The sequence below is a fragment of the Rhinoderma darwinii genome, chromosome 1 (genome assembly GCF_050947455.1).
Source record: "Rhinoderma darwinii isolate aRhiDar2 chromosome 1, aRhiDar2.hap1, whole genome shotgun sequence".
NCBI lineage: Eukaryota > Metazoa > Chordata > Amphibia > Anura > Rhinodermatidae > Rhinoderma > Rhinoderma darwinii.
Genome location: NC_134687.1, coordinates 655,991,294 through 656,063,382, shown reverse-complemented (window position 1 = coordinate 656,063,382; position 72,089 = coordinate 655,991,294). Strand labels below are relative to the sequence as shown.

The 72,089-nt window shown below is 41.4% G+C and overlaps 2 protein-coding genes across 4 annotated transcripts; one reads left to right on the top strand and one right to left on the bottom strand.

Annotated features, from left to right (window-relative positions):
• Nucleotides 1-28,685: 28,685 nt before the first annotated feature.
• On the bottom strand, nucleotides 28,686-61,403 carry LOC142664176 (gastrula zinc finger protein XlCGF66.1-like). 3 transcript variants are annotated; one of them, XM_075843204.1, is made up of 6 exons: nucleotides 60,914-61,398; nucleotides 52,568-52,648; nucleotides 52,262-52,425; nucleotides 51,607-51,780; nucleotides 51,399-51,522; nucleotides 28,686-29,820 (listed from the first exon to the last, which is right to left on the bottom strand). In XM_075843204.1, the coding sequence occupies exons 3-6, from the start codon at nucleotides 52,337-52,339 to the stop codon at nucleotides 29,714-29,716; spliced, it is 483 nt and encodes a 160-aa protein (XP_075699319.1). In that variant the 5' UTR covers nucleotides 52,340-52,425; nucleotides 52,568-52,648; nucleotides 60,914-61,398; the 3' UTR covers nucleotides 28,686-29,713. The 3 variants fall into 3 exon arrangements, with proteins under 3 accessions (XP_075699319.1, XP_075699328.1, XP_075699337.1); XM_075843222.1 differs by lacking the exon at nucleotides 28,686-29,820 and adding an exon at nucleotides 31,108-31,365 and having other exon boundaries at nucleotides 60,914-61,403; XM_075843213.1 differs by lacking the exon at nucleotides 52,568-52,648 and having other exon boundaries at nucleotides 60,914-61,397.
• On the top strand, nucleotides 61,208-64,267 carry LOC142703081 (gastrula zinc finger protein XlCGF66.1-like). The gene is made up of 5 exons (XM_075848203.1): nucleotides 61,208-61,618; nucleotides 62,823-62,986; nucleotides 63,478-63,645; nucleotides 63,730-63,939; nucleotides 64,247-64,267. The coding sequence occupies exons 2-5, from the start codon at nucleotides 62,909-62,911 to the stop codon at nucleotides 64,265-64,267; spliced, it is 477 nt and encodes a 158-aa protein (XP_075704318.1). The 5' UTR covers nucleotides 61,208-61,618; nucleotides 62,823-62,908.
• The last annotated feature ends 7,822 nt before the right edge of the window (nucleotides 64,268-72,089 follow it).

The following is a 72,089-nucleotide window of genomic DNA, read 5'->3' as shown; positions in this document are numbered from 1 at the left end:
TTACATGTGGAGTTACTGTAATATATGATGTATAGAATATAATATAATAGTTACAGGCGCAGTAGTCACATGATGGTGGTGGTGAGATGACGTGTTACATGTGGAGTTACTGTAATATATGATGTATAGAATATAATATAATAGTTACAGGTGCAGTAGTCACATGATGGCGGTGGTGAGATGACGTGTTACATGTGGAGTTACTGTAATATATGATGTATAGAATATAATATAATCGTTACAGGCGCAGTAGTCACATGATCGGGCTGGTGAGATGACGTGTTACATGTGGAGTTACTGTAATATATGATGTATAGAATATAATATAATAGTTACAGGCGCAGTAGTTACATGATGGTGGTGGTGAGATGACGTGTTACATGTGGAGTTACTGTAATATATGATGTATAGAATATAATATAATAGTTACAGGCGCAGTAGTCACATGATGGTGGTGGTGAGATGACGTGTTACATGTGGAGTTACTGTAATATATGATGTATAGAATATAATATAATAGTTACAGGCGCAGTAGTCACATGATGGTGGTGGTGAGATGACGTGTTACATGTGGAGTTACTGTAATATATGATGTATAGAATATAATATAATAGTTACAGGCGCAGTAGTCACATGATGGCGGTGGTGAGATGACGTGTTACATGTGGAGTTACTGTAATATATGATGTATAGAATATAATATAATAGTTACAGGCACAGTAGTCACATGATGGTGGTGGTGCGATGACATGTGACATGTGGAGTTACTGTAATATATGATGTATAGAATATAATATAATAGTTACAGGTGCAGTAGTCACATGATGGCGGTGGTGAGATGACGTGTTACATGTGGAGTTACTGTAATATATGATGTATAGAATATAATATAATAGTTACAGGTGCAGTAGTCACATGATGGTGGTGGTGAGATGACGTGTTACATGTGGAGTTACTGTAATATATGATGTATATAATATAATAGTTACAGGTGCAGTAGTCACATGATGGCGGTGGTGAGATGACGTGTTACATGTGGAGTTACTGTAATATATGATGTATAGAATATAATATAATAGTTACAGGTGCAGTAGTCACATGATGGTGGTGGTGAGATGACGTGTTACATGTGGAGTTACTGTAATATATGATGTATAGAATATAATATAATAGTTACAGGCGCAGTAGTCACATGATGGTGGTGGTGAGATGATGTTACATGTGGAGTTACTGTAATATATGATGTATAGAATATAATATAATAGTTACAGGCGCAGTAGTCACATGATGGCGGTGGTGAGATGACGTGTTACATGTGGAGTTACTGTAATATATGATGTATAGAATATAATATAATAGTTACAGGCGCAGTAGTCACATGATGGCGGTGGTGAGATGACATGTTACATGTGGAGTTACTGTAATATATGATGTATAGAATATAATATAATCGTTACAGGCGCAGTAGTCACATGATGGTGGTGGTGAGATGACGTGTTACATGTGGAGTTACTGTAATATATGATGTATAGAATATAATATAATAGTTACAGGCGCAGTAGTCACATGATGGAGGTGGTGAGATGACGTGTTACATGTGGAGTTACTGTAATATATGATGTATAGAATATAATATAATCGTTACAGGCACAGTAGTCACATGATCGGGCTGGTGAGATGACGTGTTACATGTGGAGTTACTGTAATATATGATGTATAGAATATAATATAATAGTTACAGGCGCAGTAGTCACGATGGCGGTGGTGAGATGACGTGTTACATGTGGAGTTACTGTAATATATGATGTATAGAATATAATAGTTACAGGCGCAGTAGTCACATGATGGTGGTGGTGAGATGACGTGTTACATGTGGAGTTACTGTAATATATGATGTATAGAATATAATATAATAGTTACAGGTGCAGTAGTCACATGATGGTGGTGGTGAGATGACGTGTTACATGTGGAGTTACTGTAATATATGATGTATAGAATATAATATAATAGTTACAGGTGCAGTAGTCACATGATGGCGGTGGTGAGATGACGTGTTACATGTGGAGTTACTGTAATATATGATGTATAGAATATAATATAATAGTTACAGGCGCAGTAGTCACATGATGGAGGTGGTGAGATGACGTGTTACATGTGGAGTTACTGTAATATATGATGTATAGAATATAATATAATAGTTACAGGTGCAGTAGTCACATGATGATGGGGGTGAGATGACGTGTTACATGTGGAGTTACTGTAATATATGATGTATAGAATATAATATAATAGTTACAGGTGCAGTAGTCACATGATGGTGGTGGTGAGATGACGTGTTACATGTGGAGTTACTGTAATATATGATGTATAGAATATAATATAATAGTTACAGGTGCAGTAGTCACATGATGGTGGTGGTGAGATGACGTTACATGTGGAGTTACTGTAATATATGATGTATAGAATATAATATAATAGTTACAGGTGCAGTAGTCACATGATGGCGGTGGTGAGATGACGTGTTACATGTAGAGTTACTGTAATATATGATGTATAGAATATAATATAATAGTTACAGGCGCAGTAGTCACATGATGGAGGTGGTGAGATGACGTGTTACATGTGGAGTTACTGTAATATATGATGTATAGAATATAATATAATCGTTACAGGCGCAGTAGTAACATGATGGCGGTGGTGAGATGACGTGTTACATGTGGAGTTACTGTAATATATGATGTATAGAATATAATATAATAGTTACAGGCGCAGTAGTCACATGATGGTGGTGGTGAGATGTCGTTACATGTGGAGTTACTGTAATATATGATGTATAGAATATAATATAATAGTTACAGGCGCAGTAGTCACATGATGGCGGTGGTGAGATGACGTTACATGTGGAGTTACTGTAATATATGATGTATAGAATATAATATAATAGTTACAGGCGCAGTAGTCACATGATGGTGGTGGTGAGATGACGTGTTACATGTGGAGTTACTGTAATATATGATGTATAGAATATAATATAATAGTTACAGGCGCAGTAGTCACATGATGGCGGTGGTGAGATGACGTTACATGTGGAGTTACTGTAATATATGATGTATAGAATATAATATAATAGTTACAGGTGCAGTAGTCACATGATGGCGGTGGTGAGATGACGTGTTACATGTGGAGTTACTGTAATATATGATGTATAGAATATAATATAATAGTTACAGGAGCAGTAGTCACATGATGGAGGTGGTGAGATGACGTGTTACATGTGGAGTTACTGTAATATATGATGTATATAATATAATAGTTACAGGCGCAGTAGTCACATGATGGTGGTGGTGAGATGATGTGTTACATGTGGAGTTACTGTAATATATGATGTATAGAATATAATATAATAGTTACAGGCGCAGTAGTCACATGATGGTGGTGGTGAGATGACGTGTTACATGTGGAGTTACTGTAATATATGATGTATAGAATATAATATAATAGTTACAGGCGCAGTAGTCACATGATGGTGGTGGTGAGATGACATGTTACATGTGGAGTTACTGTAATATATGATGTATAGAATATAATATAATAGTTACAGGCGCAGTAGTCACATGATGGTGGTGGTGAGATGACGTGTTACATGTGGAGTTACAGTAATATATGATGTATAGAATATAATATAATAGTTACAGGCGCAGTAGTCACATGATGGCGGTGGTGAGATGACGTGTTACATGTGGAGTTACTGTAATATATGATGTATAGAATATAATATAATAGTTACAGGCGCAGTAGTCACATGATGGCGGTGGTGAGATGACGTGTTACATGTGGAGTTACTGTAATATATGATGTATATAATATAATAGTTACAGGTGCAGTAGTCACATGATGGTGGTGGTGAGATGACGTGTTACATGTGGAGTTACTGTAATATATGATGTATAGAATATAATATAATAGTTACAGGTGCAGTAGTCACATGATGGTGGTGGTGAGATGACATGTTACATGTGGAGTTACTGTAATATATGATGTATAGAATATAATATAATAGTTACAGGCGCAGTAGTCACATGATGATGGTGGTGAGATGACGTGTTACATGTGGAGTTACTGTAATATATGATGTATAGAATATAATATAATAGTTACAGGTGCAGTAGTCACATGATGGTGGTGGTGAGATGTCGTTACATGTGGAGTTACTGTAATATATGATGTATAGAATATAATATAATAGTTACAGGCGCAGTAGTCACATGATGGTGGTGGTGAGATGACGTGTTACATGTGGAGTTACTGTAATATATGATGTATAGAATATAATATAATAGTTACAGGCGCAGTAGTCACATGATGGTGGTGGTGAGATGACGTGTTACATGTGGAGTTACTGTAATATATGATGTATAGAATATAATATAATAGTTACAGGTGCAGTAGTCACATGATGGTGGTGGTGAGATGTCGTTACATGTGGAGTTACTGTAATATATGAGGTATAGAATATAATATAATAGTTACAGGTGCAGTAGTCACATGATGGCGGTGGTGAGATGACGTGTTACATGTGGAGTTACTGTAATATATGATGTATAGAATATAATATAATAGTCACAGGCGCAGTAGTCACATGATGGCGGTGGTGAGATGACGTATTACATGTGGAGTTACTGTAATATATGGTGTATATAATATAATATAATAGTTACAGGCGCAGTAGTCACATGATGGTGGTGGTGAGATGACATGTTACATGTGGAGTTACTGTAATATATGATGTATATAATATAATATAATAGTTACAGGTGCAGTAGTCACATGATGATGGTGGTGAGATGATGTGTTACATGTGGAGTTACTGTAATATATGATGTATAGAATATAATATAATAGTTACAGGTGCAGTAGTCACATGATGGTGGTGGTGAGATGACGTGTTACATGTGGAGTTACTGTAATATATGATGTATAGAATATAATATAATAGTTACAGGCGCAGTAGTCACATGATGGTGGTGGTGTGATGACGTGTTACATGTGGAGTTACTGTAATATATGATGTATAGAATATAATATAATAGTTACAGGTGCAGTAGTCACATGATGGTGGTGGTGAGATGACGTGTTACATGTGGAGTTACTGTAATATATGATGTATAGAATATAATATAATAGTTACAGGCGCAGTAGTCACATGATGGTGGTGGTGAGATGACATGTTACATGTGGAGTTACTGTAATATATGATGTATAGAATATAATATAATAGTTACAGGCGCAGTAGTCACATGATGGTGGTGGTGAGATGACGTGTTACATGTGGAGTTACTGTAATATATGATGTATAGAATATAATATAATAGTTACAGGCGCAGTAGTCACATGATGGTGGTGGTGAGATGACGTGTTACATGTGGAGTTACTGTAATATATGATGTATAGAATATAATATAATAGTTACAGGCGCAGTAGTCACATGATGGTGGTGGTGAGATGACGTGTTACATGTGGAGTTACTGTAATATATGATGTATAGAATATAATAGAATAGTTACAGGAGCAGTAGTCACATGGTGGTGGTGGTGAGATGACGTGTTACATGTGGAGTTACTGTAATATATGATGTATAGAATATAATATAATAGTTACAGGCGCAGTAGTCACATGATGGTGGTGGTGAGATGATGTTACATGTGGAGTTACTGTAATATATGATATATAGAATATAATATAATAGTTACAGGTGCAGTAGTCACATGATGGCGGTGGTGAGATGACGTGTTACATGTGGAGTTACTGTAATATATGATGTATATAATATAATATAATAGTTACAGGTGCAGTAGTCACATGATGGTGGTGGTGAGATGACATGTTACATGTGGAGTTACTGTAATATATGGTGTATAGAATATAATATAATAGTTACAGGTGCAGTAGTCACATGATGGCGGTGGTGAGATGACGTGTTACATGTGGAGTTACTGTAATATATGATGTATAGCATATAATATAATAGTTACAGGCGCAGTAGTCACATGATGGCGGTGGTGAGATGACATGTTACATGTGGAGTTACTGTAATATATGATGTATAGAATATAATATAATAGTTACAGGTGCAGTAGTCACATGATGGCGGTGGTGAGATGACATGTTACATGTGGAGTTACTGTAATATATGATGTATAGAATATAATATAATAGTTACAGGTGCAGTAGTCACATGATGGTGGTGGTGAGATGACGTGTTACATGTGGAGTTACTGTAATATATGATGTATAGAATATAATATAATCGTTACAGGCGCAGTAGTCACATGATGGCGGTGGTGAGATGACGTGTTACATGTGGAGTTACTGTAATATATGATGTATAGAATATAATATAATAGTTACAGGCACAGTAGTCACATGATGGTGGTGGTGAGATGACGTGTTACATGTGGAGTTACTGTAATATATGATGTATAGAATATAATATAATAGTTACAGGTGCAGTAGTCACATGATGGTGGTGGTGAGATGACATGTTACATGTGGAGTTACTGTAATATATGATGTATAGAATATAATATAATAGTTACAGGCGCAGTAGTCACATGATGGCGGTGGTGAGATGACGTGTTACATGTGGAGTTACTGTAATATATGATGTATAGAATATAATATAATAGTTACAGGCGCAGTAGTCACATGATGGCGGTGGTGAGATGACGTGTTACATGTGGAGTTACTGTAATATATGATGTATAGAATATAATATAATAGTTACAGGCGCAGTAGTCACATGATGGCGGTGGTGAGATGACGTGTTACATGTGGAGTTACTGTAATATATGATGTATAGAATATAATATAATAGTTACAGGCGCAGTAGTCACATGATGGTGGTGGTGAGATGACATGTTACATGTGGAGTTACTGTAATATATGATGTATATAATATAATATAATAGTTACAGGCGCAGTAGTCACATGATGGCGGTGGTGAGATGACGTGTTACATGTGGAGTTACTGTAATATATGATGTATAGAATATAATATAATAGTTACAGGCGCAGTAGTCACATGATGGCGGTGGTGAGATGACGTGTTACATGTGGAGTTACTGTAATATATGATGTATAGAATATAATATAATAGTTACAGGCGCAGTAGTCACATGATGGCGGTGGTGAGATGATGTGTTACATGTGAAGTTACTGTAATATATGATGTATAGAATATAATATAATAGTTACAGGCGCAGTAGTCACATGATGGCGGTGGTGAGATGACGTGTTACATGTGGAGTTACTGTAATATATGATGTATAGAATATAATATAATAGTTACAGGCGCAGTAGTCACATGATGGTGGTGGTGAGATGACGTGTTACATGTGGAGTTACTGTAATATATGATGTATATAATATAATCGTTACAGGCGCAGTAGTCACATGATGGCGGTGGTGAGATGACGTGTTACATGTGGAGTTACTGTAATATATGATGTATAGAATATAATATAATCGTTACAGGTGCAGTAGTCACATGATGGCGGTGGTGAGATGACGTGTTACATGTGGAGTTACTGTAATATATGATGTATAGAATATAATATAATAGTTACAGGTGCAGTAGTCACATGATGGTGGTGGTGAGATGACGTGTTACATGTGGAGTTACTGTAATATATGATGTATAGAATATAATATAATAGTTACAGGCGCAGTAGTCACATGATGGCGGTGGTGAGATGACGTGTTATATGTGGAGTTACTGTAATATATGATGTATAGAATATAATATAATAGTTACAGGTGCAGTAGTCACATGATGGTGGTGGTGAGATGACGTGTTACATGTGGAGTTACTGTAATATATGATGTATAGAATATAATATAATAGTTACAGGAGCAGTAGTCACATGATGGTGGTGGTGAGATGACGTGTTACATGTGGAGTTACTGTAATATATGATGTATAGAATATAATATAATAGTTACAGGCACAGTAGTCACATGATGGTGGTGGTGAGATGACGTGTTACATGTGGAGTTACTGTAATATATGATGTATAGAATATAATATAATAGTTACAGGCGCAGTAGTCACATGATGGAGGTGGTGAGATGACATGTTACATGTGGAGTTACTGTAATATATGATGTATAGAATATAATATAATAGTTACAGGCGCAGTAGTCACATGATCGGGCTGGTGAGATGACATGTTACATGTGGAGTTACTGTAATATATGATGTATAGAATATAATATAATAGTTACAGGTGCAGTAGTCACATGATGGTGGCGGTGAGATGACGTGTTACATGTGGAGTTACTGTAATATATGATGTATAGAATATAATATAATAGTTACAGGCGCAGTAGTCACATGATGCCGGTGGTGAGATGACGTGTTACATGTGGAGTTACTGTAATATATGATGTATAGAATATAATATAATCGTTACAGGCACAGTAGTCACATGATCGGGCTGGTGAGATGACGTGTTACATGTGGAGTTACTGTAATATATGATGTATAGAATATAATATAATAGTTACAGGCGCAGTAGTCACGATGGTGGTGGTGAGATGACATGTTACATGTGGAGTTACTGTAATATATGATGTATAGAATATAATATAATCGTTACAGGCGCAGTAGTAACATGATGGCGGTGGTGAGATGACGTGTTACATGTGGAGTTACTGTAATATATGATGTATAGAATATAATATAATAGTTACAGGCGCAGTAGTCACATGATGGAGGTGGTGAGATGATGTTACATGTGGAGTTACTGTAATATATGATGTATAGAATATAATATAATAGTTACAGGCGCAGTAGTCACATGATGGCGGTGGTGAGATGACGTGTTACATGTGGAGTTACTGTAATATATGATGTATAGAATATAATAGTTACAGGTGCAGTAGTCACATGATGGCGGTGGTGAGATGACGTGTTACATGTGGAGTTACTGTAATATATGATGTATAGAATATAATATAATTGTTACAGGCGCAGTAGTCACATGATGGTGGTGGTGAGATGACGTGTTACATGTGGAGTTACTGTAATATATGATGTATAGAATATAATATAATAGTTACAGGCGCAGTAGTCACATGATGGTGGTGGTGAGATGACGTGTTACATGTGGAGTTACTGTAATATATGATGTATAGAATATAATATAATAGTTACAGGCGCAGTAGTCACATGATGGCGGTGGTGAGATGACGTGTTACATGTGGAGTTACTGTAATATATGATGTATAGAATATAATAGTTACAGGCGCAGTAGTCACATGATGGCGGTGGTGAGATGACGTGTTACATGTGGAGTTACTGTAATATATGATGTATATAATATAATATAATAGTTACAGGCGCAGTAGTCACATGATGGCGGTGGTGAGATGACGTGTTACATGTGGAGTTACTGTAATATATGATGTATAGAATATAATATAATAGTTACAGGCGCAGTAGTCACATGATGGTGGTGGTGAGATGACGTGTTACATGTGGAGTTACTGTAATATATGATGTATAGAATATAATATAATCGTTACAGACGCAGTAGTCACATGATGGTGGTGGTGAGATGACATGTTACATGTGGAGTTACTGTAATATATGATGTATAGTATATAATATAATAGTTACAGGCGCAGTAGTCACATGATGGTGGTGGTGAGATGACGTGCTACATGTGGAGTTACTGTAATATATGATGTATAGAATATAATAGTTACAGGCGCAGTAGTCACATGATGGCGGTGGTGAGATGACGTGTTACATGTGGAGTTACTGTAATATATGATGTATATAATATAATATAATAGTTACAGGCGCAGTAGTCACATGATGGCGGTGGTGAGATGACGTGTTACATGTGGAGTTACTGTAATATATGATGTATAGAATATAATATAATAGTTACAGGCGCAGTAGTCACATGATGGTGGTGGTGAGATGACGTGTTACATGTGGAGTTACTGTAATATATGATGTATAGAATATAATATAATCGTTACAGACGCAGTAGTCACATGATGGTGGTGGTGAGATGACATGTTACATGTGGAGTTACTGTAATATATGATGTATAGTATATAATATAATAGTTACAGGCGCAGTAGTCACATGATGGTGGTGGTGAGATGACGTGCTACATGTGGAGTTACTGTAATATATGATGTATAGAATATAATATAATAGTTACAGGCGCAGTAGTCACATGATCGGGCTGGTGAGATGACAGGTTACATGTGAAGTTACTGTAATACACTACCGTTCAAAAGTTTAGGGTAACTTAGAAATTTCCTTATTTTTGCAAGAAAAGCACAGTTTTTTTCAATGAAGATAACATTAAATTAATCAGAAATACACTCTATACATTGTTAATGTGCTAAATTAATATTCTAGCTGCAAACGTCTGGTTTTTAATGCAATATTTACATAGGTGTATAGAGGCCCATTTCCAGCAACCATCACTCCAGTGTTCTAATGGTACATTGTGTTTGCTAACTGTGTTAGAAGGCTAATGGATGATTAGAAAACACTTGAAAACCCTTGTGCAATTATGTTAGCACCGCTGTAAACAGTTTTGCTGTTTAGAGGAGCTATAAAACTGACCTTCCTTTGAGCTGGTTGAGAATCTGGAGCATTACATTTGTAGGTTCGATTAAACTCTTTCATGTGAAACTCGACAGTCTATTCTTGTTCTTCGAAATTAAGGCTATTCCTTGCGAGAAATTGCCAAGAAACTGAAGATTTCCTACAACGGTGTGTACTACTCCCTTCAGAGGACAGCACACACAGGCTCTAGCCAGAGTAGAAAGAGAAGTGGGAGGCCCCGCTGCACAACTGAGCAACAAGACAAGTACATTAGAGTCTCTAGTTTGAGAAATAGACCCTCACAGGTCCTCAACTGGCAGCTTCATTAAATAGTACCCGCAAAATGCCAGTGTCAACGTCTACAGTGAAGAGGCGACTCCGGGATGCTGGCCTTCAGGGCAGAGTGGCAAAGAAAAATCCATATCGGAGACTGGCTAATAAAAGGAAAAGATTAATATGGGCAAAAGCACACAGGCATTGGACAGAGGAAGATTGGAAAAAAAAGTGTTATGGACAGACGAATCGAAGTTTGAGGTGTTTGGATCACACAGAAGAACATTTGTGAGATGCAGAACAACTGAAAAGATGCTGGAAGAGTGCCTGTCGCCATCTGTCAAGCATGGTGGAGGTAATGTGATGGTCTGGGGTTGCTTTGGTGCTGGTGAAGTGGGAGATTTGTACAAGGTAAAAGGGATTTTGAATAAGGAAGGCTATCACTCCATTTTGCAACGCCATGCCATACCCTGTGGACAGCACTTGATTGGAGCCAATTTCATCCTACAACAGGACAATGACCCAAAGCACACCTCCAAATTATGCAAGAACTATTTAGGGAAGAAGCCGGCAGCTGGTATTCTATCTGTAATGGAGTGGCCAGCGCACTCACCAGATCTCAACCCCATAGAGCTGTTGTGGGAGCAGCTTGACCGTATGTTACGCAAGAAGTGCCCATCAAGCCAATCCAACTTGTGGGAGGGCCTTCTGGAAGCATGGGGTGAAATTTCTCCCGATTACCTCAGCAAATTAAAGGGAATGTGTTAGCAAAAAAAAAATTTTATTTTTTATTTAAACAATTCGTGTATAGGTGATTAAACATTGTTCACATTTTTTTAATTTTTTTTCACGAGTCAGGAAATATTCTAAATTGGATTCAATTGGATTCTAATTTATAATATTTACCATTTCTGGTCACTAGATGGAGCCATTTGCAAAATTGCAGCATTGCATGTGGTAAAGCAACCACATAGCTTTTATGCTGCAAATTTTGTGAAAAGTGACTCGCTCTAGTGAGCTCACAGAATCCCCCCTCCCTTATCCTGGCAAGTGCCAGGAGAGGGAGGGGTTTCAATGTCTTCAAACCTCCTTACACTGTGTGCCGCCATTTTCAAAGCGACTACACAGTGGAAGGAGGTTGTACTGTGAGCATACCTGCGAGGAGACGCTTTGAGGAGGACCAGCGAGGCGGACCAGGACCAGCGAGGAGACACTTCGAGGACGAGGAGGACCAGCGAGGCGGACAAGGAAGGACGAGGTGTACCAGTGAGTCGGACGTGGAAGGACGAGCGAGGCGACGGAGGAGGACCAGCGAGTCGGGCGAGGAGGACCAGCGAGGAGGAACCAGCGAGGAGGACCAGCGAGGAGGACGAGGAGGACCAGCGAGGAAGACCAGCGAGGCGGACGAGGAGGACCAGCGAGGCGGTAAGTAACGCTGACATAGGCATCATGTGTGGCATCATATACGGGAGGCCTGTGTCGGCATATACGGGAGGCCTGTGGCATCATATACGGGAGGCCTGTGGCATCATATCAGGGAGGCCTGTGGCATCATATCAGGGAGGCATATCAGGGAGGCCTGTGGCATCATATCAGGGAGGCCTGTGGCATCATATCAGGGAGGCCTGTGGCATCATATCAGGGAGGCCTGTGGCATCATATCAGGGAGGCCTGTGGCATCATATCAGGGAGGCCTGTGGCATCATATCAGGGAGGCCTGTGGCAGCATATCAGGGAGGCCTGTGGCAGCATATCAGGGAGGCCTGTGGCAGCAAATGCAGTGTGGCAGCATTTACGGTGTGGCAGCATTTACGGTGTGGCAGCATTTACGGTGTGGCAGCATTTACGGTGTGGCAGCATTTACGGTGTGGCAGCATTTACAGTGTGGCAGCATTTACAGTGTGGCAGCATTTACAGTGTGGCAGAATATACGGTGTGGCAGCATTTACAGTGTGGCAGCATATACGTTGTGGCAGCATATACGTTGTGGCAGCATATACGTTGTGGCAGCTTATACGTTGTGGCAGCATTTCTAGTGTGGCAGCATTTCTAGTGTGGCAGCATTTCTAGTGTGGCAGCATTTCTAGTGTGGCAGCATATACGTTGTGGCAGCATTTCTAGTGTGGCAGCATTTCTAGTGTGGCAGCATATACGTTGTGGCAGCATATACGTTGTGGCAGCATATACGTTGTGGCAGCATATACGTTGTGGCAGCATATACGTTGTGGCAGCATATACGTTGTGGCAGCATATACGTTGTGGCAGCATATACGTTGTGGCAGCATATACGTTGTGGCAGCATATACGTTGTGGCAGCATATACGTTGTGGCAGCTTATACGTTGTGGCAGCTTATACGTTGTAGCAGCATATACGTTGTGGCAGCATATACGTTGTGGCAGCATATACGTTGTGGCAGCATATACGTTGTAGCAGCATATACGTTGTGGCAGCATATACGTTGTGGCAGCATATACGTTGTGGCAGCATATCAGGGAGGCCTGTGGCATCATATCAGGGAGGCCTGTGGCATCATATCAGGGAGGCCTGTGGCATCATATCAGGGAGGCCTGTGGCATCATATCAGGGAGGCCTGTGGCATCATATCAGGGAGGCTTGTGGCATCATATCAGGGAGGCCTGTGGCATCATATCAGGGAGGCCTGTGGCATCATATCAGGGAGGCCTGTGGCAGCAAATGCAGTGTGGCAGCATTTACGGTGTGGCAGCATTTACGGTGTGGCAGCATTTACGGTGTGGCAGCATTTACGGTGTGGCAGCATTTACGGTGTGGCAGCATTTACGGTGTGGCAGCATTTACGGTGTGGCAGCATTTACAGTGTGGCAGCATTTACGTTGTGGCAGAATATACGGTGTGGCAGAATATACGGTGTGGCAGCATTTACAGTGTCCAATAAAAGGAAAAAAAAACGGGGAAATCCAAGGGCGCAGCCGTGTCCAGATAAAATTGTTTTTATTTGTACATATAACAACAACAAAAAAGATTGTGTTTCGAAGCCGTACCGGCCTCTTCGTCAGGTCAAAGTACAAGTGGTTATCCTACGAAAACACACAGTTTATATAATCCAGAGAACACAGATGACTACCGGGTTAAATGAGAGGTCAGATTAAAAGGCGGGTTCAAACAGATCGTTATAATCGGAATAAACCCATAAAAACTTGTACACATATATATATATATATATATACATTGATAATATATCCGCCAAGCTTACACAGAGTTCAAAAATAGTAAAAATATAATAAAAAATTACGTTAGAAAATATTAAAACAATTACATTCAAAAGGATATATCTAAAAGACATGAAGAATATATATACACACACACACCTATCTTGAAAACACGAGAAAAGACCATCCAAAAGGATGTAACTGCATATATGCGCTAATTGAAAATATATAAATAAATAAATGAATAAATAGATACCTGGACATAAAACAGATTAGTGCAGAAGATAAAAATGACATTAGAAATGATCACATCGTATATCTATATCCACTATATATGGATCCGACAAAACATATTATATAATGGTCTTGTAGAATTCATTCAGACCTGTCGGTTTTAGTATTTTTAGTTTGTAGATAAAAAATATATTACAATATATTACAACAATCTGAATGACTGACTAGAGTCTAATCAATTGGGATAATGGTTAAAAAAACTCTCTTGGAAACACGGGAAAAGACCATCCAAAAGGATGTGAATAAGATACTCCATATATACGCTAAATGAGAATATATAAGTACCTAAATAAATACATATTTTATTAGGCAGTCTTCTTGGGACAATGCAGAGGTTTTCTTATATGCATCAGTTAATAGTGTATCTGGATAACCTTTGTCTTTAAAACGTTTGTATAGTATTTTACTTTGTTTTTTAAAATCACACCTAAGGGTACAGTTTTTCCTAATTCTCTTATATTGGCTATATGGAATATTTTTAAGCCACTTAGAGTAGTGGCCACTGTTGAAATTTAAGTAACTATTAATGTCCACTTTCTTAAAAAAATTGCATTATTGAAATTTATAATGACATTTGGAATGATCACATCGCATGTCTACATACACTATATATGGATCCAAAAAACCGCATTAAATAATGGTCTGAGTTCATTCAGACCTGCCGGTTTCAGTGTTTTTAGTTTATAGATCCAAAATATTTCTTGTATTATGTAATTATGTATGTATTATGTATTTCTTATGTAATATGTGTGGAGTACATCAGGGTATATGTAATATGTGAGGAGTACATCAGGTTATATGTAATATGTGAGAAGTACATCAGGGTATATGTAATATGTGAGGAGTACATCAGGGTATGTGTAATATGTGAGGAGTACATCAGGGTATATGTAATATGTGAGAAGTACATCAGGGTATATGTAATATGTGAGGAGTACATCAGGGTATATGTAATATGTGAGGAGTACATCAGGATATATGTAATATGTGAGGAGTACATCAGGATATATGTAATATGTGAGGAGTACATCAGGATATATGTAAGCTGTGAGGAGTACATCAGGATATATGTAATCTGTGAGGAGTACATCAGGATATATGTAATATGTGAGGAGTACATCAGGGTATATGTAATATGTAATATGTGAGGAGTACATCAGGGTATATGTAATATGTGAGGAGTACATCAGGGTATATGTAATATGTGCGGAGTACATCAGGGTATATGTAATATGTGAGGAGTACATCAGGGTATATGTAATATGTGAGGAATACATCAGGATATATGTAATATGCGAGGAGTACATCAGAGTATATGTAATATGTGAGGAGTACATCAGGGTATATGTAATCTGTGAGGAGTACATCAGGGTATATGTAATATGTGAGGAGTACATCAGGGTATATGTAATCTGTGAGGAGTACATCAGGGTATATGTAATATGTGAGGAGTACATCAGGGTATATGTAATATGTGAGGAGTACATCAGGGTATATGTAATATGTGAGGAGTACATCAGGGTATATGTAATATGTGAGGAGTACATCAGGGTATATGTAATATGTGATGATAAAATCAGGATATATGTAATATGTGAGGAGTACATCAGGGTATATGTAATCTGTGAGGAGTACATCAGGGTATATGTAATATGTGAGGAGTACATCAGGGTATATGTAATCTGTGCGGAGTACATCAGGGTATATGTAATCTGTGAGGAGTACATCAGGGTATATGTAATATGTGAGGAGTACATCAGGGTATATGTAATATGTGAGGAGTACATCAGGGTATATGTAATATGTGAGGAGTACATCAGGGTATATGTAATATGTGAGGAGTACATCAGGGTATATGTAATATGTGAGGAGTACATCAGGGTATATGTAATCTGTGCGGAGTACATCAGGGTATATGTAATATGTGAGGAGTACATCAGGGTATATGTAATATGTGAGGAGTACATCAGGGTATATGTAATATGTGAGGAGTACATCAGGGTATATGTAATATGTGAGGAGTACATCAGGGTATATGTAATCTGTGAGGAGTACATCAGAGTATATGTAATATGTGAGGAGTACATCAGGTTATATGTAATATGTGAGGAGTACATCAGGGTATATGTAATATGTGAGGAGTACATCAGGGTATATGTAATGTGTGAGGAGTACATCAGGGTATATGTAATATGTGAGGAGTACATCAGGATATATGTAATATGTGAGGAGTACATCAGGGTATATGTAATATGTGAGGAGTACATCAGGGTATATGTAATATGTGAGGAGTACATCAGGGTATATGTAATCTGTGTGGAGTACATCAGGGTATATGTAATATGTGAGGAGTACATCAGGTTATATGTAATATGTGAGGAGTACATCAGGGTATATGTAATATGTGAGGAGTACATCAGGGTATATGTAATGTGTGAGGAGTACATCAGGATATATGTAATATGTGAGGAGTACATCAGGGTATATGTAATCTGTGCGGAGTACATCAGGGTATATGTAACATGTGAGGAGTACATCAGGGTATATCTAATATGCGAGGAGTACATCAGGGTATATGTAATATGTGAGGAGTACATCAGGGTATATGTAATGTGTGAGGAGTACATCAGGATATATGTAATATGTGAGGAGTACATCAGTGTATATGTAATCTGTGAGGAGTACATCAGGATATATGTAATATGTGAGGAGTACATCAGGGTATATGTAATATGTGAAGAGTACATCAGGGTATATATAATCTGTGTGGAGTACATCAGGGTATATGTAATATGTGAGGAGTACATCAGGATATATGTAATATGTGAGGAGTACATCAGGGTATATGTAATATGTGAGGAGTACATCAGGATATATGTAATATGTGAGGAGTACATCAGGGTATATGTAATCTGTGCGGAGTACATCAGGGTATATGTAATATGTGCGGAGTACATCAGGGTATATGTAATATGTGAGGAGTACATCAGGGTATATGTAATATGTGAGGAGTACATCAGGGTATATGTAATCTGTGAGGAGTACATCAGGGTATATGTAATATGTGAGGAGTACATCAGGGTATATGTAATATGTGAGGAGTACATCAGGGTATATGTAATATGTGAGGAGTACATCAGGGTATATGTAATATGTGAGGAGTACATCAGGGTATATGTAATATGTGAGGAGTACATCAGGATATATGTAATATGTGAGGAGTACATCAGGGTATATGTAATATGTGAGGAGTACATCAGGGTATATGTAATATGTGAGGAGTACATCAGGGTATATGTAATATGTGAGGAGTACATCAGGGTATATGTAATATGTGAGGAGTACATCAGGGTATATGTAATCTGTGAGGAGTACATCAGGATATATGTAATCTGTGAGGAGTACATCAGGGTATATGTAATATGTGAGGAGTACATCAGGGTATACGTAATATGTGAGGAGTACATCAGGGTATATATAATATGTGAGGAGTACATCAGGATATAGGTAATATGTGAGGAATACATCAGGGTATATGTAATCTGTGAGGAGTACATCAGGGTATATGTAATATGTGAGGAGTATATCAGGGTATATGTAATGTGTGAGGAATACATCAGGGTATATGTAATATGTGAGGAGTACATCAGGGTATATGTAATATGTGAGGAGTACATCAGGATATATGTAATATGTGAGGAGTACATCAGGGTATATGTAATATGTGAGGAGTACATCAGGGTATATGTAATATGTGAGGAGTACATCAGGGTATATGTAATATTTGAGGAGTACATCAGGGTATATGTAATCTGTGAGGAGTACATCAGGGTATATGTAATGTGTGAGGAATACATCAGGGTATATGTAATATATGAGGAGTACATCAGGGTATATGTAATATGTGAGGAGTACATCAGGATATATGTAATCTGTGAGGAGTACATCAGGGTATATGTAATATGTGAGGAGTACATCAGGGTATATGTAATATGTGAGGAGTACATCAGGGTATATGTAATCTGTGAGGAGTATATCAGGGTATATGTAATGTGTGAGGAATACATCAGGGTATATGTAATATATGAGGAGTACATCAGGGTATATGTAATATGTGAGGAGTACATCAGGGTATATGTAATATGTGAGGAGTACATCAGGGTATATGTAATCTGTGAGGAGTATATCAGGGTATATGTAATGTGTGAGGAATACATCAGGGTATATGTAATATATGAGGAGTACATCAGGGTATATGTAATATGTGAGGAGTACATCAGGATATATGTAATCTGTGAGGAGTACATCAGGGTATATGTAATATGTGAGGAGTACATCAGGGTATATGTAATATGTTAGGAGTACATCAGGGTATATGTAATGTGTGAGGAATACATCAGGGTATATGTAATATGTGAGGAGTACATCAGGGTATATGTAATATGTGAGGAGTACATCAGGGTATATGTAATCTGTGAGGAGTACATCAGGGTATATGTAATGTGTGAGGAATACATCAGGGTATATGTAATATATGAGGAGTACATCAGGGTATATGTAATATGTGAGGAGTACATCAGGATATATGTAATCTGTGAGGAGTACATCAGGGTATATGTAATATGTGAGGAGAACATCAGGGTATATGTAATATGTGAGGAGTACATCAGGGTATATGTAATATGTGAGGAGTACATCAGGATATATGTAATATGTGAGGAGTACATCAGGGTATATGTAATATGTGAGGAGTACATCAGGGTATATGTAATATGTGAGGAGTACATCAGGGTATATGTAATATGTGAGGAGTACATCAGGGTATATGTAATATGTGAGGAGTACATCAGGATATATGTAATCTGTGAGGAGTACATCAGGGTATATGTAATATGTGAGGAGTACATCAGGATATATGTAATATGTGAGGAGTACATCAGGGTATATGTAATATGTGAGGAGTACATCAGGGTATATGTAATATGTGAGGAGTACATCAGGGTATATGTAATATGTGAGGAGTACATCAGGATATATGTAATCTGTGAGGAGTACATCAGGGTATATGTAATCTGTGAGGAGTACATCAGGGTATATGTAATCTGTGAGGAGTACATCAGGGTATATGTAATATGTGAGGAGTACATCAGGGTATATGTAATATGTGAGGAGTACATCAGGGTATATGTAATATGTGAGGAGTAGATCAGGGTGTATGTAATATGTGAGGAGTAGATCAGGGTATATGTAATATGTGAGGAGTACATCAGGGTATATGTAATATGTGAGGAGTAGATCAGGATATATGTAATATGTGAGGAGTAGATCAGGGTATATATAATATGTGAGGAGTAGATCAGGGTATATGTAATATGTGAGGAGTACATCAGGGTATATGTAATATGTGAGGAGTACATCAGGATATATGTAATATGTGAGGAGTACATCAGGGTATATGTAATATGTGAGGAGTACATAAGGGTATATGTAATATGTGAGGAGTACATCAGGATATATGTAATATGTGAGGAGTACATCAGGATATATGTAATATGTGAGGAGTACATCAGGGTATATGTAATATGTGCAGAGTACATCAGGGTATATGTAATCTGTGAGGAGTACATCAGGGTATATGTAATCTGTGAGGAGTACATCAGGGTATAAGTAATCTGTGCGGAGTACATCAGGGTATATGTAATATGTGAGGAGTACATCAGGATATATGTAATATGTGAGAAGTACATCAGGGTATATGTAATCTGTGAGGAGTACATCAGGGTATATGTAATATGTGAGGAGTACATCAGGGTATATGTAATCTGTGAGGAGTACATCAGGGTATAAGTAATCTGTGCGGAGTACATCAGGGTATATGTAATATGTGAGGAGTACATCAGGATATATGTAATATGTGAGAAGTACATCAGGGTATATGTAATCTGTGCGGAGTACATCAGGGTATATGTAATCTGTGAGGAGTACATCAGGGTATATGTAATATGTGAGGAGTACATCAGGGTATATGTAATATGTGAGGAGTACATCAGGATATATGTAATATGTGAGGAGTACATCAGGGTATATGTAATATGTGAGGAGTACATCAGGATATATGTAATATGTGAGGAGTACATCAGGATATATGTAAGATCTGAGGAGTACATCAGGGTATATGTAATATGTGAGGAGTACATCAGGGTATATGTAATATGTGCGGGTACATCAGGGTATATGTAATATGTGAGGAGTACATCAGGGTATATGTAATATGTGAGGAGTACATCAGGATATATGTAATATGTGAGGAGTACATCAGGGTATATGTAATATGTGAGGAGTACATCAGGGTATATGTAATATGTGAGGAGTACATCAGGATATATGTAATATGTGAGGAATACATCAGGGTATATGTAATATGTGAGGAGTACATCAGGGTATATGTAATCTGTGAGGAGTACATCAGGGTATATGTAATATGTGAGGAGTACATCAGGGTATATATAAGCTGTGAGGAGTACATCAGGGTATATGTAATATGTGAGGAGTACATCAGGATATATGTAATATGTGAGGAGTACATCAGGGTATATGTAATCTGGGAGGAGTACATCAGGGCATATGTAATATGTGAGGAGTACATCAGGGTATATGTAATATGTGAGGAGAACATCAGGGTATATGTAATATGTGAGGAGAACATCAGGGTATATGTAATATGTGAGGAGTACATCAGGGTATATGTAATATGTGAGGAGTACATCAGGGTATATGTAATATGTGAGGAGTACATCAGGGTATATGTAATATGTGAGGAGTACATCAGGATATATGTAATATGTGAGGAGAACATCAGGGTATATATAATATGTGCAGAGTACATCAGGGTATATGAAATATGTGAGGAGTACATCAGGGTATATGTAATATGTGAGGAGTACATCAGGGTATATGTAATATGTGAGGAGAACATCAGGGTATATGTAATATGTGAGGAGAACATCAGGGTATATGTAATATATGAGGAGTACATCAGGGTATATGTAATATGTGAGGAGTACATCAGGGTATATGTAATATGTGCAGAGTACATCAGGGTATATGTAATATGTGAGGAGTACATCAGGGTATATGTAATCTGTGAGGAGTACATCAGGATATATGTAATATGTGCAGAGTACATCAGGGTATATGTAAGCAGTGAGGAGTACATCAGGGTATATGTAATATGTGAGGAGTACATCAGGGTATATGTAATATGTGAGGAGTACATCAGGGTATATGTAAGCAGTGAGGAGTACATCAGGGTATATGTAATATGTGAGGAGTACATCAGGGTATATGTAATATGTGAGGAGTACATCAGGAGATATGTAATATGTGAGGAGTACATCAGGGTATATGTAATATGTGAGGAGTACATCAGGGTATATGTAATCTGTGAGGAGTACATCAGGGTATATGTAATATGTGAGGAGTACATCAGGATATATGTAATCTGTGAGGAGTACATCAGTGTATATGTAATATGTGAGGAGTACATCAGGGTATATGTAATATGTGAGGAGTACATCAGGATATATGTAATATGTGAGGAGTACATCAGGGTATATGTAATATGTGAGGAGTACATCAGGGTATATGTAATATGTGAGGAGTACATCAGGGCATATGTAATATGTGCAGAGTACATCAGGGTATATGTAATATGTGAGGAGTACATCAGGGTATATGTAATATGTGAGGAGTACATCAGGGTATATGTAATCTGTGAGGAGTACATCAGGATATATGTAATATGTGCAGAGTACATCAGGGTATATGTAAGCAGTGAGGAGTACATCAGGGTATATGTAATATGTGAGGAGTACATCAGGGTATATGTAATATGTGAGGAGTACATCAGGGTATATGTAATATGTGAGGAGTACATCAGAGTATATGTAATATGTGAGGAGTACATCAGGGTATATGTAATCTGTGAGGAGTACATCAGGGTATATGTAAGATGTGAGGAGTACATCAGGGTATATGTAATCTGTGAGGAGTACATCAGGGTATATGTAATATGTGAGGAGTACATCAGGGTATATGTAATATGTGAGAAGTACATCAGGGTATATGTAAGCTGTGAGGAGTACATCAGGGTATATGTAATATGTGCGGAGTACATCAGGGTATATGTAATATGTGAGGAGTACATCAGGATATATGTAATATGTGAGGAGTACATCAGGGTATATGCAATATGTGAGGAGTACATAAGGGTATATGTAATATGTGAGGAGTACATCAGGATATATGTAATCTGTGAGGAGTACATCAGGGTATATGCAATATGCGAGGAGTACATCAGGGTATATGTAATATGTGAGGAGTACATCAGGATATATGTAATCTGTGAGGAGTACATCAGGGTATATGTAATATGCGAGGAGTACATCAGGGTATATGTAATATGCGAGGAGTACATCAGGGTATATGTAATATGCGAGGAGTACATCAGGGTATATGTAATATGCGAGGAGTACATCAGGGTATATGTAATATGCGAGGAGTACATCAGGATATATGTAATATGTGAGGAGTACATCAGGGTATATGTAATATGTGAGGAGTACATCAGGGTATATGTAATCTGTGAGGAGTAGATCAGGGTATATGTAATATGTGAGGAGTACATCAGGGTATATGTAATATGTGAGGAGTACATCAGGGTATATGTAATCTGTGAGGAGTACATCAGGGTATATGTAATCTGTGAGGAGTAGATCAGGGTATATGTAATCTGTGAGGAGTAGATCAGGGTATATGTAATATGTGAGGAGTACATCAGGGTATATGTAATATGTGAGGAGTACATCAGGGTATATGTAATATGTGAGGAGTACATCAGGGTATATGTAATCTGTGAGGAGTACATCAAGGTATATGTAATATGTGAGGAGTACATCAGGGTATATGTAATATGTGAGGAGTACATCAGGATATATGTAATATGTGAGGAGTACATCAGGATATATGTAATCTGTGAGGAGTACATCAGGGTATATGTAATATGTGAGGAGTACATCAGGGTATATGTAATATGTGAGGAGTACATCAGGGTATATGTAATCTGTGAGGAGTACATCAGGATATATGTAATATGTGAGGAGTACATCAGGGTATGTGTAATATGTGAGGAGTACATCAGGATATGTGTAATATGTGAGGAGAACATCAGGATATATGTAATATGTGAGGAGTACATCAGGGTATATGTAATATGTGAGGAGTACATCAGGATATATGTAATATGTGAGGAGTACATCAGGCTATATGTAATATGTGAGGAGAACATCAGGGTATATGTAATATGTGAGGAGTACATCAGGGTATATGTAATCTGTGCGGAGTACATCAGGGTATATGTAATATGTGAGGAGTACATCAGGGTATATGTAATATGTGAGGAGTACATCAGGGTATATGTAATATGTGAGGAGTACATCAGGGTATATGTAATATGTGAGGAGTACATCAGGATATATGTAATCTGTGAGGAGTACATCAGGGTATATGTAATATGTGAGGAGTACATCAGGGTATATGTAATGTGTGTGGAGTACATCAGGATATATGTAATATGTGAGGAGTACATCAGGGTATATGTAATATGTGAGGAGTACATCAGGGTATATGTAATATGTGAGGAGTACATCAGGATATATGTAATATGTGAGGAGTACATCAGGGTATATGTAATCTGTGAGGAGTACATCAGGGTATATGTAATATGTGAGGAGTACATCAGGGTATATGTAATATGTGAGGAGTACATCAGGATATATGTAATATGTGAGGAGTACATCAGGGTATATGTAATCTGTGAGGAGTACATCAGGATATATGTAATATGTGAGGAGTACATCAGGGTATATGTAATGTGTGAGGAGTACATCAGGATATATGTAATATGTGAGGAGTACATCAGGATATATGTAATATGTGAGGAGTACATCAGGGTATATGTAATATGTGAGGGGTACATCAGGGTATATGTAATCTGGGAGGAGTACATCAGGGTATATGTAATCTGTGAGGAGTACATCAGGATATATGTAATATGTGAGGAGTACATCAGGGTATATGTAATCTGTGAGGAGTACATCAGGGTATATGTAATATGTGAGGAGTACATCAGGGTATATGTAATATGTGAGGAGTACATCAGGATATATGTAATATGTGAGGAGTACATCAGGGTATATGTAATATGTGAGGGGTACATCAGGGTATATGTAATCTGGGAGGAGTACATCAGGATATATGTAATATGTGAGGAGTACATCAGGGTATATGTAATATGTGAGGAGTACATCAGGTTATATGTAATATGTGAGGAGTACATCAGGGTATATGTAATCTGTGAGGAGTACATCAGGTTATATGTAATATGTGAGGAGTACATCAGGGTATATGTAATATGTGAGGAGTACATCAGGTTATATGTAATATGTGAGGAGTACATCAGGGTATATGTAATCTGTGAGGAGTACATCAGGATATATGTAATATGTGAGGAGTACATCAGGGTATATGTAATATGTGAGGAGTACTTCAGGGTATATGTAATATGTGCGGAGTACATCAGGGTATATGTAATCTGTGAGGAGTACATCAGGGTATATGTAATATGTGAGGAGTACATCAGGGTATATGTAATATGTGAGGAGTACATCAGTGTATATGTAATATGTGAGGAGTACATCAGGGTATATGTAATCTGTGAGGAGTACTTCAGGGTATATGTAATATGTGCGGAGTACATCAGGGTATATGCAATATGTGAGGAGTACATCAGGGTATATGTAATATGTGAGGAGTACTTCAGGGTATATGTAATATGTGCGGAGTACATCAGGGTATATGTAATCTGTGAGGAGTACATCAGGGTATATGTAATATGTGAGGAGTACATCAGGGTATATGTAATATGTGAGGAGTACATCAGTGTATATGTAATATGTGAGGAGTACATCAGGGTATATGTAATCTGTGAGGAGTACATCAGGATATATGTAATATGTGAGGAGTACATCAGGGTATATGTAATATGTGAGGAGTACATCAGGGTATATGTAATATGTGAGGAGTACATCAGGGTATATGTAATCTGTGAGGAATACATCAGGGTATATGTAATATGTGAGGAGTACATCAGGGTATATGTAATATGTGAGGAGTACATCGGGGTATATATAAGGTGTGTGGAGTACATCAGGGTATATGTAAGCTGTGCGGAGTACATCGTGGCATGATAAGAGGGTATAATGGGGTAAATAATACAATGATCCATAGATGTGGGTTACGCTGTGATGCAATCCTTTATGCACAGGCCGGTGTCGCACTGATAAATGGTGTCCTTACTTATCCCCCTTTTGGTCCACACTCTGCACCTTTGTAGTTTGGGGAATTTTGCTGGGAAAGTGTTGTCCTGGTAGAATACGGGCGCCCTCGCTTCCAGCAGATATGTTTGGGCCCTTCTCTTTGTGGTTCCCAAATATTAGAGCCCTGATAATCACCTCCTGAAACAGAAGGAAAGTTCCCATCGGACCGGTTCATCTGCATATTTTTTCATCCTCTACTAATGGGAGCCATAACTTTTTTATTTTTTCATAGTTTCATAGACGTAGAGGTAGGAGAGATTTTTATTAATACCATTTTGGGGTACATGCAACTTTTTAAACACTTTTTTATTCCATTTGTTTTTACTGTTCTGTATAAATCACGTTACCTTTATCCTGCGGGTTATTTTTATTTTATTTTGTTGATTGAGCAGAGTAAAGTTATTTTTTGTGGGGTGCGCTGTAGTTTTTATTGGTACATATGACTTTGTGATCACTTTTTATTACATTATTTTTTAGCGCTAAGGTGACCAAAAAAATAGAGATTCTGGAGGTTTCATTTTTTTTACGGTGTTCACCATGCGATTTAAATAATGTTATATGGTAATAATTCAGACTTTTAGTGATGCGGTGATACCAATATTGCTTTATTTTTTTTTACAATACTTTAAAAGCAAAAGTGGGAAAAAGTTTTTTTAAAATTTTTGTACACCACTAAAAAATTTATTTCATTATTTTTAACACTTTTTATTAGTCCCTGCACGGGATTTGAACCAGCGATCGTCAGACATACTAATGTAATGAATTATTGTCATTTTTACAGGCTCCTGGTGCCCCTCCCAAAAATCTGACACTGAGCCTAGTGCATGATCGGATTCATAGAACACCTTGTAGAGAACTTCTATGTGCAGTCACAGCTCCCTCAGGTCCTGCACTATGTATAACACATTGTCTGACGTGTTACTGTAATGTAGAACTAAGGAGGAACCCCACCTTAACAAACCTCCCACTTCATTAATACTTACCTGTGGTAACACCTCCTGGAATTTTCTCCTCCACTTCACACTTATACGGTTGATCACGCCTCACCCGCTCTTCTTCTTCATCCTCCACTTTAATATTGGTCAGATCTTCCCCCTGATTTCACATATGTAACAATTCAGTACAATATAGCAGAGAGTGCGAAGAGTCTAAGGCTGGATTCACACGAGCATGTTCGGTCCATAAAGGACGGAATGTATTTCGGCCGCAAGTCCTGGACCGAACACACTGCAGGGAGCCGGGCTCCTAGCATCATAGTTTGGTAGGATGCTAGGAGTCCCTGCCTCACTGCGCGACAACTGTCCCGTACTGTAATCATGTTTTCAGTACGAGACAGTAGTTCCACGGAGAGGCAGGGACTCCCAGCGTCTTACATAACTATGACGCTAGGAGCCCGGCTCCCTATAGTGTGTTCGGTCCGGGACTTGCGCCGAAATACGTTCCGTCCTTTACAGACCGAACATGCTCATGTGAATCCAGCCTTAAAGATCAACATAAGGAACCACCAAAATCTATGACCGCAGGACCAAAAAGCTCCACACCCCCCTATATAGATCTGGTATAGGGCTCAGCTTCATCTACCTGATGATTCTCTGGGACATAGTGATTTTCCTCTGGAAAGTCCTGGGAATACAGAGGACTGGGACATCTCTTTGGTGGATTTCTCCTTCTGGATCCATCTGTAGGAAACACACAGTGATGGAATAGATTATTTACATGGGATGATGAGATGATGGGAGTAGTATCTAGGTGACCCTCAAAACTGTTTTTATTTTATTTTATTTTTTTTAAACTAATGAAAGTCCCCCCCTCCTTACACTGCTGCTCAGCCATTACATCCGTCTCCTCTTCTGCTTCATCTTTAACCTCAACCTTAAGACCAATCAGGTTTTCGCCCTAAACAGACAAGAAAAAAAAAAAATAGCATGAACTTCGAATTACTTTATAGTCATTGTAACGGTCGCATCCCGCCACCTCCCCTTACCTGCTGACGGCCGCAGACCTGTCTCCTCCTGCCGACGTCTCCCACTCCGGAGACGGCAGCACATGCGGCCGCCCTGCCCTGCAGTGAACACTAGGGTTCCCGGTCTTAAGGGTCTGGCGCACGAACATGTAAAGAATTAATTATCCCAAGATCACCCTGAAAAATAAAAAAAAGGGCCCTGCCTTTCCACTCCTTGCCTATGCGTTGTTGTGTATTCACATGTTAGTCTTAGCAAATGGTCCCTTTGTTGTATCCTGTTCCCAGTGTTCCCGTGCCCTGCTACCTGTATCCCTTGCTGTATTTGCTCCTGTACCTCTTCTAGTGTTGGAGTCGTGTTGTGCCATCTGCCACGTCTGCTGTCATACACGTGTGGCGTTACATACCTTCAAGTTCCATCTAAGCCTCTATTACTGTCTGGACTATTACTGGTACTCTTGTGCTAGGACTTTGCATAGACTTTATAGACTGATTGGCCAGATGCTACCTGTGTCGAGGTGCCAGTACCTTGTAAGCTGCAGGCCCAAAGTAGACTGTAGCCTGCTAGAGCGAATGGTGGGGAACTTTCAGCTCCCTGCTCCGCCACAGTATCTAACTGTATCTGTGTTTGCGGATACACTTGAAAGTGGCGGGATTAGAGTTCCCTGCAACCAAAGAAAACTATATATATATATATATATATATATATATATATATACACACATACACACACACACATACAGTCCAAAACCAAATGAACACAGAACTCCATGGATCCAGAAAATCAGGCCATGTGCTCGTCACCAGGGGGTGAATCAATTCCCCTTATTTTTAGATAGGGAGAAACATAGAACGCAGTAACGGCACCAGGACTTCAAGGTAGATGAAAACAGGGTGGATTTATTCACCTCAAAACAGCGACGATTCAGTTCAACAGGAACCTTTCTCAAGCTATCACAAACTAACAATGGTGTCAGGTATAGATAGGAGGATCATACATCAACTAGCAATCAAACTATTGAATGTACAGTTCCCATTATATACATATAAATAGATATATTTCACAGCATATTTCAAACATTAGTTAAGAAGTGCATATCTTTATCTTTGAAAAGCCATCCATAGGCAATATATTATATATATAAGTGATATACATACATCATAAATAGTGAGAATAAGGGCAATTAGAGTGATTGGGAAGGAGGCAGAGGCCAATTATATCTTAATATAGATCAATAAACTTACAGTTAACGATCTATCTGTAATATCCACAGAGCCAGCGTGTAGTGTCCGCGCGCATCGACTGCGCATGCTCCAAGATGGCGTCCAAACCGGATATTCAATCCGGTGGAACGCATCGAGCAGAGCGGTCGCTACAACGCATGCGCAGAGACGGAACTTGCGTTCCAGTCCCATTGCGCAGGGGCCGGTATCGACGCAGATAAAAAATATATATAGATGGAATAGATATATAATTGCAAATGGACAAAGTCCAGAGGACTAAATGAGAACTGTAGTGCATCATCCAATAGATCTAATGGATCTGGCAGTACAGTACTCGTAACAGGAAAAACGAGACTGTCAGTGGTGATCAACATAAACTTTAGAACCACAGAGTTTCAAACCACTCAAATCCTATTGAAATATAATGTGACTACAGTCACCATTAGGGCAGATAGAGCAGCCATAGTTAATAGAAATATTATCATCCCAACCAGGGATGTCAAACATGAACTAACAAGGGAAAGAGAACCGCATATTCCACATATATTAGTCATGCGTTTGTTATTAATAAGGCGCTCAATTTTTGGAAGAATACAAGGTTCAAAATATGGAAGAAAATCTCCACTCTGGACTACAATTCAATATTACAAAAAAGTACAGACATTTAATACACTACATCGCTATGGTCGGAGCTGGATATTAAATTAGAGATATATAATTGTATATTTCAATTTCAGACTCAATGATCCCAATAGATAGGCCTCTGCTGCTTTCCAACATCCTTCACAGTGCTTGACAAAAAAGCGTGCATCTAAAAGTGTAAAAAAAGACAAACAAAAATGACCATACAATATTTGTAAATACAAACATAATACAATTAAATATAAAAATGTATATGTAAAAAGGAAGTCAAAATAGGACTTCAGGCTATATATACATAAGACACAAACTATACCAACGGGAAAGTAGACCGATCAGATTACAGGATTTTTATTTTTTTTAGTTAAACAGTTAGTGTATACATGATTAGACATTGTTCTATTTTTTTACATTTTTTAACAAGTCAGGAAATATTATAAATTAGATTCTAATTTATAAAATTTCCATGTGCTGGTCACTAGAGGGAGCAATTCCCAAAATTGCAGCATTGGCATGTGGTAAAGCAACCTCATTGCTTTATGCTGTAAAATTGGAGAAGACACACTCGCTCTAGTGTGCTCAATTAAGCCCCCTCCTTTACCCTGGCTAGTGCCAGGAGAAAGGAGGGGTTGAATGTTCAAACCTCCTACACTGTGTGCCGCTATTTTTTGAGCGAATGCACAGTGTAGTAGGCTTACATACAGTGGTAATCACACAGTAAAACACAAACATACACAAACATAACTTACCTGCTCCTGTCGGCGCCGCTCCATCCGCTCCCTTCGATCCCTCCGCTCCTAGTCCTTGCTTCTGAACACATGTCTGGAAGCCGCGACCGGAAGTAGTCATCTTACTGTCCGGCCGCGGCTTCCGGTCTACATGAAAATGGCACCGGATGTCGCTCGGCCGAAGACCTTCCATTTGGACTGTGTGGGAGCGGCGCATGCGCCGTTCCCACACAGACGGCGTACACCATAGTGAATGGAACGGCTCCCGTTCGCATTCTCTATGGGGATGTATGTGCCGTATTCCATCTCTGTATGTGTCGTTAATCGACACATACAGAGATGAAAAAAAAATGGCAGTCCCCATAGTGAAGTAAAAGTTAGAAGAAAAGAGAAAAATGTAAAACACAAATAAATACAATTTATTTTAATAACACACTAAAAGCAAATTTATATAAAACAATTTTTTTTTCGTGACACCTGTTCTTTAATGGTTTCAACTCTACAATTCTATTTACTATGTCTTACTCCACTGTTGCCATTGAGTTTTTGGACACTCGGATTTCAATTGCTGGTAAGCTAATCTCTGATCTGTTTTCTAAAAAAACTGACAGAAATAAACTCTTACATTATACCAGTGGACATCCTAGGACAATGTTGAAATCACTGCCCTATAGCCAATTGATCAGAGTCAAGAGGGTGGTAAGTCAGGAAAACAAACTATCCTCAAGACTTGATCAAATGTGCAAAAAATTTTCTGATCGGGGTAACCCAAATCACATTTTGGAGTTGAATAGACGGAAGGTTGATTCATTGGACAGGCAGGACCTCCTAGGCGGGAAGCGAATTAAAGAAAAGAAGGTTCGATTACCTTTTATTTCCACTCTCTCCTCACTAAGCTCACAAATTGGTGAAATCCTGAGGAAAGACTGGAAGGTTTTGAGCAGAGCCTTTCCAAAGATAATTGAATTTCAGGAGAGAACTATGATGGCCTATAGAAGAAGTAAAACCATTAAAAATAGTGTTTTGAAAGCTGATATCGGGTCTAATCGAAAGAGTCAAAATGTTTCTGGCACCCCCCAAAAATGGCTGTTACCCGTGTTTGGGATGTAATATCTGTGACAATATGATCAAGGGTGGCTCTTTCAACCATCCACAAACTGGTAGAGTAATAAACATCAAGGGCTTTTTTACATGTCAATCATCCTTTGTCATTTACCTTCTGAGCTGTCCCTGTGGTCTACACTATGTGGGTGACACTACAACAGAAGTGCGCCTCAGGATGAGAAATCACAAATCTAACAATCAAAACAAAGAGACAGGATTTACCAGTGTCAAGACACTTTGCTGAAAAAAACAAAAAGTTTTTCACAATTGAGATTCAGAATCATTGATTCGGTGCCTCAATTGAGACGCGGTGGTGATAGAGGTTTGGCTCTTAAAAGGAAAGAGCTAGAGTGGATATATAGGTTAGATACTATATCTCCAAAGGGGTTAAACATAGAATATCCCTGTGGCCCACATATTTAATGCAGTGGGGGGGTAACTTGCCCTGAAGCCTGGGGGATTTGATCGGTCCATGATCCCGTTGGTATAGTTTGTGTCTTATGTATATATAGTCTATTTTGACTTCCTTTTTACATATACATTTTTATATTTAAATTGTATTATGTTTGTATTTACAAATATTGTATGGTCATTTTTGTTTGTCTTTTTTTACACTTTTAGATGCACGCTTTTTTGTCAAGCACTGTGAAGGATGTTGGAAAGCAGCAGAGGCCTATCTATTGGGATCATTGAGTCTCAAATTGAAATATACAATTATATATCTCTAATTTAATATCCAGCTCCGACCATAGCGATGTAGTGTATTAAATGTCTGTACTTTTTTGTAATATTGAATTGTAGTCCAGAGTGGAGTTTTTCTTCCATATTTTGAACCTTGTATTCTTCCAAAAATTGAGCGCCTTATTAATAACAAACGCATGACTAATATATGTGGAATATGCGGTTCTCTTTCCCTTGTTAGTTCATGTTTGACATCCCTGGTTGGGATGATAATATTTCTATTAACTATGGCTGCTCTATCTGCCCTAATGGTGACTGTAGTCACATTATATTTCAATAGGATTTGAGTGGTTTGAAACTCTGTGGTTCTAAAGTTTATGTTGATCACCACTGACAGTCTCGTTCTTCCTGTTACGAGTACTGTACTGCCAGATCCATTAGATCTATTGGATGATGCACTACAGTTCTCATTTAATCCTCTGGACTTTGTCCATTTGCAATTATATATCTATATATTTTTTTTATCTGCGTCGATACCGGCCCCTGCGCAATGGGACTGGAACGCAAGTTCCGTCTCTGCGCATGCGCAGTAGCGACCACTCTGTTTGATGCGTTCCGCCGGATTGAATATCCGGTTTGGACGCCATCTTGGAGCATGCGCAGTCGATGCGCGCGGACACTACACGCTGGCTCTGTGGATATTACAGATAGATCGTTAACTGTACGTTTATTGATCTATATTAAGATATAATTGGCCTCTGCCTCCTTCCCAAATCACTCTAATTGCCCTCATTCTCACTATTTATGATGTATGTATATCACTTATATATATAATATATTGCCTATGGATGGCTTTTCAAAGATAAAGATATGCACTTCTTAACTAATGTTTGAAATATGCTGTGAAATATCTATTTATATGTATATAATGGGAACTGTACATTCAATAGTTTGATTGCTAGTTGATGTATGATCCTCCTATCTATACCTGACACCATTGTTAGTTTGTGATAGCTTGAGAAAGGTTCCTGTTGAACCGAAACGTCGCTGTTTGAGGTGAATAAATCCACCCTGTTTTGATCTACCTTGAAGTCCCGTTGCCGTTACTGCGTTCTATGTTTTTCCCTATATATATATATATATATATATATATATATATATATATACACACACACACACACACACACACACACACACACACACACACACACATATTTACTTGTTTTAGGTGATTAAACGTGTTTTTTTTATTGACTTTTATTAAAACATTTTTTTAGTTTTTATGTCTTCTCTATACACAGAAGCTGGATCATTTGCGATCAGCCAAATCTGTAAGCACACAGGATGACAATAATGAAGATCACATCTACGTTGATTATTCTGAGATTGTTTTTTCAGAACACATTGTACTTTATATTAGTGGTAAATTTTGCTCCATACATTCTGTGTTACAGTTAAGAAGGTTGAAAGAAAAAAACACAAATCCATCAAGTCCAATCTATAATCCCACCGTGTTGATCCAGATTAAGGCAAAAACCCCCCATGAGGTGGATGACAATTGTCTCATTAGGGGAAAAACTCCCTCCCGACTCCAAATCTGGAAATCACAATAAATCCCTGGATCGCCATCCAGCTACAGCACAGACTCCTCATAGTCCGTGCTGCCGGGTGGTCACAACTCTGCATTAGTCCTGCTCGTCTCCATGGCTCCCGTATCCAGAACGGCAACCTGCGTTGCACAATACAATGTGAACTCTAATTCAGAGTTATGAGAAGCCGGCAGCGAGGACTATGGGCAGTCCGTGCTGTATTTAGAAGCAAAAATGGAAATACAACTCATTTAGAAACACGATTATTGGCACATTCCAGTTCATTGGGGGACACAGACTGTAGGTATATGCTGTTGCCACTAGGAGGCTTGGATAAACCCTGCCCAGACACACAGCTATTTAGTCTGTCCGCAAGCATTAGGAGAAGCAGATATAAGGTAGGATAACTATGTCAAACACAAGAACGGAATCCCTCAAACTGACAAGCGTAAATGCCAAAAAAACCTTGAAAACAATTTGTTGCGAGCTGCGGACCCCGATGAACTGGACAAGAATAGATATTTTAAGGGGAGTACTCTAAAAATCCTGTTTTCTTGTTTGTTTAATTGAGGGACATAGACCATGAGACGTCCTAGAGCAGGACATGGTCAGTTATTTCACAGTTGCCTGCAATACCTTCCGACCCAGAGAAGCGTCTGCAGAGGCGAAGGCATGCACCTGGTAGAACTTGACCAAGGTATGCAGAGAAGACCACATGGCCGCCTTGCACAATTGAGGGGAAGAGGCCTAATGGCACACAGCCCAGGAAGCTCCAACCACTCTGGTAGAGTGGGCCGTGACCCATAAATAGGGAACCTTCCTCCGGATGCAATAAGCCTTGCGAAAAATCATTTGAATCCACCGAGCAATGGTGGCCTTAGAGGCCACAAAACCTTTCCTGGGACCCTCGGAGGATGAAGAGGTAATCCAATCGCCTTGTCTTGGTGAAGAGTCAGAAACTGAGAATGTCAAGAAAGCCGCCAACTCTGACAACAAGGAAAACCACCTTCCAGGACAGGAAACGAAGAGGAACTTCTCTCAAGGGTTCAAAAGTAGCCACCCAGCCAAAAGTAGATACCAGGCCATGTTGGCCACTTTTATTAAACCAAAAAAAGAGATCTTGATATCATGCAATTATTTTGTCAAAATACAATATCATTTTTATTTAAATACTTTACAATTTATTATACATCAATACAAAAATAACCCCCCTCCCAAGTATATACTATAGACATGTAAAAAATATAAAAGAAAACTAGGTGACCTCAAATATGATGTCATAAATCATGAATGGTATAGATTTCTCATGAAGTCAATTACACCTCATGTTGGCCACTTTGTCTTGTGATGGTTTATTTTATATGTGGCCTCACAGGCCCAACCACTGTTACTGTTTTACTAAAAATGAAAACAACTGTTCAATAAAAATCTATTGAAACTAATTAGCACCTCCTCTGACGTAGGATGAGAGGCAGAACCATTACCAACTGAATCCGAATCGAAATCAGATAATTCACAGTCAGACAAAACCTCACCAGGATGAGAGGAGGCACCAGACCGGACAACAGGACCAGAAACACCTTGCCCACATGGGGAGGTGAAGCAAAAGAGGACGGAGAAAATGAAGGCAAGTGAGAAGCTCTGGTCCGCTTGTGGGGTAGGCCACGAGAAGAAGACATGGATGGGGAGTCCATAAGATACAGGCAGAACAAGATTCCGGTGGCCGGGCAGACATGCCACCCAGAATGGACTAAGTAATGTTCGCCAGGTTATCAACCGTCCGGAAAAGGGAGTAAGCACATTCCAGATCCACACTCATCATATTAGGGGTGAACAACACTAGGAGTGGCAGAGGCGTTGCGGCCACAGGCATTTGGTTAGGAGGCCAGGCATGCATCACATAAGGAAGTAGACGGACCACATGGAAATTTATTATTGCACTTAGAGCAGGCATATGAAATAACAAAGGTTGTCTGGTGTGAGGGTTCCCCTTTAGGGTCAGACATGGTAGTAGAGAGGGTTACTTAACTTCACACTGAAGCAGTGAGAACGGAGAAACAGAAAAAAAAAAATACTCATACTGCGTAGCAAGTAGTACTCCCATTCAGGGAGTAATAGCTGCATCACTTAGCGCTGCTAGAGAAGTGTAGGAACTGAAAACTAGCACAGAAAGAAAAGAGTATGTTCCCTTAGGAAACTAACTCAGAGACTGTGGGCAAGTGCACCTGTAGGGGAGTAGAAGAAGCAAAGGCTGATCCTACCCGCTTACAAAATGTCAGAAGTCCTCCTGAGTCAAGAAGCAGTAGCTCTATTCTGGAGGTCCTGTGTCCCCAGCAGTATCTATCCAAATGGAGGAGAGCAGAGGGGAACGCTGAAGCCCCGCACACAGGGGGAACCATGATTGGCCCTTGGCGGTCATGTGAATAGACCGGCCAATAAGGAGAAACACGATTCCGCATGAGGAGATAGGGAAAGAAGCGCTCTAGAGCACTACTGGTGCATACCATAGAGAAGGTTCTGCCCCCGCCTGTGCAGTGAAGTGCAAATTGGTGCCGCCGGCGTAATGGTGTGGTCATGCAGTAAAAAGTAGCACTGTCGCCACAAAATTGTCAGGGAGCGTAGAGAGGGCTAAGGGAAACAGGCTGGTCTGGTCTTCATAGGCAGGTTGGACAGCTGTGCATTTACATATGATACTGTACGCCAGAGGCGTAGCTCGGTTCTCCAGCACCCGGGGCAAAAATTCAGTTTGGCGTCCCCCCAACCTCTTTCCCGACAACTCCTTCCCCTCGCCATGTTTGTTTTCTCTACCAATCAATGACGTGTCATTTTTTACACATTTTTTTTATGTAACTCGAGCATAAAAACATTTGTACATTTTACAAGCAATATAGTTCTATACACAACACCAGAACCAAGCTCAGTACATAAATACAGCCCCAGAACCAAGCTCAATACATATATACAGCACCAGCACAAATACAGCTGAATTTAGTGCAACCCCTGCCGTATAGGTTCGCACTAATTTGTTTCCAGCTCCCAGCATGGCCCGAATAATGGTAAGGATATGCTGGGAGATGCCGTTTCACAAAAAATAAATCATATCCTAATCATACCACCATCATCTCGCTGCAGAATATACAGTGACTACAGTGCTGATTAGAGGCAGAATGAACATTTACATTAAGTGACTCACCGGTGACGTCTCAGATTCTAGTTCTTTTTCTCCATCCGGTCCAGATCTCTATGATGACTTCTCCCGGTCACAGCCCATTTCTGCAATTTGCCGCTCAGATGTCTTCAGCTTCTCACTTTTCCAAAATTTCTACACCTATAAACAAAGATAAAGTTCTCATTATACCACACACTATGCCCCTAAATATAATAGCGCAATACACTGTGTCCCCCACACACACCGTGCCCCCTGTAGATAGTGCCTGCCATAGAGCCCCCATATAGCCCACCCTGTATATAGTGTCCCACAAATAGCTCCCCCTATAGTGCTCCACAGATAGCCCACTCCTGTATAGTCCCCCTGTAGATATAGCTCACCTCTGTATATAGTGCTCCACATATGGTCCACCCCTGTATATAGTGCTCCACATATAGTCCACCCCTGTATATAGTGCTCCACTGATGGCCCACCCCTGTATATAGCCGCCCTGTAGATATAGCCCACCCCTGTATATAGTGCTCCATAGATAGCACACATGTATATAGTGCTCCACAGATAGCCCACCCATGTATATAGCCCCCCTGTAGATATAGCCCACCACTGTATATAGTGCTCCATAGATAGCCCACACCTGTATATAGTGCTCCACATATAATCCACCCCTGTATATAGTGCTCCACATATAGTCCACCCCTGTATATAGCCCCCTGTAGATATAGCCCATCCCTGTATATAGTGCGTAGATAAAACCACACACTTTTTTATTACAATAAAATAAACTATTTAAACTCACCTTAATCCCGTCCGGCAGCAATGGAGACCTGCTCTCTTCTGTGCAGGTCTCCTGGGGTTGAACGAAGAGTCTATGAAAGGCGCTGATTGGCTGGGCAGAATGACTTTCCCTGTCATTCAGTGCCTTTTAATGACGCACTCGTAGAAAGGCGATGAATGGCGGAGCACGGAACGTACCCGAACATTCATTGCTTCTAATTGTACCCGTGTCCTATAGACGCTGGTACAATTATAGTGCAGGAGGGGGTGGCGCTGGCGCCCCCCTCTAAGTTGCGCCCGGGAAACATACCCCGCTTGCCCCCCTAGCTATGCCCCTGCTGTACGCCCACCGAATGGGAACACAGGGTGACCCTGTGCCCCTAGTTCTTCATAACAAACGCAATAACATAAAATAAAATGACAATTCTTGGTATCAGCAAAGTGTCTGCCTCCGATGACACAAAGCTAAGACTGAACAGCTCAGTGTCTGTGGGCGGGGTATATACTGTAGGAGGAGTCACTTTTTTATTTCATAGTGTCAAGCCACCTAGTGGCAACAGCATATACCCACGGTCTGTGTCCCCCAATGTAACCAAGAGAATTACATTTTTCAAAATTTGAATTTCTCTTCTTGCTACACAGATATGGCTACCACACAAAATAGCTACTAATTAAAATTTACCATATATCTACTTTATGTTGCCATAATTTTTCAAACATCTTTTTATTTATTTTTTTAGGACGTTAGGAGGTTTATAAGTTTCAGCATTTTTTCAATAAAAAAAAATTTAAAAATGCATTTTTTATGGATCAATTCAGTTCTGAAGAGGCTTTGAGGATCTGTATATTAGAAACCCCCACAAATTACAGCGTTTTAAAACTGCACCAAAATATTCAGAACAGCATTTAGGAAGTTTGTTGACCCTTTAGTTATTTCACAGGAATTGTTTTTTGCAGATATTCAATTATAATCCATTTTTCCTGTAACACAGCAAGTGTCACCAGAGAAACGCAACGCAATATTTATTCCTCCGATTCCACATTTTATAGAAATATCCCACATGTGGCCCTAGTGTTCTACTTACGGAGACTTGGGCCCCAGAAACTAAGGAGTACCTTGTGGATTCTGGGGTCTCCTTTTCATTAGGGTGTTTTCTAGGCACCACTAGGCAGCCTAGTTTGGGCCTTAACCCCTTAAGGACGCAGCCTAGTTTTGGCCTTAAAGGAACAGTGTCATCACAAATATTTTATTTATATGTTAAAGATGTTAGTGCCTTAATATAAACGTTTATTTTCATTTGTGTGTTTGTGTTTTACTGTTTCTTTTTTTCACACTTTTTCTTCCCTATGGGGGCTGCCATTTTTTGTTCCATTTCTGTGTGTGTCGATTAACGACACACACAGACATGGAATACGGCAGCCACAGTCCCATAGGGACTGCGAACGGCTCCCGTCCCATTGACTGCCGTGTACGGCGTCTGTGTGGGAACTGCGCATGCGCCGCTCCCACACAGTCCTATTCGAAATTGGCGCCGTCCGGCGCCATTTTCCTGTGGACCGGAAGTCGCGGCCGGACAGTGATATTACTACTTCCGGTCGCGGCTTCCGGACAAGTGCACATGGGACAGCGGCAGCAAAGGGAGCGGACGGGCCGCGGCGGCAGGAGCAGGTAAGCGATTTCAATGTATGTTAGTGTTTGTGTGTGTTTACTACTGCATGTAAACCTACTACACTGTGAGTTACCTCAAAAAATGGCGACACACAGTGTAGCAGGTTAAACCTTTCAAACCCCTCGTTTATCCCGGCACTAGCCAGGATAAAGGAGGGGGGGATGCTGAGCGCTCACTAGAGCGATAGCTTTTAACCCAATGTTGCAATGCTGCAATTTTGGGAACTAGCTCCAAACAGCTCCATCTAGTGACCAAAAATGGGTAGTATTATAAATTTTGAAAAATTTGAAAAAATTTATAATATTTCCTGACTCGCGAAAAAAATAAAAAAAATTTGAACTATGTTTAATCACCCACACACTAAATGTTTAAATTTAAAAAAAAAAACATGTTTTTGGGGCGACACCATGCCTTTAAGGCTCAGAGCCCATTTTTCAAATCTGACATATTTCACTTTATGTGGTAATAACGTCGGAATGCTTAAACCTACCCAAGCGATTCTGAGATTGTTTTCTCGTGACACATTGGGCTTCATGTTCGTGGTAAAATTTGGTCGATATATTCAGTGTTTATTGGTGAAAAATTGCAAAATTGAGAGAAAATTTTGAAAAAATTGCATTTTTCAGAATTTAAATGCATCTGCTTGTAAAACAGACGGTTATACCACCCAAAATAGTTACTAGTTCACATTTCCGATATGTCTACTTTAGATTAGCATCGTTTTTTGAACATTCTTTTATTTTTCTTGGACGTTACAAGGCTTAGAACATAAACAGCAATTTCTCATATTTTTAAGAAAATTTCAAAAGCCTTTTTTTAAGGTACCTCTTGAGTTCTGAAGTCGCTTTGTGGGGCCTATGTATTAGAAACCCTGATAAAACACCCCATTTTAAAAACTAGACCCCTCAAAGTATTCAAAACAGCAGTTAGAAAGTTTTTTAACCCTTCAGGCATTTCACAGGAATTAAAGCAAAGTGGAGGTGAAATTTGCAAATTTCATTTTTCTTGCTGAATTTCAATTTTATTCATTTTTTTTCTGTAACACAGAAGGTTTTACCAGAGAAACACTACTAAATATGTATTTTCCAGATTCTGCAGTTTTTAGAAATGTCCCACATGTGGCCCTACTGCGCTCGTGGACTAAAAGACAAGCCCTAGAAGCAAAGAAGCACCTAGTGCATTTTGAGTCCTCTTTTTTATTAGAATATATTTTAGGCAGCATGCCAGGTTTGAAGAGGTGTTGAGGTGCCAAAACACTAGGAATCCCCCAATAGTGACCCCATTTTGTAAACTACACCCCTCAAGGAATTCATTTAGGGTTGTTGTTACCATTTTGACCGCACATTTTTTTCACAGCACGTATTTGAATTGGGCTCTGAAATGAAAAAAATGTCATTTTTTTCCAATAAAATGTCATTTGTGATCAAAATTTCTTATTTTCACAGGGAACAAAATAGCCCATTTTGTTGCCCAATTTGTCCTTAGTGTGGCAGTACCCCATTTGTGGTGATAAACTGCCGTTTGGGCCCATGGGAGGGCTCAGAAGGAAAGGAGCGCTATATGTTTGTTGGAGTCCAGATTTTGTTGGATTGGTTTTCGGGTGCCATGTCGCATTTGCAGAGCCTCAGAGGTATCAAAGCAAATGGGAACCCACCAAAAGTGACCCCATTTTGGAAACTACACCCCTCAAGGAATTCATTTATGGTTGTTGTTAGCATTTTGACCGCACAGTTTTTTCACAGCACCTATTTGAATTGGGCTGTGACATTAAAAAAATGTAATTTTTTCCAATAAGATGTAATTTTTTACCAAAATTTCTTATTTTCACAGGGAACAAAATACTCAATTTTGTTGCCCAATTTCTCCTGAGTGCATCAATACCCCATTTGTGGCAATAAACTGCCGTTTGGGCCCATGGGAGGCCTCAGAATGGAAGGAGCGCTGTGTGTTGTTTGGAGTACAGATTTTGCTGGTTTGGTTTTCGTGTGCCATGTCGCATTTGCAGAGCCCCAGAGGTATCAAAGCAATGGAAACCCACCAGAAGTGACCCCATTTTGGAAACTACACCCCTCAAGGAATTCATTTATGGGTAATGTGACCATTTAGACTCCATAGTTTCTTCACAGAACTTATTTGAATTGGGCTGGGAATTTAAAAAATATATATTTTTTCCAATAATATGTCATTTTAGCTCAAAAATTCTTATTTTCACAAGAAATAAAATACTCAATTTTGTTGCCCAATTTGTCCTGAGTGCAGCAATACCCCATTTGTGGTGATAAACTGCCGTTTGGGACCATGGGAGGGCTCAGAACGAAAGGACCACCATTTGGCCTACTCTGGATTTTCTAGTGCGAAGTCATGTATGCAGAAGCCAGTACAGTTGAAACCCGCAAGAAGTGACCCCGTTTTAAAAACTACACCCTTAAGGCATTCATCTAGAGGTGTAGTGACAATTTTGACTGGAGACCTACACCCCATAAACTGTAATGTGGGTTCTCCCGGGTATGGCAATACCCTACATGTGGCTGTTATCAGCTGCCTGGACACACAGCAGGGCCCAGAGGGGAAAGACGAGGGGGGATAAGCTGTGCGGAGTGCATCAGGGTAAGTAAAATTGGGGTAAATTATAAACCAAGGGATGTATGATAAATTTTAAAACACTTTCATACAGAGCTCTGGTTATTCGGGACACGTGTCACATTGATATATTGTGTCCTCCCTTATCCCCCTCTTATAGCAGACTTTGCACCTCTTTTGACTTTTTCCCTTCTTGCCAGTTTGGGGAACTTCCCCTGGAAAGTGTTGCCCTGGTACGATGCGTGTGGGCTCGCTTCCAGAAGTACTGGGTGCCCCCCCTTCTTGGTCCCTAAAGATTAGGTTCTTGATAATCACCTCTTGAAATTCCAGGAAAGTTCCCGTCTGGCCTGTACATCGACGTAGCACATACACATTGTACAAAGCCATCTGTATGATGTGCCCTGCCAGCTTCTTATACCACACCGCATGGCGCTGTAGGGCTTCAGGGCTTGATCTTACAAGTCCATCCCTCCCATGTACCTATTGTAGTCCAGGATGCAGTCTGGTTTGGGGGTGGCCTTTCCTTCATATATCCTAAACCTGTAGGTATACCCTGATGCACTCTCACAGCTTATACATCTTCACGCCATACCTTGCCCTCTTACCCGGCAGGTACTCGCGGAATTGAACCCTCCCTTTAAAATGTACCAGGGACTCATCAATAGAAATACACTTCTCGGGGGTGTATGCTTGGGAAAACCGGGCACTGGAACGGTCTAATAGGGGTCTCCGTTTATACAAACGGTCAAAACTGGGGTCATCTCGGGGTGGACACAGCTCATTATCAGTGTAATGTAAGAAGCGAAGTATTGCCTCATTTATATATTTTTTTAGGTTCCAGTTAAGTTCTGAAGTTGCTTTGAGGGGCCCATATATTAGAAACCCCTATCAAATACCCCATTTTAGAAACTAGACCCCTCAAAGTATTCACAACAGCATGTAGAAAGTTTATGAACCCTTTAGGTGTTTCACAAAAATTTAGAGCAAAGTAGAGGTGAAATTTACATTTTTTTTTTTGTCAGAAAATCCTCTTTATACCATTTTTTTTATAACACAAAAGGATTTATCAGAGAAACGCAACTTAATACGTATTGCCCAGATTCTGCAGTTTAGAGAAATATCCCACATGTGGCCCTTGGGCGGTAATGGACTGAAGCACCGGCCTCCGAAGCAAAGGAGAACCTGGTGGATTTTGAGGCCTCTTTTTTATTAGGCACCATGTCCGGTTTGAAGAGGTCTTGTGGTGCCAAAACATTGGGAACCCCCCAAAAGTGACCCCAATTTGGAAACTAGACCCCTTGAGGAATCCATTGTAGTTTTCTTGGGGTGCATGCGGCTTTTTGATCAGTTTTTATTCTATTTTTAGGTGGCTGGTGACTAAAAAACAGCAATTCTACTATTGTTTTTTTTTTCGTTTTTTTTTACAGCGTTCACCGTGCGCTATAAATGACATATTCACTTTATTCTGCGTGGCGATACGATTACGGTGATACCAGATGTTTATAGTTTTTTTTTTATGTCTTATGGCGTTTGCACAATAAAATACGTTTTGTAAACAATCATTCACTTTTTGTGTTCCCTTATTCTAAGAGCCATAACGTTTTTATTTTTCAATCAATAAAGCCGTGCGAGGACTTAATTTTTGCGTAACGAACTGTAGTTTCAATCAGTACCATTTTTAGGTACATGTGACTTTTTGATCTCTTTTTATTCCATTTTTTGGGAGGTGAAGTGACCAAACAATTGTGATTGTGGTTCGGTTTATTATTATTTTATTTTACGGCGTTCACCGTGCGGGATAAATAATGAAATAATTTTGTAGATCAGGCCGTTACGGACGCGGCGATACCAATTATGTATAGTTTATTTGTTTGTTTATATATTTTTATTAATAATAAAGGACTGATAAGGGAAAAGGGGGGATTTTTACTTTTATTACTTTTAAATCTTTTATTTTCTTATTTTTATACATCTTTTTTTTAACTTTTTTTTCACTTTATTACTTTGTCCCACTAGGGGACATGAGGGCAGGAGGCTCTGATCGCTATTCTAATACACTGCACTACATGCGTAGTGCAGTGTATTAGAACTGTCAGCTACTCACTGACAGCAAGCATAGTGGGTCCTGACGTTGTCAGGACCCACTAGGCTTCCGTCTATGGCATAGCCGGACGCCATTGTTTGGTGTCCGGTTGCCATAGTCACCATCGCCGGCCGCTATCGCGTAGCAGGCCGGCGATGGCAGCTTAACCCCTAAAAAGCCGCGATCTCTATAGAACGCGGCTTTTAAGGGGTTAATCAGCGGGGACACAGCGATCGGTCCCCGATGTAGGAGCTGTGACAGCTGCTGAACAAGACAGCAGCGTCACAGCTCCTGTATGTGTCGGGAGGACGGCCGAAACGGCCGTTACTCCCGAGACGTACTATTACGGCATGGAGCGCGAACGATACAGCTGCCATGATGTAATAGTACGTCAAGGAGCGGGAAGGGGTTAAGGCTCAGAGCTCATTTTTCAAATCTGACGAATTTCACTTTATGTGGTAATAACGTCGGAATGCTTAAACCTATCCAAGCAATTCTGAGATTGTTTTCTCGTGACACATTGGACTTTATGTTCGTGGTGAAATTTTGACGATATATTCAGTGTTTATTGGTGAAAAATTGCAAAATTTTGAGAAAATTTATAAAAAAATTGTATTTTTCAGAATTTAAATGCATCTGTTTGTAAAACAGATGGTTAAACTACCCAAAATAGTTACTAGTTCACATTTCTCATATGTCTACTTTAGATTGGCATCGTTTTTTGAACATTCTTTTATTTTTCTTGGACGTTACAAGGCTAAGCACATAAACAGCAATTTCTCATATTTTGAAGAAAATTTCAGAAGCCTTTTTCTTAAGGTACCTGTTCGGTTCTGAAGTGGCTTTGAGGGGCCTATGTATTAGAAACCCCCATAAAACACCCCATTTTGAAAACTAGACCCCTCAAAGTATTGAAAACAGCATTTAGATTTTTTTTTAACCCTTTAGGAATTTCACAGGAATTAAAGCATAATGGAGGTGAAATTTGCAAATTTCCTTTTTCTTGCTGAATTTCAATTTTATTCAATTTTTTTTTCCTGTAACACAGAAGGTTTTACCAGAGAAACACTACTATATATGTATTGTCCAGATTCTGCAGTTTTTAGAAATGTCCCACATGTGGCCCTACTGCGCTCATGGACTAAAACACAAGCCCCAGAAGCAAAGAAGGACCTAGTACATTTTGAGGCCTCTTTTTTATTAGAATATATTTTAGGCAGTATGCCAGGTTTGAAGAGGTGTTGAGGTGCCAAAACAGTAGGAATCCCCCAAAAGTGACCCCATTTTGGAAACTACACCCCTCAAGGAATTCATGTATGGTTGTTGTTACAATTTTGACGCCACAATTTTTTCACAGCACGTATTTGAATTGGGCTGTGAAATTTAAAAAATAAAAAAACTTTTTCCAATAAGATGTCATTTTTGATACAATTTCTTATTTTCACAAGAAATAAAATACCCCATTTTGTTGCCCAATTTGTCCTGAGTGCGGCAACACCCCATTTGTGGTGATAAACTGCCGTTTGGGCCCATGGAAGGGCTCAGAAGGAAAGGAGCGCTGTGTGTTTATTGGAGTCCAGATTTTGCTGGATTGGTTTTCGGGTGCCATGTCGCATTTGCAGAGCCCCAGAGGGTACAAAGCAATGGAAACCCACCAGAAGTGACCCCATTTTGGAAACTACACCCCTCAAGAAATTGATTTATGGTTGTTGTTACCATTTTGACCGCACCGTTTTTTCACAGCACGTATTTGGATTGGGCTGTGAAATTAAAAAAAATGACATTTTTTCCAATAAGATGTCATTTTTGATCAAAATTTCTTATTTTCACAGGGAACAAAACACCAAATTTTGTTGTCCAATTTATCCTGAGTGCGGCAATACCCCATTTGTGGTGATAAACTGCCGTTTGGGCCCATGGGAGGGCTCAGAAGGAAAGGACCACCATTAGGCCTACTGGATATTTCTGGTGCTAAGTCATGTATGCAGAAGCCCCTGAGGTACCAGTACAGTTGAAACCCCAGAGAAGTGACCCCATGTAGTTTAAAAACTACACCCCTTAACACATTCATCTAGAGGTGTAGTGAGCTTTTTGACCCCACAGGTATTGTGTAAAAGGTAATGCGCAGCAGATGGTGCAGCGTGAGATTTGCAAATATATATATATATATATATATATATATATATATATATATATATATATGTCATGTCAGTCTCCGATATATTGTGCCCAGCATGCGCCACCGGAGATATACACCCCATAAACTGTAATGTAGGTTCTCCTGGGTACGGCAATACCCTACATGTGGCTGTTATCGGCTGCCTGGGCACACAGCAGGGCTCAGAAGGGAAAGATGAGGGGGATAAGCTGTGCGGAGTGCGTCAGCGTATATTAAAAATCTAAGGGATCTATGATAAATTTTAAAACACTTTCATATAGAGCCCTGGTTTTTCGGGACACGTGTCACATTGATATATTGTGTCCTCCCTTATCCCCCTCTTATAGCAGACTTTGCACCTCTTCTGACTTTTTCCCTTCTTGCCAGTTTGGGGAACTTCTTCTGGAAAGTGTTGCCCTGGTACGATGCGTGTGGCCTCGCTTCCAGAAGGACTGGGTGCCCCCCCCTCTTCTTGGTCCCTAAGGATTAGGTTCTTGATAATGATGTGCACGGCCAGCTTCTTATACCACACCGCATGGCGCTGTAGGGCTTCAGGACTTGATCTGACAAGTCCACCCCTCCCATGTACCTATTGTAGTCCAGGATGCAGTCTGGTTTGGGGGTCTCTGTACTGGTGCCTCGTACAGGTACATGGGTACTGGTGTGGCATCTCTCTTCTCTTGTACTTGACACACAATATGTTGCTGCTGGATTGTGCCCTGCTCTCACCTCTTCTGAGTGTTTGCCCAAGCAGAATCTTAGGGAGACCTCTCAGATTTCTTCTAGCAGTGCCGCATGCCACAGTAACTCTGGAAGCGTGGCACTTGGAGTGGGACGCTGGTATAAAAATTATCCAGGTAGAGGTGGTAACCCTGGTCCAGCAGTGGGTGCACCAAATCCCACACAATTTTTGCATTAACTCCCAGTAAGGGGGGGCATTCTGGGGGCTGAATACAGCTGTCCTTCCCTTCATATATCCTAAATCTGTAGGTATACCCTGATGCACTCTCACACAGCTTATACATCTTCACCTCATACCTTGCCCTCTTACCCGGAAGGTACTGGTGGAATTGAACCCTGCCTTTAAAATCTACCAAGGACTCATCAATAGAAATACACTTCTCGGGGGTGAATGCTGGGAAAACCGGACACTGACACGGTCTAATAGGGGTCTCCGTTTATACAAACTGTCAAAACTGGGGCCATATCAGGGTGGGCACGGCTCATTATCAATATAATGTAAGAAGCGAAGTATTGCCTAATTTATTTATTTTTTTAGGTTCCAGTTCAGTTCTGAAGTTGCTTTGAGGGGCCCATATATTAGAAACCCCTATCAAACACCCCATTTTAGAAACTAGACCCCTCAAAGTATTCACAACAGCATTTAGAAAGTTTATGAACTCTTTAGGTGTTTCACAGGAATTTAGAGCAAAGTAGAGGTGAAATTTACATATTTATTTTTGTCAGAAAATCCTTTTTATACCATTTTTTTTCTATAACACAAAAGGTTTTATCAGAGAAACGCAACTTAATACTTATTGCCCAGATTCTGCAGTTTTGAGAAATATCCCACATGTGGCCCTCGGGCGGTAATGGACTGAAGCACCGGCCTCCGAAGCAAAGGAGCACCTAGTGGATTTTGAGCCCTCCTTTTTATTAGGCACCATGTCCGGTTTGAAGAGGTCTTGTGGTGCCAAAACATTGGGAACCCCCCAAAAGTGACCCCAATTTGGAAACTAGACTCCTTGAGGAATCCATTGTAGTTTTCTTGGGGTGCATGCGGCTTTTTGATCAGTTTTTATTCTATTTTTAGGTGGCGTGGTGACTAAAAAACAGCAATTCTACTATTGTTTTTTTATTCTATTTTTTTTTACAGCGTTCACCGTGCGCTATAAATGACATATTCACTTTATTCTGCGGGGCGATACGATTACGGCGATACCAGATGTTTATAGTTTTTTTTTTATGTCTTATGGCGTTTGCACAATAAAATAAGTTTTGTAAACAATCATTCACTTTTTGTGTTACCTTATTCTAAGAGCCAGAACTTTTTTATTTTTCAATCAATAAAGCCGTGCGAGGACTTATTTTTTGCGTAACGAACTGTAGTTTCGATCAGGACCATTTTTTGGTACATGCGACTTTTTGATCTTTTTTTATTCCATTTTTTGGGAGGTGAAGTGACCAAACAATTGTGATTGTGGTTCGGTTTATTATTATTTTTTTTACGGCGTTCACCGTGCGGGATAAATAACTAAATCATTTTGTAGTTCAGGCCGTTACGGACGCGGCGATACCAATTATGTATAGTTTATTTGTTTATATATTTTTATTAATAATAAAGGACTGATAAGGGAAAAAGGGGGATTTTTACTTTTATCACTTTTAAAACTTTTATTTTTACACATCTTTTTTTAAATTTTTTTAAAATGTATTACTTTGTCCCACTAGGGGACATGAGGGCAGGAGGCCCTGATCGCTATTCTAATACACTGCACTACATGCGTAGTGCAGTGTATTAGAGCTGTCAGCTACTCACTGACAGCAAGCATAGTGGGTCCTGACTTTGTCAGGACCCACTAGGTTTCCGTCGATGGCATAGCCGGACGCCATTGTTAGGTGTCCGGTTGCCATAGTCACCATCGCCGGCCGATATCGTGTAGCAGGCCGGCGATGGTAGCTTAACCCCTAAAAAGCTGCGCACGCTATTGAACGCGGCTTTTAATGGGTTAATCAGCGGGGACACAGCGATCGGTTCCCGCTGTAGGAGCTGCGGCAGCTGCTGTACGAGACAGCAACTGTCACAGCTCCTATACGTGTCGGGAAGACGGCCGAAATGGCCGTTACTCCCGTGACGTACTATTCCGTCATGGAGTGCGAACGGACGTCACTGAGCGTTAAGGGGTTAGAGGGGCTTTCCAGAGCTTAAGATGGATGACCTATCCTCAGGATAGGCCACCAATAGCTGATCGGGGGGGTGGGAATAGGAAATAAAACAAGAAATTCCACCGTTGTTCTATGCGTTATAAATTTACGCCATTTTTTTTAATGTTTTACGACTTTTTCAGCATAAAATCCCTTTTGAACTAAAATTATTTGTTTTTGCATCGTCGCTTTCCAAGAGTCAGAACTTTTTTATTTTTCCATCAATGTAGTGATACGAGGGCTTGTTATTTGCAGGACGAGACGTAGTTTTCACTGGTACTTTTTTGGGGTACATGGGACTTATTGATTAACTTTTATTATTACTTTTTGGGGGGGGGGGCAATGAAAAAAAATAGCAATTCCGCCTTTTTGTTTTTTTTAGAGCATTCACCCTGCGGTTTAAATTACATGTTAACTTTATTGTGTGGACCATTACAGTCGCAGCGATCGCATATTTCTGTACTTTTTTTTCTTTTTTACACTTCTACTAAATAAAAACACTTTTTAATGGACAAAAAATGTTCTTTTACAGTAATCTTTAGTCATAATTTTTATTTCACAGTAATTACTTATTTTTTCAGTCCACTAGGGGACTTCACTGTGCGATCTTCTGATCGCAGATATAATGCTTTGGTATACTTCGTATACCAGAGCATTTCTACATCTGACACGGCCTATTAGACATATAGCCAGGGCAGGTCCTTTGTTAGGCCCCCGGCTGCCATGGTACCTCATCGTGGGCCCGCAATCGCATTTGCGGACTGCCCATGGGGGACAGAGGGAGCTCCCTCCCTCTGTAAACCACAATTGATGCAGTCGCTATTGACTTCAGCATTTAAGGGGTTAAATGGCCGTGATTGACGGAAACTTAGAGGAGGAGCACCCACTCCAGCCAGCATGGGACACCCGTGGAGAACTGCCATGAAAAGGCATTTTGGTGGTCACAAAGGGGTTAAACTTGAAATATTTTTTCTTTCTTTTTTTCGTCTTACTAGGGAACTTGAAGATTCAACGTTGTGATCACTGGTATAATACTTATGTGTTGTAGGGTAGTACACCGTCAGCTTTACACTAACAGACTGACTATTAGACTCCCCCTCTGGTAGGGCCTAACAGGCTTCCGTAGATGGCAGACCTGGAGGACATTGTTAGACCTCCAGTTGCCATAGCAAAGCCGAACAGAAACTAAGCGGCTGAGCACTTCGTTTTAGTGGTTGGTGGGGGTCTCAGTGCTCGGACCCCACCAATCAAGACTTCTGACATGTTACGATGACATGTCAGAAGTCTGTTGAACGTTTAGTTAGACTTTAAGAATTTTTTAGTCTATTGTTTAACTTATGTTCTGGGGTCAGACGACTTTTATAAATAGTTTGTTTCAAGCTGCCATCGACAGCTCTATAGAATGCCGGACAGCAGGCACTGGACATAAGAGAATAGGGGGAGGGGAACCCCATTATGTAATACAGCAGTGTGTAGTGAGCATGCTCCCAGCTCGCTCCCTGTACTGAGAGGAGGGGGAGGCAGCCCCTCACTCCCTGGACCACACGTCTATCACACACCACAGTATGGAGATGTGTATTACCAAGCTGCGGATGTGTATACCCCACATGATGACACAGAAGAGGGTCCCTGACAATAGTCTCATCATGTGGGGAATACACCCCCCCGGCACAGCAATACCTCTGTATACTGCAGTGTAAAGATGTGCACTCCATGCAGTTATGGGGGAACTGGGGACGATAATAACTGAGGTGAACTGCGGCTGTCAGGACATGTTGGGAGTTGTAGTTTTTTACAGCAGGAGCGACACAGGTTGGAAAACATTGCCCCAGGACATAAAGGCGATGTAAGTGCAGAATTAAGTGTCTAACAGGAGAACGTCTCATCCATGTGCAGAAGAGAAGACCCCAGTATTAGATCTCACACTGAACCTGCAGAACATCTTTCCACATGATTGTCATGTCCGCTGTTCACACATGGTAGAACTTTACACTCCTAATGTAGGAGCGATTATAAGAGCGGCGCAGATCAGTCACTGGTTATATAAGACTATGTTCACACACAAGTTACTGTCCATCTCAGCTGAATGTACCTGCTGCAGAAACTACAAGATTCAGATATATGGAAACTTCTACAACAAATCTGTGACCATCCCCTAGTGCAGCACTGCAGCAAAGCGAGGAACGTGCGATCAGAGATCAGGAATCACATGTCTGTATATACCAAACATGACAACATTAACACTTCAACAACAAAAATAATATATAAAATTATATATCTATATCTCACCTTGTGATGTGCGCGGCCGGTAGTTCTCCATCATGACCTCCTCGTACAGATCCTTGTGTCCTTCTAGATACTCCCACTCCTCCATGGAGAAATAGACAGTGACATCCTGACACCTTATAGGAACCTGACACACACAATGATACAGTCATCACCCAGACACCTCCAGTGCTGTTACTGTAGAATTTCCCAGCATTCCCAGCAGTGTCACCTCTCCAGTCAGCAGCTCCGTCATCTTGTAGATCAGTTCTAAGATCTTCTTCTCAGGTATCCGGGAGTGAGGGGGAGGCTCTGTGATGGGGCTCTGACTACTGCTCCATCCTCCTGACTCATGGATGATGGGAGTCGTACAGTCACCCGATGCCTTCTTCACTATTGTGTACTCCTGTGTATGGAGAGAGACACTTCGAGAACTGAACACAGTATTCCCCCCTCAGTAGAAAGAGGGAGATTGTGACCCCGCTGTATAGAGCTCTAGTGACCCCACATCTGTAACACTGGAGACCTCACCCACAAAAAGACATTGAGAAAATACAACGAGGCCAAAACTAAAAAGGAAATAATATTGGGGGGACTAGATGGACCATGTGCTCTCCTCCTAACGTCATCTTCTATGTTTCTATATAGATGTCATCCTGATCCTCCTGGTTCCTTGTCATTCTAATTGCTCTACAACATTACTATTGCTGCATCGGTGACATGACACATAACTGACCATATTGGTGGCTGATCTTCAGCTTTTCTGCTGGTGGCTTCTTGACGTCACTTGGAAGGTCTGGACGCTGTTATACAGGACACTGGATTCTTCCTATCATGTATTGTCCCTTCCCTATGTGTGGCTTGTTCTATAATGTAGAAAAGTTTACCTCTCCGCTCAACAGGTAGATGATCTCCAAGGTGAAGTCTAATATTCTTCTGCTCATCTCATTCCTGTCCTTGTCCATCCTTGGTGGGTCATTCAGGAGAAGGAACGTTGTGGAGGAGAAGATGAGAAAACTGGAGGAACTGGAGGATCTAGAACTGCAGACGTCTTTATGAAGAAAGGAGAAGATGGAAATCATACAGGGGACAACATCATGTGTGACATACAGAACCTCACTTATTAATCATTGAGAGAAACATCTTCTCAGAGCCGTCACCACATGGAATAAAGGGGTATTCCCAACACGGACATTTCTCCCCAGGATATGCCAGAAATGTCTGATAGATGCGGCTCCACCTCTGGATGACTTGTTAGGCGGTTTCTGTAACTCCTATAGAAGTGAATGGAGAGACACAATCTGCTCAGGTCCTCCTGCTATATAATATGCTGCCAACAGATCAGACTGGTGGTCAATGTGACAGACGCCCTTTATGAATAAGACACCCCTAATATAAGTTTTTGCAGATATTAGAAGTTACCCCAGAGATCCTGGATCTTCAGAGACATCTACAATTCTTATTTATTACAATATTCCCCTATTCCTTGCAGATTGTTTTACCGGATAGTAACTTTGGTCACATCTGAATGACATAGAAAAACAACCCGAGCACTCGGTGGTAAAGATGAACGTAGAGATAAACGTGGAGTTCTCTAAATGCTTTTATTTCTAGAGTATAAATTGATTATTGTGAAACGGGCGATTCTTTTAGGATGTTTCGGCCTATCCCAGGCCTCTGTCACAATGGCTTTAGAGATATAAAGAATAGATATATATCAGTATTACATACATATAATGGATAGTGGCTCATGTTGGCATAGGTATGATACAGAGGTATGACACAGAAACGGCAATGTAACATAGAGTAAGACGCGTAACAAGAAAGCATCGATGACCATTAAATGACACCTGGAAAGTGGGGATCCATCTGCTCTCAGTATTAGGGAGCATGTTCTATATTAATAACATATTTTTGCATGGCTATAACTTATTTTTGTAACTTTGATCTTGTAGCTTGACACAGTCTTGACATATTATTAATCTGACTTATTCATGTAATATGCTTCTATATACACAGTGTGAACCTTCAGTATAAATACTATGTTGACTTTAATCATAATCTCGTTCTTCTGTATAACAGACACAATTTACTTCTGGCCTCTATTTAAATGGCCATAAATAGTGACGACACCCGCTCCCTAATACTGAGAGCAGATAGATCCCCACTTTCCACATGCCATGTAACGGTCATCGATTACGCTTTTTTGTTACGCGTCTTAGGGGCCGTTCACATATGTCCCGCGTCCGCTTCAGTTTACCTCTAGGGTGTTGAAGAAAAGCCGGAAGCAAACTGATGCTAGAACGGATCCCATAGTTTTCTATGGGATCTGTTCTGGCACAGAGGACGTCAGTTGTGGCGCCGGACCTCTCTGGGAGCCGGATCTTAAAACTTAACCTGAAGCGTTTTTGGTTACGGCTCCCAGGGAGGTCTGGCACCGTATCCTATCTATTTTAATGGTGGCCGGACGAACGCCGGGTGCTGCTGCACCCACCGGAAAGGTGGATGTGAGCTAGGAGCGGAATCCCCGGTCATAGCATTGCCGGGGTTTCCGCTCCAGGGGGAGACCCTGGTGACTACCCTCCCACCCAGGGCCGGCCTTAGGGGTGTGCGACCCGTGCCATAGCACATGGCGCATCACCCCAGCAGGTGGAAGGGGGCACTGCGCTGGCTCCCTTCCCCTGCTTGTTTCAGAAGCGCCCGGCGACTCAGCAGTGGCCTTTCCGCCCGCCCGCTTCTTTACTCAGTGGCGTCGCTGCCGCTGAAGCAGCCATAGCGGCTGCTAGCGGCGAAATCGGGCATGAGGGCGGTAGCGATGCCACTATAGTAGAGCAGGGAGGTATCTCCCTGCTCTGCTATCTACTAGCGCCACTGTAGCTCCCTGAAGGAGCAGAATCCCTGTGGAGCTCTCCGCTTGAAGGGTTTGTTCATATATGGACAGTGACATCAGGGGAAACTCCTGAAGTGGAATCCCCGTTCACAGCGTTGCAGACTCTGTGACCGGGGATTCCACTACAGGAGAAGCCAGTGACGTCACTGTCCATAAATGGACACAGATGACAGGGGCTTCTCCTGGAGTGGAATATCCGGTCACAGTGTCGGCAATGCTGTGTGCGGGAATTCCGCTTCAGGAGTTGCTTCTGATGTCACTGTCCACATATGGTCAGAGAAATCAAGCGGAGCGCTCCAGGAGCAGAAACCCTGGCCAAATAGGGATTTCGCTCCTTCAGGGAGCTACAGTGGCTCTATCTGCAGGAAGGGGGAGGGGGTGCTATCTACATGGGGCTCTGTGGCACTACCTTTAAGGGGACTGTGGGCTGTGTGGCACTACCTTCAGGGGGCCTGTGTGGAGCTACCTACAGGGGGGCTGTGTGACATTATCTATAGGGGGTACTGTGGCAATATATACAGAGGGCACTGCGGAATTATCTACAGGGGGTGTGTGGCACTATATACAGGGGATGTGTGGCATTACCTACAGAGGGCACTGCAGTATTATCTACAGGGGGTGTATGGCACTATATACAGGGGCACATTTTCAGAGCCTAGACCATTGTGGTAAAAACGGATGTTAAAAACAGATGACAACTAACGACAACTGATAGATTTGTAGTAAAAATCGTGAAAAAGCCTGATGGCAAGTGATAGATTTTTGCATCAGTTGTAATCACTTGATACACAAAAACTGATGCTCATACAACTGACATATGTGAACGCACTCTTAGGGCCTGTTCACATCACCGTTTATTTCCGTTCCGGGGTTCCGTCAGAGGGTTCCGTCGGGTGAACCCCGCAACGGAAAGTGAAACTGAAAGCACAGCTTCCGTTTCATTCACCATTGATCTCAATGCTGACGGAAACATCGCTAATGCCTTCCGTTCGTCACCATTCAGGCTGGTTTCCGGTTTTCCGACTGAATCAATAGCGGAGTCGACTACGCTATTGATTCCGTCGGAAAACTGGAAACCAGCCGGAATGGTGACAAATGGAAAGCATTAGTGATGTTTCCATCACCATTGAGATCAATGGTGACTGAAACGGAAGCTGTGCTGTCAGTTTCACTTACCGTTGCGGGGTTCACCCGACAGAAACCCGGAACGGAAATGAACGGTGATGTGAACAAGCCCTTACTCTATGTTACATTGACGTCAGTTTCTGTGTAATACCACTTTATCATACCTATGCCGACATGAGCGACTATTCATTAGATGTACGCAATACTGATATATATCTTTTCTGTATATCACTAAAGCGATTGTGACAAAGGCCTGGGATAGGCCGAAACCTCCTAAAAGAATCGCCGGTTTCAGAATAAACCATTTATACTCTAGAAATAAAAGCATTTTGAAAACTCAACGTTTATCTCTACGTTCATCTTTACCACCGAGTGCTCGGATTGTTTTTCTATACAATTTGTGGGATATCCAACCCAAACCCTCACAGCACCTGAACATCCCATCCAGGAGCGCAGCCCCTCGTTATTTTCTACATCTGAATGACAGACACCAACCACGGTTCATGGAGACCGGCCGTCCAGCATGTTTGTACGGAAGGTCCCGGCCATCCAGCGTGTATGTTCGGAGGGTCCCGGCCGCCCAGCGTGTATGTACGGAGGGTCCCGGCCGTCCAGCGTGTATGTACGGAGGGTCCCGGCCGTCCAGCGTGTATGTACGGAGGGTCCCGGCCGTCCAGCGTGTATGTACGGAGGGTCCCGGCCGTCCAGCGTGTATGTACGGAGGGTCCCGGCCGTCCAGCGTGTATGTACGGAGTGTCCCGGCCGTCCAGCGTGTATGTACGGAGGGTCCCGGCCGTCCAGCGTGTATGTACGGAGGGTCCCGGCCGTCCAGCGGGTCCCGGCTGTCCAGTGTGTATGCATGGAAGGTCCCGACAGTCCAGTGTGTGTGTACGGAAGGTTACCGCCAGTCCAGTGTGTGTGTACGGAAGGTCCTGATTGTGAAGTGTGAAGAAGCAGCATGTATTGGGCTTTGTGTACGGGATCTCTGCATTATCTTATCATTAAGTAGTCACGTCTTACCCACAGACTTCTGTAAAGTGTCACCTGTCCTCCGCCTTCTACATTACTCTGTGCTCCTCCTTCTAGACCTGTCCTCTGCTTCTACATTACTCTGTGCTCCTCCTTCTATACCTGTCCTCTGCTTCTACATTACACTGTGCTCCTCCTTCTAGACCTGTCCTCTGCCTTCTACATTACTCTGTGCTCCTCCTTCTAGACCTGTCCCCTGCTTCTACATTCCAGTGCTCCCCCTTTTAGACCTTTCCTCTGCCTTCTACATTACTCTGTGCTCCTCCTAGACCTGTCCCCTGCTTCTACATTCCAGTGCTCCTCCTTTTAGACCTTTCCTCTGCTTCTACATTACTCTGTGCTCCTCCTTCTAGACCTGTCCTCTGCTTCTACATTACTCTGCGCTCCTCGTTCTAGACCTGTCCTCTGCTTCTACATTACTCTGCACTCCTCCTTCTAGACCTGTCTTCTGCTTCTACATTACTCTGTGCTCCTCCTTCTAGACCTGTCAACTGCTTCTACATTACTGTACTCCTCCTTCTAGACCTGTCCTCTGCTTCTACATTACTCTGTGCTCCTCCTTCTAGACCTGTCAACTGCTTCTACATTACTGTACTCCTCCTTCTAGACCTGTCCTCTGCTTCTACATTACTCTGTGCTCCTCCTTCTAGACCTGTTCACCACCTTCTAGACCTGTTCTCTGATTCTACATTGTGCCCCTCCTTCTAGACCTCTCCTCTGCTTCTACATTAATCTGTGCTCCTCCGTCTAGACCTGTTCTCTGCTTCTACATTACTCTGTGCTCCTCCTAGACCTGTCCTCTGCTTCTACATTGCTCTGTGTTCCTCCTTCTAGACCTGTCCAACACCTTCTACATTACTCTGTGCTCCTCCTTCTAGACCTGTCCTCTGCTTCTATATTAATCTGTGCTCCTCCTTCTAGACCTGTCCTCTGCTTCTACATTACTCTGCACTCCTCCTTCTAGACCTGCCTTCTGCTTCTACATTACTCTTTGCTCCTCCTTCTAGACCTGTCAACTGCTTCTACATTACTGTGCTCATCCTTCTAGTTCTGTCAACTGCTTCTACATTACTCTGTGCTCCTCCTTCTAGACCTGTCCTCCGCCTTCTACATTACTCTGTGCTCCTCCTTCTAGATCTGTCGTCTGCCTCCTATATTACTCAGTGCTCCTCCATCTAGACCTGTCCTCTGCTTCTACATTACTCTGTGCTCCTCCTTCTAGACCTGTCCTCCGCCTTCTACATTACTCTGTGCTCCTCCTGCTAGACCTGTCCTCTGCCTTCTACATTACTCTGTGCTCCTCCTTCTAAACCTGTCCTCCGCCTTCTACATTACACTGTGCTCCTCCTTCTAGATCTGTCAACTGCTTCTACATTACTGTACTCCTCCTTCTAAACCTGTCCTCTGCTTTTACATTACGCTGTGCTCCTCCTTCTAAACCTGTCCTCCGCCTTCTACATTACACTGTGCTCCTCCTTCTAGATCTGTCAACTGCTTCTACATTACTGTACTCCTCCTTCTAAACCTGTCCTCTGCTTCTACATTACTCTGTGCTCCTCCTTCTAAACCTGTCCTCTGCTTCTACATTACTCTGTGCTCTTCCTTATAGACCTATCCTCTGCCTCCTATATTACTCTGTGCTCCTCCATCTAGACCTGTCCACTACCTTCTACATTACTCTGTGCTCCTCCTTCTAGACCTGTCCTGTGCTTCTACATTACTCTGTGCTCCTCCTTCTAGACCTTTCCCCTGCCTTCTACATTACTGTGCCCCTCCTTCAAGACCTGTCCTCTGCTTCTACATTACTCTGTGCTCCTCCTTCTAGACCGGTCTTCTGCTTCTACATTACTATGTGCTCCTCCTTCTAGACCTGTCTTCTGCTTCTACATTACTCTGTGCTACTCCTTCTAGACCTGTCCTCTGCTTCTACATTACTCTGTGCTACTCCTTCTAGACCTGTCCTCTGCTTCTACATTACTCTGTGCTCCTCCTTCTAGACCTGTGATATGCTTCTACATTACTCTGTGCTCCTCCTTCTAGACCTGTCCCCTGCCTTCTACATTACACTGTGCTCCTCCTTCTAGACCTGTCCTCTGCTTCTACATTACTCTGTGCTCCTCCTTTTAGACCTTTCCTCTGCTTCTACATTACTCTGTGATCCTCCTTCTAGACCTGTCCTCTGCTTCTACATTACTCTGTGCTCCCCCTTCTAGACCTGTCCTCTGCTTCTACATTACTCTGTGCTCCTCCTTCTAGACCTGTCCTCTGCTTCTACATTACTCTGTGCTCCTCCTTTTAGACCTTTCCTCTGCTTCTACATTACTCTGTGCTCCTCCTTCTAGACCTGTCCGCCTTCTACATTACTCTGTGCTCCCCCTTCTAGACCTGTCCTCTGCTTCTACATTACTCTGTGCTCCTCCTTTTAGACCTTTCCTCTGCTTCTACATTACTCTCTGCTCCTCCTTCTAGACCTGTCCGCCTTCTACATTACTCTGTGCTCCTCCTTCTACATTACTCTGTGCTCCTCCTTCTAGACCTGACCACACCCTCCTGATACAAATTCTCTAGTCCCTTGACATTATAGACTTGGCCCTCTCCTGGATCTCCTCATACCTTAACAACTAATATTTAGTATCTCCCACACACCACCACCTCCTCGTTGTCGCCCCACTCTCTCTCCATTAGTGTCCCTCTAGGATCAGTGTCCCGTGACCCTTACTCTTCTCAATGTAAACCTTTGGTGATATTTACGCCCCTGGTCTTGATGTTCCCTCCCTGCTATCTACAGTGTATAACAGTTATCTCCTCCTTCACCTCCCGCTTCCTAAACATCAACATGGAGAAAACTGAATCATCTTTACCCCATTTCACTCACCCCCCTTACCAGAACTATCAGTCACAGGTAATGGCTCCACACTTTTCCCCGTCTCACAGGTCGCTGTATTGGGATAACCCTTAATGTCAGACAGCACAGCCAAGCGCTTCCCACTTCTTGCTGCCTCCACCTCATAAACCCTCTAGAAGTCGGTCTCCCCTCCCACCTCTAGAAGTCGGTCTCCCCTCCCCCCTCTAGAAGTCGGTCTCCCCTCCCCCCTCTGGAAGTCGTTCTCCCCTACCCCCTCTAGAAGTCGGTCTCCCCTCCCCCCTCTAGAAGTCGGTCTCCCCTCCCCCCTCTAGAAGTCGGTCTCCCCTCCCCCCTCTAGAAGTCGGTCTCCCCTCCCCCCTCTAGAAGTCGGTCTCTCCTCCCCCCTCTAGAAGTCGGTCTCCCCTCCCCCCTCTAGAAGTCGGTCTCTCCTCCCCCCTCTAGAAGTTGGTCTCCCCTCCCCCCTCTAGAAGTCGGTCTCTCCTCCCCCCTCTAGAAGTCGGTCTCTCCTCCCCCCTCTAGAAGTCCGTCCAGCGTGTATGAACGGAGGGTCCCGGCCGTCCAGCGTGTATGTACGGAGGGTCCCGGCCGTCCAGCGTGTATGTACGGAGGGTCCCGGCCGCCCAGCGTGTATGTACGGAGGGTCCCGGCCGTCCAGCGTGTATGTACGGAGGGTCCCGGCTGTCCAGTGTGTGTGTACGGAAGGTCCTGGTTGTGAAGTGTGAGGAAGCATCATGTATTGGGCTTTGTGTACGGGATCTCTGCATTATCTTATATTAAGCAGTCACGTCTTACACACAGACTTCTGTAAAGTGTGACTTGTCCTCTAGGAGTCGGTCTCCCCTCCCCCCTCTACAAGTCGGTCTCCCCTCCCCCCTCTACAAGTCGGTCTCCCCTCCCCCCTCTACAAGTCGGTCTCTCCTCACCCTCTACAAGTCAGTCTCTCCTCCCCCTCTACAAGTCCGTCTCTCCTCCCCCTCTACAAGTCGGCCTCTCCTCCCCCTCTACAAGTCGGCCTCTCCTCCCCCTCTACAAGTCGGTCTCCCCTCCCCCCTCTAGGAGTCGGTCTCCCCTCCCCCCTCTAGGAGTCGGTCTCCCCTCCCCCTCTAGAAGTCCGTCTCTCCTCCCCCCTCTACAAGTCGGTCTTTCCTCCCCCCTCTACAAGTCAGTCTCTCCTCCCCCTCTAGAAGTCCGTCTCCCCTCCCCCCTCTAGAAGTCCGTCTCTCCTCCCCCCTCTACAAGTCCGTCTTTCCTCCCCCTCTACAAGTCGGTCTCTCCTCCCCCCTCTACAAGTCGGTCTCTCCTCCCCCCTCTACAAGTCAGTCTTTCCTCCCCCCTCTACAAGTCCGTCTCTCCTCCCCCTCTACAAGTCAGTCTTTCCTCCCCCTCTACAAGTCGGTCTTTCCTCACCCTCGTACACACGTAAATGCCGTCTAGACTACTCCCCCATCCTCCTCTGTGGCTTCCAATCTAACACTATTACACCCTCCTACCTATTCTCACCTCTGCTGCAGGGGTACATCTACCTCTCCCCTCATCCCACCTCTGCGGTCACTGGTCACCCATTACCTACTAAATTATGTACAACACTGTGCCAAAAAACCGCACAGAAATGACCCCAAGTAATCTTACCTTACTACTGCATCATGGGAAATTTCCTGATTAATAACAGAGAAACCACAGCAGCGACCGGAAGTCATGTACACCCGACCAGCGCTGCTCCACCTCATACACGGCAACAGCTGAAGGACCTATGATGATGTCACCACCCTGTGAACGGGTCAGGAGGGGCGGGGCTTTTCAGCGGAGAGGAGGCATAGTCCAGAACCCTCACAGAGCTCCGCCTCTCATGTGACGCGTTTATCATCACTTTACAGCGCATAGGAGCTCCCCCCCTCATAGAGCCCCGCCCCCTCATATCACGTGATCATCACCTTCCCACAGCACAGGAGCCCCGCTCCCTCACAGTGATCCGAAGCTCGTATCACTTCATCCTCTTTACAGATCCTTCATCCATCGCTCATTATTCCCACTTCTAAGCTCCTCCTCCTTATGATGCAGCGGTCACGTGATTTTGATATCACAGGTCCTTCATCCACCACGCCTCCTCTCCACTGATAAGCTCCGCCCCTCCTGCCCCGGTCACGTGGTGGGACGTCATCACAGGTCCTTCTGCTATTGCCGTGTATGAGGTATAGAGCAGCGCTGGTCGGGTGTTCTCTCTGTTATCAGTCACCCCTGTATGAGTGTGTATACAGAGAGCTGTCAATCATTGAGTGACCCCGCCCACTGGACTCCTAGCCGGGATTTAACCCCTCCAGTGCCGGCCTCTTTGGGGTAAGTTGTTATTTCTGGTCTTTGTAGTGGTCGGGTGTTTTGTGGGACGAGCCGTATTTTGTAATGACATAATATTCGGGACATACAACTTATTCACTGACTTTTATACATTTCTTGTTAATGTCGTTCACCGTGCGGTTTAAGGGAATGTTCACACGTAGCGAATACGACCCACAACACGCAAGGAAATCACCCCGAATATTCACCCCAAATGGTGGCCGTATAATCCCCCCGAATATCTACTACAGAAATACAACAAGGCCGATCCTCACCTCTCCCAGCGTTACCATAGCAACACGTCCCTGCTCTTCCGGCTGTGTCCAGGTGACCCCTATAATGACATGTGACCTCTCCGGCCTGTGATTGGCTGCAGGGGTCACATGACGCCTTTTTTATATATGTGTAACCTGCAGCGTTGCTGTGAACACGCGGTGGAGCCGCAGAGGATTCTGGGAACAATGGCGTTTGTTGCGGAACTTCACTTTCTCATTGAACTTAATGGGGAAATTCTGCAACAAATGCGCCGCGAATCCGCGGTATAAATCCGATATCCTGCGTGTTTATAATCCGCACCGCAGGTTAACCCCTTAACCACCAGGCCAGCTTCTGTCGTCGTCCCCTCTCCGTCTTCTCAGATGTATAACTTTTTTGTTTTTCGAATTGTTACAAAAATATTTGTTTTATGTCGCCAAATTCTCAGAGCCAGAACTTTTTTATTTTCCCATGGATGGAGCAAGGTCTCCCCAGTATCCGCCATGTGTCAGGTTGTCAGGAGTCAGGTCTTCATTGTCTGGGGGGAAATGTCTTCATTTTACTCTTCTCACCTGAGAGATATGCCATAAATGTCTGATATATGGGGGTCCCACCTCTATGTGGAGAACGGGGGTCCCCCGACCCGCCTGGTGAGGTGATGACTACATCCAGGTGGAGAATGAATGGAGAGGTGACCACACATGTGCACGACTCTCTTCATTCACTTGTATAGGAGTTCCAGAAACAGCCGAGCACGGCGGAGGTGGAGCCGCATCTATCAGACATTTCTGGCATATCCTGGGGAGAAATGTCCGTGTTGAGAATACCCCTTTATTCCATGTGGTGACGGCTCTGAGAAGATGATTCTCTCAATGATGAATAAGTGAGGTTCTGTATGTCACACATGATGTTGTCCCCTCTATGATTTCCATCTTCTCCTTTCTTCATAAAGACGTCTGCAGTTCTAGATCCTCCAGTTCCTCCAGTTTTCTCATCTTCTCCTCCACAACGTTCCTTCTCCTGAATGACACACCAAGGATGGACAAGGACAGGAATGAGATGAGCAGAAGAATATTAGACTTCACCTTGGAGATCATCTACCTGTTGAGCGGAGAGGTAAACTTTTCTACATTATAGAACAAGGCACACATAAGGAAGGGACAATACATGATAGGAAGTAATAGGAAGAATCCAGTGTCCTGTATAACAGCGTCCAGACCTTCCAAGTGACGTCAAGAAGCCACCAGCAGAAAAGCTGAAGATCAGCCACCAGTATGGTCAGTTATGTGTTATGTCACCAATGCAGCAATAGTAATGTTGTAGAGCAATGAGGATGACAAGGAACCAGGAGGATCAGGATGACCTCTATATAGAAACATAGGAGATGACGGCAGGAGGAGAGCACATTGTCCATCTAGTCCCCCCAATATTATTTCCATTTTAGTTTTGGCCTCGTTCTATTTTCTCGATGTCTTTTGGTAGATGAAGTCTCCAGTATTACAGATGTGGGGTCACTAGAGCTCTATACAGCGGGGTCACAATCTCCCTCTTTCTACTGAGGGGGGAATACTGTGTTCAGTTCTCTAAGTGTCTCTCTCCATACACAGGAGTACACAATAGTGAAGAAGACATCGGGTGACTGTACGACTCCCATCATCCAGGAGTCAGGAGGATGGAGCAGTAGTCCCATCACAGAGCCTCCCCCTCACTCCCGGATACATGAGAAGAAGATGTTAGAACTGATCTACAAGATGACGGAGCTGCTGACTGGAGAGGTGACACTGCTGGGAATGCTGGGAAATTCTACAGTAACAGCACTGGAGGAGTCTGGGTGATGACTGTATCATTGTGTGTGTCAGGTTCCTATAAGGTGTCAGGATGTCACTGTCTATTTCTCCATGGAGGAGTGGGAGTATCTAGAAGGACACAAGGATCTGTACGAGGAGGTCATGATGGAGGACTACCGGCCGCGCACATCACAAGGTGAGAGGAGACAGATATGTTTTTCCCCTAATGAGACAATTGTCATCCACCTCATGGGGGGTTTTGTCTTCCTCTGGATCAACACGGTGGGATTATATGTTGCACTTGATGGACTTGTGTCTTTTTTCATCCTTATTTACTATGTAACACAGAATGTATGGAGCAAAATTTACCACTAACATAAAGTACAATGTGTTCTGAAAAACAATCTCACAATGACTTGGATAAGTAAAATCTTATTCCCACTTATGTTGCATCCACACACGGTGTAAACACTGCAGAACGTCTGACCGGATTTTCTGTTTGGAAATTCTGCAGCTTTTTCACAGGAGATATTGACATGTTGTAGATTGAGAATCTGCACCGCCCTTCTTTTCTGTGTATTTTCCGCAGTGTGCGGATGAGATCTGTTGAAATCTCATCCAGATCTCTGCTACTTATAAGAAGAAAAAAAAAAAAAAAAAAGAAGAAAATGGCGTTCCTGTAAGGTAATAACATTCAGGGATATGTACGATATATATTCAGGGAATCTAGGTAGACTCACCTGGTGGAGTTGTGCAGGATCTAGGTAGACTCACCTGGTGGAGTTGTGCAGGATCTAGGTAGACTCACCTGGTGGAGTTGTGCAGGATCTAGGTAGACTCACCTGGTGGAGTTGTGCAGGATCTAGGTAGACTCACCTGGTGGAGTTGTGCAGGATCTAGGTAGACTCACCTGGTGGAGTTGTGCAGGATCTAGGTAGACTCACCTGGTGGAGTTGTGCAGGATCTAGGTAGACTCACCCGGTGGAGTTGTGCAGGATCTAGGTAGACTCACCTGGTGGAGTTGTGCAGGGTCTAGGCAGACTCACCTGGTGGAGTTGTGCAGGATCTAGGTAGACTCACCTGGTGGAGTTGTGCAGGATCTAGGTAGACTCACCTGGTGGAGTTGTGCAGAATCTAGGTAGACTCACCTGGTGGAGTTGTGCAGAATCTAGGTAGACTCACCTGGTGGAGTTGTGCAGGATCATCGGCACAACTCCGCTTTATAACGTGTCGGGTTTAATCTGTCCCCAGTGTCGGCATAGTGTGCAGGCCTCCGGAGTTGACTCTGGGTGTGTAGCTCCAATGCTGGAGGGCCTCCCGTAGTCAGGTAATCAACGGCAAAGTGTATAAAAGAAACTCCTTTCTGGGGCGCTCCTGTGCTGGTGCTCAGATAAATGTAAATTTAAATTTCGGCTTTCAAAGAATAGGAATTTCTTCACACAAGCGTATAAAAGCGAATACTAATGTGACGCGCTTCACCCTCGTACTGAGGTCTTCATCCGGCAGATAACATCAACAAATTTTATTGCGGAAAGTCTGCAGCGAATTACAGTAGCAGAAATGACAAGGTGTTTAACAGAAACTCCGTTCTGGGCGCTCCTGTGCTGGTGCTCAGATCGGCTTTCAAAGAATAGGAATTTATTACAGAGGTCTTCATCAGGCAGAAAACATCAATAAAAATCTCATCCTAATAAATACCCCGGCTTCATTGCTTAACGCCAAGTTCAAGTGTAATGGGTAAAAGTTAATCGTGGAAGGGTTTGTATTGAACCGTTTCATTTTATTTTATATTTATGTCTTAATAATAAAAAGGAAATATTAATTTCATTTCTTTTAATAAAATTATTTATTTTTGGGGTAGTTTTGTGTTTACGATCTGTATCTGTGACTAGGAACTGCATCACTTGTTATGTTTGGCTCTACACCTTTTGTTTACTTTTTATTTTTCCACCCCTACGTCATCATTGTTTTATTTTCCCACGCTTCTGATTGGTTGTTGTTTCTCTCACTTCTATGATTGGCTGTTGCTCCATTTTAGTTTCCGATTGGCTGTTACTTCCTTGAGCGGTTGCCCAGATACCAGAAGGTGGACAGAACCTCTCTGACCAGGGTGGATCAAAAAGACGGATTATCGATATATATGAAGTTTTTAATTTTATTTTTTATTTATTATTTTCCGGCTCAACTTTTTCTTTTTTGCTTCTCTTTTGGATCTAAAATTAAAATCCTGGACTGCTGGTTAAAAACCAGTTCTCTTCATTTCTTTTTTGCTTCCCTTTATGATGTAAAATTCATATCCAGCACTCGCTCTAGTGAGCTCTCAGCATCCCCCCCTCCTTTATCCTGGCTAGTGCCGGGATAAACGAGGGGTTTGAATGGTCTAACCTCTTACACTGTGTGTCGCCATTTTTTGAGCTAACACACAGTGTAGAAGGTTTACATACTGTAGTAAACACACACAAACACGAACATACATAGAAATCTCTTACCTGCTCCTGCCGCCGCGGCTCCCTCCGGCCCGTCCGCTCCGTCTCCTGCCGCTGGTCCAAGTGCACAAGTCCGGAAGCCGCGACCGGAAGTAGTAATCTTACTGTCCGGCCGCGACTTCCGGTCCACAGGAAAATGGCGCCGGACGGCGCGCATTTCAAATTGGACTGTGTGGGAGCGGCGCATGCGCAGTTCCCACACAGACGGCGTACGCAGAAGTGGATGGGACGGGACCCGTTCGCAGTCCCTATGGGACTGTGGCTGCCGTATTCCATGTCTGTATGTGTCGTTAATCGACACATACAGAAATGGAAAAAAAAATGGCAGCCCCCATAGGGAAGAAAAAGTGTAAAAATAAGAAAAAGTAACACACAAACACACAAATTAATCCAAACGGTTTTAATAAAGCACTAACATCTTTAACATATTAAAAATAAAAATTGTGATGACACTGTTCCTTTAAGTCTCAAATTTAAACATTTAATAGGATTTGCGTTTATTTAAAACTGCGGAGCTGTTCTCTGTATTTGGGTCTATTTATTCAATCGGTTACATTTTCAGATTTGTGGAGTTGGATTGGTGATGTTGTAACAAATGTCTTGATAGACTATTTCAGAAAGCCATTTTTGGCCTTAAAGCAATGACCATTAAGTCTTCACTGTAGGGTTTGTGTGGTTCTCCCTGTGTATTAGATTCCACACTTGCACTCAATTCTATATGTGTATATATATATATATATATATATATATATATATATATATGTGTGTGTGTGTGTGTGTGTGTATAACAAAGTTGGTGCTGCAATACATGAAGGATTTTATCATAAAGATCTCTTTTAAAATTTACCTAAATATAGAGAACAGGTCCGCAGTTTTAAATAAACGCGAATCCTATTGAATTTTTAAATTTGAGACTTAAGTCCCACCGGGTTAAATAAAAACCTAGATACAGTCCAGGATTAACATTTTAGATCCAAAATAAAAACTAAATATAGAAATAAAATTAAAAATGTCATATACATTGATAATCTGTCTTTTTGATCCACCCTGGTGATTGAGGTAATGTCCACCCTCTGGTATCTGGGCAATCGCTCACACAAGGAAGTAACAGCCAATTGGAAACTAAAATGGAGCAACAGCCAATCAGAAGCGTGGGAAAATCAATCAATGATGACGTAGGTGTGGGAAAATAAAATGTGAACAAACAAGTGTAGAACCAAAACATAACAACTGATACAGTTCATAATCACAGATACAGATCGTGAACACAAACTACCCAAAAAATAATTGTATTAAAAGAAACAAAATTAATATTTTCTTTATATTATCAAGCCATAAATATAAAATAACGCTAACCCCTTACACTTAAATTGGGCGTTAAGCAATGAAGCCGGGGTATTTATTAGGATGAGATTTTTATTGATGTTTTCTGCCTGATGAAGACCTCTGTAATAAATTCCTATTCTTTGAAAGCCGATCTGAGCACCAGCACAGGAGCGCCCAGAACGGAGTTTCTGTTAAACACCTTGTCATTTCTACTACTGTAATTCGCTGCAGACTTTCCGCAATAAAATTTGTTGCAGAAAATCTGCAGCTAATCCGCCTCATGTGCACATACCCTTAACCCCTTAGTGACCAGCCTATTTTAGGCCTTAATGACCAAGCTATTTTTTACGTTTTTCCATCGTCTCATTCAAAGAGCTATAACTTTCTTATTTTTGTGTCGACATAGCTGTATAACAAAAAAGATAGAAAGAAGATACCCAGAAAACACGAAGATTTATGGCTAAAATGCCACACGGTGCCGTCCTAGTAACTTAACCAAACACAAAAAAACTATCCAGGACATTGCAAGCACTCATCTGGGTATAAAGATCAAGTACAAAAGTATATGGTAAATAGATTTATTTATAGATAATATGGTATGAAAATATATAATAATTTTATTTTTATAAAAAAGAAAGGAAATTGGCAAACCAATTCCTACAAAAATTCCTTGTATAGTAATAGAAATACAATGTAAAAACGACCTGGCCAGGAATAAATTAGGCAAAATTGGGAGGATTTCTCCAGCTCACCTTATGATGAGGACTTGTATTATTGAATGATAGTCCAGGCGCTCGGGTCCTCGTGGCGGCACACGGAAACTTGCTGTGTAGTAGAGAAAGAGTAGTTGGATCCAGCGCTGAGATAATATAAAAGGAAGCTTTTTCCAAGTTTTAAAACTTTTTCTTCGTTTAAAAGATGATTTCAATGGCATATGGAAATTAGTCCTGCAATGCTGGAATAGTGGAATAAGATGAATAGCCTACGCGTTTCGGACGCTGTCTCCGTCCTTATTCATGGCTTGAGATATTTTAAACGAAGAACTCAATAAAACTTGGAAAAAGCTTCCTTTTAAATTATGTCAGCGCTGGATCAAACTACTCTTTCTCTACTACATAGCAGGAATAAATTAATTAGAGCAAAGAATTTCAACTATATATATATATATATATATATATATATATATATATATATCAATTTGTGAAAATCTAGCCGGTTAGTATAATAATCAGACAGAAAAATTCACTACAATCATTGGATGAAAAAATGCAATCACTTGAAAAAAATAAGTAAATATATATATATATATATATTTTTTTTTTTCAAGTGATTGATTATATATATATATATATATATATATATATATATATATATATATATAGAAAGAAGCATAGAACACCGTAACGGCACCAGCACTTTAGAGTAGATGAAAGCAGGGTGGATTTATTCACCTCAACACAGCAAGTCCTGGTGCCGTTACTATGTTCTATGCTTCTTTCTATTGTATTTTGGGGAATTGATTCACCCCCAGGTAACGAGCACATGGCCTGATTTTTTGGAACCATTGGAGTGCTGTGTTCATCTACTTCTGGACTGTGTGTATGTATGTATATATATATATATATATATATATACATACACACAGTGGAGGAAATAAGTATTTGATCCCTTGCTGATTTGGTAAGTTTGCCCACTGTCAAAGTCATGAACAGTCTAGAATTTTTAGGCTAGGTTAATTTTACCAGTGAGAGATAGATTATATATATAAAAAAAAAAAGAAAATCACATTGTCAAAATTATATATATTTATTTGCATTGTGCACAGAGAAATAAGTATTTGATCCCCTGCCAACCATTAAGAGTTCAGCCTCCTCCAGACACGTTACACGCTCCAAATCAACTTGGTGCCTGCATTAAAGACAGCTGTCTTACATGGTCACCTGTATAAAAGACTCCTGTCCACAGACTCAATGATCAGTCTGACTCTAACCTCTACAACATGGGCAAGACCAAAGAGCTTTCTAAGGATGTCAGGGATAAGATCATAGACCTGCACAAGGCTGGAATGGGCTACAAAACCATAAGTAAGATGCTGGGTGAGAAGGAGACAACTGTTGGTGCAATAGTAAGAAAATGGAAGACATACAAAATGACTGTCAATCGACATCGATCTGGGGCTCCATGCAAAATCTCACCTCGTGGGGTATCCTTGATCCTGAGGAAGGTGAGAGCTCAGCCGAAAACTACACGGGGGGAACTTGTTAATGATCTCAAGGCAGCTGGGACCACAGTCACCAAGAAAACCATTGGTAACACATTACGCCGTAATGGATTAAAATCCTGCAGTGCCCGCAAGGTCCCCCTGCTCAAGAAGGCACATGTACAGGCCCGTCTGAAGTTTGCAAATGAACATCTGGATGATTCTGAGAGTGATTGGGAGAAGGTGCTGTGGTCAGATGAGACTAAAATTGAGCTCTTTGGCATTAACTCAACTCGCCGTTTTTGGAGGAAGAGAAATGCTGCCTATGACCCAAAGAACACCGTCCCCACTGTCAAGCATGGAGGTGGAAACATTATGTTTTGGGGTTGTTTCTCTGCTAAGGGCACAGGACTACACCGCATCAATGGGAGAATGGATGGAGCCATGTACCGTCAAATCCTGAGTGAAAACCTCCTTCCCTCCACCAGGACATTAAAAATGGCTCGTGGCTGGGTCTCCAGCACGACAATTACCCAAAACATACAGCCAAGGCAACAAAGGAGTGGCTCAAAAAGAAGCACATTAAAGGAACAGTGTTACCACATTTTTTTTTTTAATATGTTAAAGATGTTAGTGCTTTATTAAAAACGTTTGGATTAATTTGTGTGTTTGTGTGTTACTTTTTCTTATTTTTACACTTTTTCTTCCCTATGGGGGCTGCCATTTTTTTTTCCATTTCTGTATGTGTCGATTAACGACACATACAGACATGGAATACGGCAGCCACAGTCCCATAGGGACTGCGAACGGGGCCCGTTCCATCCACTTCAATGTACGCCGTCTGTGTGGGAACGGCGCATGCGCCGCTCCCACACAGTCCAATTTGAAATGCGCGCCGTCCGGCGCCATTTTCCTGTGGACCGGAAGTCGCGGCCGGACAGTAAGATTACTACTTCCGGTCGCGGCTTCCGGACTTGTGCACTTGGACCAGCGGCAGTAGACGGAGCGGACGGGCCGGAGGGAGCCGCGGCGGCAGGAGCAGGTAAGAGATTTCTATGTATGTTCGTGTTTGTGTGTGTTTATTACTGTATGTAAACCTACTACACTGTGTGTTAGCTCAAAAAATGGCGACACACAGTGTAGGAGGTTAGACCGTTCAATCCCCTCGTTTATCCCGGCACTAGCCAGGATAAAGGAGGGGGGGATGCTGAGAGCTCACTAGAGCGAGGGCTTTTTACCCAATTTTGCAGCATAAAGCAATGTGGTTGCTTTACCACATGCAATGCTGCAATTTTGGGAATGGCTCCATCTAGTGACCAGCAATGGGAAATATTATAAATTAGAATCCAATTGAATACAATTTATAATATTTCCTGACTCGTGAAAAAAAATAAAAAAAAATTAGAACAATGTTTAATCACCTACACACTAATTGTTTAACAAAAAAAAAAAAAATCATGTTTTGCTGGCAACACATTCCCTTTAAGGTCATGGAGTGGCCTAGCCAGTCTCCAGACCTTAATCCCATCAAAAACTTATGGAGGGAGCTGAAGAACCAAGTTGCCAAGCGACAGCCTCGAAATCTTTATGATTTACAGATGATCTGCAAAGAGGAGTGGGCCAAAATTCCATCTAACATGTGTGCAAACCTCATCATCAACTACAAAAAACGTCTGACTGCTGTGCTTGCCAAAAAGGGTTTTGCCACCAAGTATTAAGTCTTGTTTGCCAAAGGGATCAAATACTTATTTCTCTGTTCACAAGGCAAATAAATATATATAATTTTGACAATGTGATTTTCTTTACATCCGTGATGTTGTTTAAAATGTCTGGGCAAAGTTTTAAGTTGTCTGTAATCACTTATTGCACCATCTCCAATGATATCACGTACGTGTTCTCTAGTACGTACGTTTTTTTTAATATATATATATATATATATATATATATATATATATATATATATATATATATCATCTATCTCTCACTGGTAAAATTAACCTAGCCTAAAAATTCTAGACTGTTCATGTCTTTGACAGTGGGCAAACTTACAAAATCAGCAAGGGATCAAATACATATTTCCTTCACTGTGTGTGTGTATATATATATATATATATATATATATATATATATATATATATAAAATGAATAAAGTCCAACTAGATAAATCAGTACAATACATGTTACCATTTACAACCAGAGAAAGGCAGGCATGTCAAGCCTGTCATAACGGCATAAATGTTAAGCACATCAAAGAGCCAAGGTACGGCCGGTAAGATAGAATAAACAGTGAGCATATAGGAGATCCACAATAGATTTCAGTATACTCAGCTGTTGTATGTTCGTCGGTCCAGAGTCAATCTAGTATCACTCTCGGAAATTTTGTGCAAATAGATATTGAAATAGGGATATTGAAATAGGCA

Bases quoted from the DNA above. Each gene is read 5' to 3' on its own strand.
- LOC142664176 (XM_075843204.1), bottom strand. From the start codon at position 52,339: ATGGACAAGGACAGGAATGAGATGAGCAGAAGAATATTAGACTTCACC. The intron at 51,523-51,606 runs GTGACACTGCTG...TGTGTGTGTCAG, and splicing joins CGGAGCTGCTGACTGGAGAG to GTTCCTATAAGGTGTCAGGA. The intron at 29,821-51,398 runs GTGAGATATAGA...TTACACTTTTAG, and splicing joins CCGGCCGCGCACATCACAAG to ATGCACGCTTTTTTGTCAAG.
- LOC142703081 (XM_075848203.1), top strand. From the start codon at position 62,909: ATGGACAAGGACAGGAATGAGATGAGCAGAAGAATATTAGACTTCACC. The intron at 62,987-63,477 runs GTAAACTTTTCT...CTCCATACACAG, and splicing joins TCTACCTGTTGAGCGGAGAG to GAGTACACAATAGTGAAGAA. The intron at 63,940-64,246 runs GTGGGATTATAT...TATTTTCCGCAG, and splicing joins TCTTCCTCTGGATCAACACG to TGTGCGGATGAGATCTGTTG.